General features: G+C 47.9%; 1 protein-coding gene across 1 annotated transcript; it reads right to left on the reverse strand.

The window, feature by feature from the left end:
• Positions 1 to 21,579: 21,579 nt before the first annotated feature.
• LOC136384440 (uncharacterized) lies at positions 21,580 to 43,304 on the reverse strand. The gene is made up of 2 exons (XM_066354600.1): positions 43,166 to 43,304; positions 21,580 to 23,000 (listed from the first exon to the last, which is right to left on the reverse strand). Exons 1-2 carry the CDS (start codon positions 43,302 to 43,304, stop codon positions 21,580 to 21,582), a joined length of 1,560 nt encoding a protein of 519 aa, XP_066210697.1.
• Positions 43,305 to 71,399: the final 28,095 nt, after the last annotated feature.

Consider the following 71,399-nt stretch of genomic DNA (forward strand, 5'->3'; position numbering starts at 1 on the left):
ATCTTTGCTCCAATGGAGCCTTAGCTGCGGGAGGGGAAGAGAGAGACAGAGAGGAAGGAGGGGGTGGGGGTGGAGAAGCAAATGGGCGTTTCTCCTATGTGCCCTGGCCAGGAATCGAACCCGGGTCCCCCGCACGCCAGGCCAACGCTCTACCGCTGAGCCAACCGGCCAGGGCCAACCAATTTATTTTAAAGAGAGAGAGAGGAAAGTGAGGGAGAGAGACACACACATTCATCTGTTTTTTTTCACTTAGTCATGCATTCATTGGTTGGTTCCTGTATGTGCCCTGTCTGGGGATCGAACCCACAACCTTGGGGTCTCAGGATGATGTTCTCACTGACTGACCTACCTGGCCAGGGCCTGTTTAATTAAAAAAAAAAACACTTCTATATTTCAACAGTTATCAGACCCAAGAAGGAAGCAATATTATTTGGTTTCAGTATAGAAATTTAAAAACTACATCATTCTATTTCCCCTTTTTAATCTTTGTTTTTGTTATCTGAAATTTTAGATCTTGATTGATATTATTACATATTATATACTATTTCCTCTTCCAGGGTAATTTTTGTTATTTGTCTTTGATTTTATGACCCCATGTATAATGAATATGCTTGTTTCAGTTTAAGTGGTTTCAAGAGCCCCTGCTATTTCATTTAGAAGGGCTTTCCCATTTCTTGGCTTTGAATGTTGCCAGGTTGTCATTCAGTGGAAAAATACCTTTGAGGTTGTGTTAAAGGTGTTACCAAACTCAAGGGGTGCACCTCTTGGGATGCTCTATTCAAAAACAAGACCTGTTTATCCCAAGGTAGTTTTATATACTTGCAGTAAGCAAAGGAGAGGCCAGTCCTATTCAAAATTGTTTTTCCCCAAAGGGAGGTTTGCCATTGTTTATACATACTATTTGGTTAATTACATGTTGATTTCTTCTTTGCAGTTGGCAACTTGCATTAGGTTGAGTTCCTTCCTATCAGTTCATCCTGTGTACCAGCTGGTCTGCAAAATAATAAATAATGTGCTACATTTAAACAGTTAGCAAGAAATAACATTTAGAACTTCCCAAACCTTGAAATCCTTATCCTATCTAACAAAGGTGGTGTATTTCTCAGACCTTAACCAATGCCTGATGGTTTCCTGTTGTCTTGAAATCTAACCAATACAGTTCTTGGGTCACCACACTTACCTTTAAAATTCTATAGCTATTAATCCATCATCTTATGATTTTTTTTTTTATAGAGGGAGGGAGGGAGCAAGAGAGAGAGAGAGAGAAAGAAACATTGATTTATTCTTCCACTTATTTATGCATTCATTGGGTTGATTCTTGTATGTGCCCTGGCTGGGTTGCAAACCTGCAACCTTGGTGTATCTGGGTGACCTCTAACCAACTAAGCTTTCTGGCCAGGGCCCATCATCTTGTGACAAAGTGGCAGAGAAGACTGAAGCCAGTTTCTTTTTAAGGTAACTTTTCTCTGTCTCTGCATGTGTAGTTGTATCTTTATTCATATCACTAAAAAAAATTTTTTTCTTTTTTTGTATTTTTCTGAAGCTAGAAACCGGGAGAGACAGTCAGACAGACTCCCGCATGCGCCCGACCGGGATCCACCCGGCACGCCCACCAGGGGGCGACGCTCCGCCCACCAGGGGGCGATGCTCTGCCCCTGGGGGGGGGGGGTCGTCTACCGCGACCAGAGCCACTCCAGCGCCCGGGGCAGAGTCCAAGGAGCCATCCCCAGCGCCCGGGCCATCTTTGCTCCAATGGAGCCTTGGCTGCGGGGGGGGGGGGGGGGTGGGGGGGGGGGGGGGGAGACAGAGAGGAAGGAGAGGGGGAGGGGTGGAGAAGCAAATGGGGCGCTTCTCCTGTGTGCCCTGGCCGGGAATCGAACCCCGGACTTCTACACGCCAGGCCGACGCTCTACCACTGAGCCAACCGGCCAGGGCTAAAAAATTTTTTTGAGATACAGTTATGCACTGCCTAATGATGGGGTTAAGTTCTGAGAAATGTGTGGTTGGGTGGTTTTGTGGTTGTGCAAACACCCTAGAGTGCACTCACACAAACCTAGATGTTACAGCCTGATGGTTTTCTGTTGTAAGTGACACTTTCATGTGACTGGCCATGTGGTAGGTTTGTTTATACCAGCATTGTCACAGATACCTGAATAATTGCACTGTGAGCCCTGATGTGGATTTTCTTTCTGAAATGCATGTGCCTGACTTAAGCTTTGATTAGGCATCTCTGCTTCAACACAGGTTAAGTGAACCCACTGCCAGCCCCAGGACTAGATAAAGTGTAAGGCTGCCTCCTTTGTTTTAGAACAGGGGTCCCCAAACTATGGCCCGCGGGCCGCATGCGGCCCCTTGAGGCCATTTATCCGGCCCCCACCGCAATTCCAGAAGGGGCACCTCTTTCATTGGTGGTCAGTGAGAGGAGCACATTGACCATCTCATTAGCCAAAAGCAGGCCCATAGTTCCCATTGAAATACTGGTCAGTTTGTTGATTTAAATTTACTTGTTCTTTATTTTAAATATATTTGTTCCCGTTTTGTTTTTTTACTTTAAGATATGTGCAGTGTGCATAGGAATTTGTTCATAGTTTTTTTTTATAGTCCAGCCCTCCAACGGTCTGAGGGACAGTGAACTGGCCCCCTGTGTAAAAAGTTTGGGGACCCCTGTTTTAGAATTTGGTTAATTTGATAACTGACCATTTGGGCTAGTTTTGTTTTCTTCCTGTACTTTAAATTCTCACTCTTATGTTTTAAATTCACCAATTAAGAGTGAGCCACGGCCAACTGGGTGGCTCAGGTGATTAGAGTGGTCCCCATATACCAAGGTTGCAGATTCGATTCCTGGTCAGGGCACATACAGGAATCAATCAAGGAATTCATAAATAAGTGGAACAACAAATAGATATCTCTCTCTCTCTCTCTCTTCTTCTCTCTCTCTCTCCAAACCCAATAAATAAAATAAAGGAGTGAGCCATGGAAACAGATGCCCCTTCCTTGTACCAATAAAGACAGATCCCCAGGCCCCAGTGACTGTGTGTGCGTGGGATGTACTTGGGCATTTGCGTGCACGGGGCAGTGTGCCAGCGTGGGTCCATGCTCATGTTTCTCTCATCCTTTCTCTGCAAGCGACCTCTCTGTGTGCCCCTTGGCCTGCCTTGTTTACTTTCTGAACAGAAGCACTTTTAAACAAGTTTTAAAAAGTGTGCCCTTGGATTTAACTCTTCTTTACAAGAGGATTGTGTTGCCTTTTTTCTCATTAAATTTATTGGGGTGACATCGATTAATAAAGTTATATAGGTTTCAATTCCATGGTGCATCCTGTGTATATTGCGTGGTGTGCCCATCACTCAGTCATCTAATTCCAGGTTTGTGTTTCTTTAAATCTGTAACTTGATCTTTCTTTAACCATATTCAACCACCCCCTGACAGAGGAACACCGAATCCACCATTTATGTGCATGGCCTCCCTCCTGCATTTAAAATACAAAGTCTAAAATACACCCAAAAGCCTTGGTTGAGAATGAGTTTATGGAGTTTGCACATCAGAAGCTCAGCATTACCATTAACGGTCCGGTCCCTCCCTCATTGGTGGAAATTTACATGTCTTCAAACTAACATTCCAGCCCTGGCTGATTGGCTAAGTGAATAGAGCATCACCCTGGCCTATGGACATCCCAGGTTCGATCCCCAGTCAAGGCACACAGGAAAAGCGAACATCTGCTTCTCCCCACTTCTTTTCCTCTTTTCCCTCTCTTCCCCTCCCATAGCCAGTGGCTTACTTGGTTCAAGCATCAACCCTGGGGTCTTTCTTTTTTTTTTTTTTTGTATTTTTCTGAAGCTGGAAATGGGAAGGCAGTCAGACAGACTCCCTCATGCGTCCGACCGGGATCCACCCGGCATGCTCACCAGGGGGCGATGCTCTGCCCTTCCGGGGCATCGCTCTGTCGCGACCAGAGCCACTCTAGCGCCTGGGGCAGAGGCCACAGAGCCATCCCCAGCGCCTGGGCCATCTTTGCTTCAATGGAGCCTCGGCTGTGGGAGGGGAAGAGAGAGACAGAGAGGAGGGAGAGGGGGAGGGGTGGAGAAGCAGATGGGCGCTTCTCCTGTGTGCCCTGGCCAGGAATTGAACCCGGGACTTCCGCACGCCAGGCCGACACTCTACCACTGAGCCAACCGGCAGGGCCCCAGCCCTGGGTTCTGAGGATAGCTTGGTTGGTCCAACTGTCAGGCTTAGGCAGTAAAAATACCACAGTTGATTCAAGTATCAGCCCAAGATGGGGGTTGCTGGGTGGATCCCGGTTGGGGTGCATGTAGGAGTCTGTCTCACTATCTCCATTCCTCTCACCTAAAAGAAAAACAAAACAAAAAACTAACATTCTAGGTCTGCATCTCTTTTTTATTTCTCTTAATTGGTACATTTATTAAAAGTATAAATTACCAAGAACTGCATGATTCCATACATTGGTGGGACATAAAAACGAGACTAAGAGACATGGACAAGAGTGTGGTGGTTATGGGGGGGGGGGGGTAAGGAAGGAGGGAGAGGGGAAGGGAGAGGGGGAGGGGCACAAAGAAAACTAGATAGAAGGTGACAGAGGACAATCTGACTTTGGGTGATGGGTATGCAACATAATTGAATGACAAGATAACCTGGACATGTTTTCTTTGAATAGATGTATCCTGATTTATTGATGTCATCCCATTAAAATTAATAAAAATTTATGTATAAAAAAAGTATAGGCCCCTGGCCGGTTGGCTCAGCGGTAGAGCGTCGGCCTGGCGTGCGGGGGACCCGGGTTCAATTCCCGGCCAGGGTACATAGGAGAAGCGCCCATTTGCTTCTCCACCCCCCCTCCTTCCTCTCTGTCTCTCTCTTCCCTTCCTGCAGCCGAGGCTCCATTGGAGCAAAGATGGCCTGGGCGCTGGGGATGATGGCTCCTTGGCCTCTGCCCCAGGTGCTAGAGTGGCTCTGGTCGCGGCAGAGCGATGCCCCGGAGGGGCAGAGCATCGCCCCCTGGTGGGCAGAGCCTCGCCCCTGGTGGGCGTGCTGGGTGGATCCCGGTCGGGTGCATGCGGGAGTTTGTCTGACTGTCTCTCCCCGTTTTCAGCTTCAGAAAAAAAAAAAAAAAAAGGATAAATTAATGGTACTAGGCTTAAGTATTGTGGTTGTGTTCTGGCTTCCATAAAACATAACTAATCATGAGGAGCTATTTAATAAATATACTCCAGACAGAAGTATAAAGGTCAACAGAAATGACTGACGAGACAGGGCCATGGCAGACTCAATGCTCTCCTATAATGAGAACTCACTAGAAAATGGAGTTTGACATGATTTACAGTTATATCAACATTCACGGAGGCTGAATATCACAGGCATTAAGGGTGTGACCACAGAACGTCTTTTCATATTTCCCGAATAGTTTTCTATTTTAGTTATGAAGGTCAGTTCCCAGAGCCAAACTTGTTCTTAACTAGAAGTTTTATGTCCATTGAAAGAGCCTCTTACCTCTTTCTGGGCTTGTTCATTTGTCAAAAAGAAACTAACCAGGTTCATTATATCATACATTCGTATGGAATGTCCAGTCTTTACACACTGTCCAATTTTTTTTTTCTGAATTTTCCAATTGAACTTATTAGGGTGACACTAGTTAATATAATTATACAGGTTTCAGGTGCCCAGTTCCGCAGACATCTCTATGTAGCATATTGTGTGTTCTCCCCCCACGTCAAGTCCTTGTCCACCACCATCGATGCCTCCATACCCTCCTCTACCTTCTCCCCTCTTGGGACAGGACAGTCACCACGCTGTTGTCTGTGTCCATGAGTTTTATTTTTATTTTTTGGTCTATTTTTGCTCTATCTCTCCACCTCCCTTGTGCACCACTCCCCTTATAGGCTGTCAGCCAAAGAGTGACCTGTAGCAGAGGCATGTGATGAGGAAGTTCTGTATGAAGGGGATCACATCCTCGCATATCTTTTTTTTTTTTAAGTGAGAGGCGGGAGGCAGAGAGACAGACTCCCTCATGCGCCTGACCGGGATCCACCCACCATGTCCACTAGGGTGCGATGTTCTGCCCATCTGAGGTGTTGGTCCGCTGCAATCGGAGCCATTCTAGTGCCTGAGGCGGAGGCCATGGAGCCATCCCCCAGGGTCTGGGGGCAACTTTGCTCCAGTGAAGCCTTGGCTGTGGGAGGGGAAGAGAGAGACAGAGAGAAAGGAGAGGGGGAGGGGTAGAGAAGCAGATGGTCGCCTCTCCTGTGTGCCCTGATCGGGAATCGAACCCGAAGATAGCCATACACTGGGCCAACGCTCTACTGCTGAGCCAACTGGCTAGGGCCAAACAAGCTACTTTAGTGCCTGAGACGAGGCCATGGAGCCATCTTCAGTGCTGGAGGCCAACTTGCTTGAACCATTTGAGCCATGGCTGCAGGAGAAAAAGAGAGAGAGAGAGAGAGAGAGAGTAGGGGGAGGGGGAGGGGACAAGAAGTAGATGGTTGCTTCTCCTGTGTGCCCTGATGGGGAATTAAAGCCAGGACTTCCACACACCAGGCTGGTGCTCTGCTGCTGAGCCAACCGGGCCAGGGCCTCACCTCTCTTCTGTTTTGTTTCCTCGGGGCCCAGCTTCAGCATGAGGCCCTGGATATGGAACCTCGGACCCTTGTGGCTCAGCCTACCTGGCTTCCACACTCTGTTCTTCTCCAGGGCCTGCATCTCTTAGCCGGGGCCCTTTGTTAGTCAGTATTCATAACCTCATCTTTATTTGTGTCTGCCAGACATTTTTATTGCCCTGCCATTGCTCCGTTAACAACAAAGTGGAGATGTGTTGGTTTATGCTGAGACAGGGAAGAACCCCGGGTTTCCTGGCGCTGTGGGTCTCACTCCAAGTCATCCACTGGGCTTATCTTAATGAGACTTAGCACAGACACGAAGCTCGCTTCTCTTCCCTTTCAGAGGTCATTTCTGGAAAGTGCACAGATAGAATGCAGCGATTACAATGAAGATGAAGCTCAATTTGTGGTGCTTATGGTTTATTAACTTTTTATTAAAAAAAGAGAATGTGTTTTGATGATTGACACATAAACAACATACTATAGCTATAAACTGCAGGGCACAGGATGACTTTACTGAGCCACATTTATGATAGAGAGAAATTAATAATTCTAATAATGAAATAACCCTAACTTCTTTTAAGTTCTTTTAGTGGCTAGAGAGCAGCAAATAAGTGACCATATGACTAACAGAAGCAGAACATTTAATAGCTATTTTAAAATGCAGCAAAACACTAGTACCCAGTCTAGAAACAATGCCAAATGCAATTTAAAAGCCATGCTTATTTCTTACATGAATTTCCTCATTTTAAACCTCCCTTTTGTATCCTGTGTGAAACCCTCTATGTGAAGAATTCAGATACTGTAAATGAAATGAACTGAAACTTATTAATGAGCATGGAAGGATTCTTAGAGGTGAACACAGCATTGTATCTTCAACCTCCTTTTTCTTCAACAGCATTTGGAGAAAGTAAGGGAGCAAAGAGCATCTCCAGAGTCGTGTGGCCAACGTGGACAGTGCTGTGATTGAAGCAGGTCTCCAGATACCAGGCCAGTGCTCCATGCACTGTCTCCTGTTGCAGTTAGAACCCTGTCTCCTCCCCAGTCTTATTCATTATTCTCATGAGTCTGGCAGCCAGTCTCCTTTTAGGTTTATACGAATCACTTGACTTCTGGTGCTTAACACCCACAGAACGTACTGAAGGCATGGCTAAGTGTGCAAAAAAAATCTTTTAGATAAATGTGCAGAATAGAAATGGGCCAGCAGGTTGGACTTCTGATTGTTGCTCCTCATACAATTGTCCATCCATCCATCCATCTATCATCCATCCATCCATCCATCCACCCACCCGTTCATCCATCCATCCATCCATCATCCATTATCCATCCATCCACCCACCTGTCCATCCATCCACCCACCAACCCATCCATCCATTTACTCACCCACTCATCCATCCATCTATCTATCCATCCATTCATCATCCATCTATCCATCCATCCATCTATCCATCATCCATCTATCCATTCATCATCCATCCATCCATCTATCCTCCATTTATCCATCTATCCATCTACCCACCCACCCATCCATACATTTATCTACCCACCCACCCACCCATCTATCCATCCATCCATCTATCATCCATCTATCCACCATCCATCTATCCATCCATCATCCATCCATCCATTATCCATTCATCCATCCATCTATCCACCCATCCATCCATCCATCCATCATCCATCCATCATCTATCCATCCATCCATCCATCCATCCATCCATCCATTTTTCCATTCATCATCCATCTGTCCATCTATCCTCCATCCACCCACCCACCCACCCACCCATACATACATTTATCTACCCACCCACCCACTCATCCATCTATTCACCCATCCATCCATCCATCCATCCATCATCCATTTATCCATTCATCCATCCATGCATCATCCATCTATTCTCCATCCATCCATCCATCCATCATCCATTCATCCATCATCCAGCCAGCCATCCAGCCATCAACCCATCCTCCATCATTCATCCTCCATCATCCACCCTCCATTTTCCACCCATCCACCCTCCATCTTTTCTTCCTCCATTTATTCTTCATGATCTGTGCACCCACACACCCATGCACCCATCCACCCATCTACCAGACATCAATGAATGCCAGTTATTTGCCAGGCTTTGTGCTGGTTAAAGGAGGATGAAGTGGTGAACAAAATAGACACGGTCATTTCAAGCAACTTTCCCACATGCAGAGATACAGACATCAAACAGTGCAACAGAGGTGCTCGAGAAAGATCAGTGCTGTGAGAAAAGAATGCACCATTTGGGAGGCAGGGAGGATGACCCGAGGGCGTTGTAGGCTGTCATTAGGAGCTTGTTCTTTATTCTAAAAGCAGTAGACGATATTAAAAGCTTAAAACAATCAGATTCACATTCTGAATCTGTTGTTATAATGCTAGACACGAACAAGAGGGGATATAGGAACACGGGTAGGAGATTGCAGGCATACGATGGAGAAAGGACAGAAGGTGGAAGGAGAGGTGGAGTTAGAGGTAGGGAAAAGAAACATCTCTTCAGAAGAAAAAATGGACAGAACCTGGCAAGTTGTTATAATGTCTTCTAGTGGGGATGTCAGTGATGCCCCTGGTTTCTGGCTTCAAACCTGTTTAGACAGCGGACCCAACACTTGCAGACAGAGGAGAATTCTAACTTCTCCATTCTTTAGTGTCTTTATTTGTAAAATAGTGCCAACAAAGTACCAACCTTAGAATTCTTGGGCAAAGTCAGAGATTTCTACACGTCACTTGTAATGTATGTAGCTCAGTGCTGGGAGTACGGTAAGCAGAGAGAGTATGTTTGATGTCATTCTTACTGCTTTTGATATGAACTGAGAGGAAGGATTTTGGAAGAGAACCAAGTTTGAAGGGTAGATAACATGAACAGTTTGGGACATACTGAATATGAATAATCTCTGAGGTAGCCAAGGGGAGATTTAAAGTATACATTTAGCTAGGGTTCTTTTGAGCTCTGAGAAAGGCTGTGACAGTTTGGGCGGTACTGACGCCTTGTGCATTGATGAGACCGCTCAGGGAAGGGGTACGGGTAAGGAACTGAGAGCCTAGCATCGAGTCCTTGAGGAAAAATAAACCGAGTATGTAGCGGGAAGCCGGCAGAGAGGCCGGGAAGCACAGGCAGCGGATTGGGACAGCCGTGGACGGCCATGTGACATCACAGAAATCAAAGCGGAGAGGTGAACATTTCAGGTGTGTCACCAGCACTCGGGCTGCTGTGAAGCCTGTTAAATGAGGACTCTCAGTAATATCCACATAGGCCCTGGCTGGTTGGGCCAGTTGGTTAGAGCGTCATCCCAAAATGCAGGGTTGCGGTTTCGGTCCCCAGTCAGGGCACGTACAGGAAGCAACCAATGAATGCACAACTGAGTGCTTCTCTCTCTCTCCCTCTGTCTCTCCTTTCTCCCCTCCCTCCCTCTGCTTCTGTAAAAAACAATTGATAAAAACAATAACAATATGCACGGGCTCTGTTGGCATCAGTGTTGGAGGGATGAGCTCGTGAACAGCTCTCGGGGGGGGGGGGGTGTGTGTGACAGTGAAGGGAGGATGAAATACCGGAAAGGAGAGGACAGATGCTTCGTTCAGCCCCTCCCTGGCGATGGAAGAAGGCATGGTCCCTGGCTCAGCTTCTCCCAGTTATTTTTAAATGCATGGTGTGCTCTTGTGTCTTATAAGTGATATGTCTTATAGCTGAAGAATCCTGATGAGTAGTTGTCTTTTCCTGGCCTAGGAATACAGGAGATTTATAATAATAGCAACCCGAGAGAGACGACTGGCTCTCAGTGCCCATGGGTTTGCAGGAACCCTGCTATTTCCTGACCGGCGTGGGGTCCCTAGGACATCTGTGTGTGTCTTGTTACCCTACTTCGCAGAATCCACTTTCTAAGCCATTCCTAATGTTGCTTGTGGGGCCCCGAAGATGAGAAGGCACATTTTCCTTATGGGAGCACAGCACAGACACATTTGCTTAAACAGTACTTGCCTGGACATTGTGTTCTCAGAACTGTGGGACGCCGGGGTTGAGGTTCTATTGAAGCCGTTGTGTTTTGTGTGTACAACTTCACTAGCTGGAGCCCCGTGGCGCCCCATCTTTACATAGTATCAGTTAAAAATTAAAAGGTCTTCAGAATAATAGAATCGAAAACACTGCCAGTTTTTACTTAGTTTCTTGAAAAGTCTCCAAGGGGATAGGATGCGGGGGTAGGGGAGTGTTGTTTTTTTTTTGTATTTTTTCTGAAGCTGGAAATGGGGAGAGACAGTCAGACAGACTCCCGCATGCGCCCGACCGGGATCCACCCGGCACGCCCACCAGGGGGCGACGCTCTGCCCCTCCGGGGCGTCGCTGTATTGCGACCAGAGCCACTCTAGCGCCTGGGGCAGAGGCCAAGGAGCCATCCCCAGCGCCCGGGCCATCTTTGCTCCAATGGAGCCTTGGCTGCGGGAGGGGAAGAGAGAGACAGAGAGGAAGGAGAGGGGGAGGGGTGGAGAAGCAGATGGGCGCTTCTCCTGTGTGCCCTGGCCGGGAATCGAACCCGGGTCCCCTGCACGCCAGGCCGACGCTTTACCGCTGAGCCAACCGGCCAGGGCCAGGGGAGTGGTTTGGATGCAGAGCAACGTTTCTTGAAACCCCTCCTTCCACGGCCCCTCTCTGAGTCTCCCCACATGGACCGCAGCTGCTCCCGTAAAGGGGTGCTCGGTCCGACCCTCCTGGACGTCCTGTCGCTTCGCTCGCTCTCCTCCCTTTCATCCCCTGAGCGGCGAGCGCCCCTGTTCAGTGCAGATGTGCTCTCGTGACCCTCCAGCTGCCATAGCCCATCATCTTCTCGTCCGTGGGAACTGCTTTCCTCTCAATAGTCAATCCTTCTCACCCTAAACCCCGAGGAATGAAAGATTTATCTGTGGTTATCTCTGCAAAGATATATATAAAGTGGGGGCCTGTGTACGGAACCTGTTACTTCCAAGACCAGAACTCCTCTGCTCCTCACAGCAGCCTCGGGAATAGGTGAGGCGGCCCCTCATTGGCAGGGAAGGGTAGTTAGGGTGAAGAGGGAATGACCGGACAGAGGGTTTGGTCACATGCTGCTGCTGTCCCGGTTGGTCCAGGGTAGGCTGGGACAGAAAGTGGATGGAGGCTCCTGTGTCGTGATGTGTTATTTACAAGATCGAGGTAGGGATTACAGGGACAGAGCCTGAAGTCTCCCCTCACGGGGCCTCACTGGTACTGACCTCTGGGAATTCTGCACAAAACACTGTGACTTCTGCCCTCCTGTTAACGTGGCCCTTGTCTCAGTGCAGGTGACAGCATCTACAAGCGCAGGCGGCCTGGCCCGTGGGACGGCCCTGAGGCTTGTCGCCCCTCTCTGCCCTGGTGGGAGGCTCTGGAGGTACTTCTGGGCAGAGGCCCTTCCGGAAAGCACGTTTTCTGTCTCCCCGGACTCATCAGGGACCTAACTGCCCAACGTTCTCCTGTCCAGGAAAGAGCTGGTCCAAGATCATACTAGATTTATTATTATCTGACTGAATGTGTATACCAAGCACTGTCTTAGGTACCTTCCAAATATTAACTTACTTCATTCATGTTAATAAGCTTATAAGGTCGGCAGTATTGTTACCCATGTTTTACTGGGGGGGGGGGGGGAAATGAGACACAGAGAGGTTAAGTAGTTAGCCCGAGGTCACTCAGCTAGTAAACAGCAGAGCCAGCATTTGAACCTGGGCCCCTTTTCCCCAAATTGTCCTGTTCACCCCCGCCTTTATGGCCTCTCAGAAGAAAGCTTTCTCCCCTCCCGTATGAAGTATAAACAGGAAGAAGCAGGAGACTTATAAAATGGGCATAATGAACAGGACCTGTCTCATTGGGATGAACTAGGGATCGGGTGCTGTCTGCGATGGGAAGCATTTTGTGTACCCCTCAGCTCGTTGCTAAAAAGCTGCTGCTGTTATAGATTTTAAAAACTGAGGCTCATAGATGTTAACTGACTTGCTCAAGGTCACAGGGAGTAATTGTCTAATGGACACTTACACCATTGCTTCTCCTCACAGGATGTTTAAATAGTTATTCAGCCAAACGCCACAAAATCTCTAAACTTGTTCTTCAAGTTGTAAGGACTAATTGCAGCGGCCCCCCAGTGCCTGTAATTATTGTGGTCACCAACTATAAACATCCCGTTCGGGTTGTCAGTACAGACAGCCCGCAGTGTGCGGGCACACACGAATTCTCTCTTAAGATGTAAAGAATTTTCGGGGACTTCACGCCGCCGGAATGTCAGAGCAGTTTATGGCAGACGTGCTTGTGGAAATGTTCTGTATTTTTAGACAACCTTTAATTAAAACACTTTGTGTGTCCCAGGGACCAAATCATATGTTGCCACTTGAAGGCTGTCAGAAGGGGAAAAAGTATACAAAGCTTCTAAAAGCAGCTTTGCTTATTTTTATCTGAGACACAGGGAGCCTTTGCAGGGACAAAGCTCTCTCTTGCTACACAATCATGTGAATTTAATGCACAGAATGGTTCAACACGTTCTGTTTAATTTGCTGCAGTCAGTGCAGCTGAGGGGTCAGCCTGAGAGCAGTGAGCTACCCCCACCCACACCCCTCAAAGGCTCACGACCTGTGAGACCTTCCTAATAAGTTGATACAACTGTTTATTGGCTTGAGCACCCACAAAGAAGGTGATTTGCAAGAGAGCGCTGATGCAGAATCATAGGTCGCTTGAGTTACGAGTGACAGTCAATATGTCTGAAGGAGTGTGCATTTTGACTGAGTGTCTGGAGGCAACTATGTTAGAATGTAAAAGTAGTGTTTTTATTGCCAGGTAATGTGCACCACAAACATTCTCTGCCCTTGTTCCATTCCTGAAGCCCCTCCCACTTGCTGATGGTTTTAAGATACGTACACAAATTCCCTGATACTCCTTCCTTCCGAGGTGGCGTCAAATTCCCCTCCTCTTGAGTGTGGGCTGGACTTAGCGCCTTACTTCTTGTGAAGCAAATAAAGCAGAACTGATGGTCTGGATTTTGGAGGTTAGGTCATCAGTGGCATTAGGAATTTTCCTGGCTTTGTCTTTTGGATCACTTGTTCTGGGAGAAGTCAGCTACCAAGTTCTAGAGACGCTCATGAAGCCCTGTGGGGAGGCCCAGATGACCTGGTGCTGAGGCCTCCTGATCCTAGCACCAGCACCAGCACCAGCACCAGCTCCAGCACCAGCACCAGCACCAGCACCGGACTGAGAATTGCGAACCATTCAGATAACAGAAATCCCTGCTGGCTCTGCCACTTTCCAACTCCTAACCCACAAAGCTTGCTAGACAAGAAATGTTTCTTGGCCCTGGCCAGTGGCTCAGTGGATAGAGCATCAGTCTGGCGTATGAATGTCCCAGGTTCGATCCCTAGTCAGGGCACATAGGAGAATCGACCATCTGCTTCTTTCCCCCTCTCCCTCCCCTTTCTCTTCTTCTTCTCCTCCCACAGTCAGTGGCTGGATTGGTTCAAACATCAGCCTCATGTGCTGAGAATAGCTCAGTAGATTCGAGCATTGGCTCTAGACAGGTTGCTGGGTGGATCTTGGCCGGGATGCATGAGGGAGTCTGTCTCACTATCTCCCCTCCTCTCACCTAAAAAAAAAGAAAACAAGAAGAAAAAGAAAAAGAGAAATGTTTCCTGCTTGGGGTAATTTTGATACAGCGGCAGGTGGTCCGTGTGTATCCCTCCTTCCTGGGCCCTGCTCCACTGTGACCTGGTCTCTGGCCCCTCCCCTGCTGCTACTGCATCCCTCAGTGGCTCCCGTCACACTCACAGTGAGGAGATACGCTGGTGATGGACGGCTGGGGAGTGTGAGGGGCTTCATTTCTCAAACTTTGGTAATAATATTTTTTTGCAAGTTTGGAATTTGTTTTTAGGGGTTTTCACATGTACCCTAGCTGCCTCCAGCCCCCCTGCTTCTCTTCGTGTCGCTAGGGTGAGAAGGATATGCCGACACATCATTAGAATTGGTGTCCTTTACCTTTGGCCACATTTTCTGGTGCCCTGCTTTTATGAGCAGCTGGTCCCTGCTTGAATGATACCAAGGGACCCTTCTTTATCTTGAACTGCCCGATGAACATGGTCCCTAGGAGTGTCCTGCTGGTGCTTAGCCAGAGTCCTAAATACTTGGTTTGCTCTTCCGTGGTGTGTAAGATGCAACAAGGGAAAGCTGGATGAGGAGGACCACCGCTGTGACTGCTCCTCACCCCGCAACCACCGCCAGTAGGTGAGTGGGCGACAGGCAGATGGCGCCTGCACGTGGCCTCAGGTCATGACCACACCTGGGCTCGCTGGGAGGCGTTGTTCCCAAGACAAAATATAATCACACTTGAGAATGAAGAGCAACTATTCTGCTCACAAAAATTAGGGGATATTTCAAAACGCACTTTCAAGATCAGGGAACATGCAGACACTTTAGTACTTTCAGCCTTTTGTATAGTGCATTTTCACCAATGAAATAAAAGTTGTTTTTGCATCTCATTTGCATAATTGAAAACTTTCTTTGACTTGTTGTTTGCTTTTCTGATGTTCTTATTTAATAAAAAAACAAATGCTTCCTTTTTTTATTGCTTTGCATTCATTTTGAAATATCCCCTAATTTTTGTGAGCAGTGTATTTGGAAAGAGTACATAAAGAAAATTGGCAATCCTTTAGCAAGATGTAGTAATAGTAAAATCAAGTAGCAGAGTTTTTTCAGACTGCTTTAAGTTTTTTTTTTGCAAAATATTTTTTTTGCAAAATATTTACATCAGGTAAATAGGTAGCACATGAGCTGAAGCTTGGGCTGGGAGCAAACTAAATTTGTAGCCAATTTCTTCCTAGAACTGAGTGACAGGTAACCCATGTCTATCTTGGGTGTTGGTGTGGAGCCATCATTCCTGGCATTTAAGACAAACAGGTAGACTTAAAATAAAAATGGATAGATTGATTTATAGGGAAGGAGGGGTGTCCGAAGTGGGAATTTGAAATAGAGAAGTAAAGAAATAAGTTGAGAAAATATAATGAAAGGCAGTAAAAGTGGGTTTTTTTAATTTATGAATTTAGTGTATTGAATTTGGCTTCAGGAATTAATTTCTCACTTTCAGTTTAGTTCTCATGGTAGAGCAGAATTCATTTCATTTGCTAATTCAGGGAGCGTTATGAGAAATGGTGATATTGCCCGTCTCCCACGAGGGAGACAGCAAGCAGCATGAAGAGGGCTCTGGAGTTCCTCACACTGGACAGGGACTGAGCTGGCCACGACTGCAGTCACCCGCGCAGCCTTCCGATGCCCTGGGAGGCGGCTCGGGGAGGGGTCAGCCTGTGGAAAGTGTGAGCTCATGGAGCATTCCCGGGCACGGGAGTGTAAGTGTGGGGGCAGGTGGGAGCCATTCTCTTGGTGCTAGACAGAAATCAAGAAGCACCAGTGTAATGCCGGTGGCCAAGGCCAGACAGGTTCACATTGGATTGGGACAGACGGTAGAAAAACTGTGGACCCGGGCCATTTTGTTTAATAAAGTCTCACAACGGCGGACAAGCACACAGGCAGGGGGAACCACCTCTCAGGCAAACACACAGCAAAATGGCCCCTCACAGTGGCAGGCAGGCAATCCACCATCCACAATCCCCAATCGCTTCTAAGCGTAAGCACCCATAGCCTTATATAGGCCACACCCTCAGGCACCAGTCAGGGAAAGTGCTTGCAGCTGGTGACCCCGTGAGCAAGCCTAACACAGCTGCCCCACGCCCACTTACGTAAAAAATATAGATGCCTGGGTCTGCCTCCTGGACGGTATGGCTGGGTGTAATGTTGGTGGACGAGGCCAGGCAGGTTCAATTGGATTCGGGCAGACGGTAGAGAAACTGTGGAGGCCAGAAAGCGTTGGGCCATTTCCATTTAATAGAGTCTTGAAACGGCAGACAAGCAAACCAGCAGAGGAAAACCACTTCTCGTGGCAGGAGGCAAACCAACAGCAAAATGGCTTCTCACAGTGGCAGGCAGGCAATCTGCAAACTGCAACCCACGCTGAGGGCAAACACCCATAGCTTTACATAGACTATATCTTTACGAATACATAACTCTGCCATGCGTTTGTGCACTAATCACACAAAATACAAGTGAGCAAGCCTAACACAGCTGTTTTCCCAGCATTGGGCAAGCTGGGGTGGGACCCAGAATTTCAGGCTTGGCAGAGCTCCATGGGTAATTCTGATGTGCAAGAGGGACCAGAGATGACTGTGATGTGGGTCAATGTGAACTGATAGCAGGTGACCAGCTAAGAGATGGACCCCGGAAGGGTTTCTGAAACCATGAAGCCCCGGAGCCAGAGCCTGATGGGGGCGGGGCTTGTGAGCATGTGGGGGAGGGGAAAGCAACAACAGCCATCTGATTCAGGATTCAGATTCCAGGTTCAGGAGTGAAGCGAGAAGTTGCTTCTTTTTCCTCTAACCCAGGGGTAGTCAGCCTTTTTATACCTACCGCCCACTTTTGTATCTCTGTTAGTTGTAAAATTTTCTAACCGCCCACTGGTTCCACAGTAATGGTGATTTTATAAAGTAGGGAAGTAACTTTACTTTATAAAATTTATAAGACAGAGTTACAGCAAGTTAAAGCATATAATAATAATTACCAAGTACTTTATGTCGGATTTTCGCTAAATTTGGCAGAATAAATCTTTATAAGACAACTTACTATAGTTAAATCTATCTTTTTTTTTTTTTTTTTGTATTTTTCTGAAGCTGGAAATGGGGAGAGACAGTCAGACAGACTCCCGCATGCGCCCGACCGGGATCCACCTGGCACGCCCACCAGGGGGCAATGCTCTGCCCACCAGGGGGCGATGCTCTGCCCCTCCGGGGCATCGCTCTGCTGCGACCAGAGCCACTCTAGCGCCTGGGGCAGAGGCCAAGGAACCATCCCCAGCGCCCGGGCCATCTTTGCTCCAATGGAGCCTTGGCTGCGGGAGGGGAAGAGAGAGACAGAGAGGAAGGAGGGGGTGGGGGGTGGAGAAGCAAATGGGCGCCTCTCCTATGTGCCCTGGCTGGGAATCGAACCCAGGTCCCCCGCACGCCAGGCCGACGCTCTACCGCTGAGCCAACCGGCCAGGGCCTATCTTTTTATTTATACTTTGGTTGCTCCACTACCGCCCACCATGAAAGCTGGAATGCCCACTAGTGGGCGGTAGGGACCAGGTTGACTACCACTGCTCTAACCCGAAGGGTCCCTAGAGAGAATTTGGACTCCCAAGGTAGGGGCATAAACGAGGAACAGTATAAGGCTACCTCCTGTCTTCTGTGACCGTGGCGGGCTCCCACAGCCCAGAGGACCCCTAGGAAACCGGCTCTGTCGTTGCGTCAGGAAGGGGTGACCCTTTAGTCACTGGATCTTGGTGTGTGCCTGAGAAGCAGCTGTCGCAGAGAGAGCCGCGGGGTCCCTTGTTTTATGGAGGAAGTGGGAGCAGCTCTGTTACTAAGAGCCAAGTGTTGTGCGGCTTGGTTGCCCATGCACACGTGACCACTCATTCTTGACGAATATGTAACCAGAAGCCAGGTTCCATGCTTGTATTTCAAATAAAGCTTTTGGGACTGTGTAACGCCGGTGGCCAAGGCCAGGCAGGTTCACATTGGATTTGGGCAGACGGTAGAAAATCTGCAGAGCCAGAAAGAGATGGGCCATTCTGTTTGATAAAGTCTCACAATGGCGGACAAGCACACAGACGGGAGAAACCGCCTCTCAGGCAAACAAACAGCAAAAACAGCTCCTACAGTGGAGGGCAGGCAATCCGTGTATCCGCAATCCCCAATCTCTCCCGAGCGCAAGCACCTGTAGCCTTGGATAGGCCATACACACGTGGCGCAGCCACGCACTCACACACCAGTCAGGCAGAGTGCTTGCAGCTGGTGCCCCCGCGAGCAAGTCTCACACTGCCGCCCCACAGACCGCATTCAAAGCATTGCATTGTCATCACCCAGCTTTACACTGAAGACCTGGACACACCGACGACTGCTGAGCAGCATGTTGGCTAGAGAAAGAAGTTTGTTACAGGTGCAGTAGGCTGGGGGACCCGGGGACCAGGGAGGGCACCCTGGGCAGCTGTGGGAGCAGCAGCAGATGGAAGTCTGGGAGCTGGGCAGCACCGGAAGGCGGTGCTGCAGTCGGGATGGATGACAGAGCGGCAGGAGAGCCGGTGGGAGGCCGCGGGGGCCGTGAAGACCCAGGCGAGGAGTCTGAGTGTGATTTTAGAGGCGTTTTAACAACTATTCAATGCTTTTGGACAGGGGGCAGAGCGGTGACACCTCTAAAGGTAGTCCCCCAGGGCAGGGAGGCTGTGGTGTGCGGCCCCTGGGAGTGGTATGTGTGGGCTCTGATGTGGTGGCAGTGAGAACTGGGAGAAGGAAGCTCACAGGAGGAGGTGACATCAAGCCAGGAAAAAGCAGACCAAAGAAGACCCAGGTTACCGGCCTGGGTGACCAGACACTGGGCATTTATCATTAATAGAAGCAAAGAAAATGGGAGAGAAAGCAGATGCCGGGGCAGGGAGGGCTCAGCTCTGGAGGTGCTGCCATGATGTTGGGTAGAGATGTTTAGCAGGCCAGGGGAAAAGTAAGGACCAGGGAGAGGAAGCCTGGGAATGTGACTCCAGGCGTCATTTGCAAAAAAAAACTGATAGCTGGAGCCCAGTGATGGTGGGCATTGCAGAGACGGCAGGAAGAGAGAGCTGACACCAACAGCAGCGCTAGGCCCCGGGCCAGGCACTGTCCCTTTTCTCAGCACCTGCAACAGCTCTGGGCGCTGGACCTTGTCCACCCTTTATAGAGGAGCAAGCAGGTCCAGGGCCAGTCCGTACCACAGGCAGCGGGCAGCGGAGCTGAGATTCAAGACCAGGTCTGTCAGACACCAACCACCCTCATTTTCGACCCCCAGCATCCTAGAAACTAAAAATCATTTTAAAACCAAAACAGTAGGAAGGACAAAGGCTCAGACTAGAGGACAGTCTTTTGAGCGAAGCATATCCATCACATTGTTCTTTTATTCGCATTTTGCACGTTCCTCGTGTGTATGCGCAGGCCAGGGGCCTGCCAGCTGGGAAAGGACAAACTCAAAGCTGTCAGGATACATACATGTGGGCTCGAATTCCCACGGCCACCAGCAGCCATGTTGACCGGACGGCCTTGCAGTTCTGCTGTGGAGATGGTGACCAACCAGGCGCTGGCGCTGCGGCAGCAGCAGCACAGGAGCTGATGTGACCCCCGGTCCCCTCCCCCCCTCCCCCCTCCCTCTCCCCCACTCTCGTGTCAGGTGATTCACTAGGTGAAATGCCTGCTTCTTATTCCATTGGCACTGACCCTGGGCCCTGCGTAGGTGAAGGGTGGGTGAGAGTCGTGATGTGTGACTAGCGTGGAAGCGGAAGTTTGTGTTCCTGGTGGTACAGGCAGAGTGATCCCTGCAACCCCCCCCCCCCTCCCGGTCTAATCCCCAGAACCTGAGACTCTTGTCAGGTTAAGTGGCAAAGGCGGGATTAGGTTGCAGATAAAAGTGAGGTGACTTGAATGGGTTCAGATGACTTTAAGATTGGGAGATGATCCCGGATTAGACGGGTGGACCCTGTTGTGATCACAAGAGTCCATAGAAATGGAGAAGGAGACCCAGAGGGGTGACGGTCTGAGACGCTTCCAAGCCCGACTTTGCTGGAAGAAGGAAGAAGAGGGAGGCGTGGTGAGGGTGGCCTGGAGAAGCCGGAAACGGAAACAGTCTCCCCTGAACCTCCAGAAGGAACACAGCCCTGCCAGCAAGTTGATTTTAGGCCAGTGAGACCCATTTTTTGGACTGCTGACCTGGATGACTGAAAGGGAACGGATTTGTGTTGTTTTAGGACCCTGTGTTTGTGGTGACTTGTAGCAGCAGCAGCAGCAATAGGAAACAGAAACCGTCGCGGTGCTGACATGTTGTGTGACCCGCTCACGTCGCAGGCCTGGGGACAGCGCTGATGCAGACACGCAGGGAAGAGTCAGTCTAGTTGGAGGCAGGTGCTGCTCTGGTCTGCCCACTCCGGCCGACCAAGCACTGCTGTTCTTGCCACTAGTCCAGGGAGGTGTCGTTCTGACATCTCCGAGGGCCTCCTTAACAAACAACTAAAGGAAGAGCGGCAGCAATCCATCCTATGGAATAACTCTACAGCTCCTTAAAAGTGAAACGAAGTATAATTACCTTCAACCAGTTTCGATTCCTGCACTGTGGTCTGAGGTTAACAGCTAAGGGCCCCCCTGGGGAACCGTGCCCAGGCTGTGCTAGGTGTGGCCACGGAGATGACTCTCCCAGACCCTCTTGTTTCTTATCTTTTTGCCTCAGCCTGGTTCCCGGTCATTCATGCACTCCCTGGCCCCTCTCACCATTCCCTCACGCTGCAGAAATCTGTTTCAGAAGGGCACTTCCTCGTATCTGAGTTTTCATATCTGTTTTCAATCTCTTCCTCTGCAATAGCTCAAATTTCACTTGATTACAACGTCTGACTCGCTATATTTCTATAACTGGGCCTATTTTGTGTCTAAGGTGCTACGTGTAGATGCGCGTGAGTCTGACATTTGAGGGGGTGGCTACTTCCCTCTCTCTTAGCGGGTGCTCTACCCACAACTTGCCCTGACTGTCCGAGGGGAGGCTACGGCCTGGCTTCGTGCCCTCCGCCAGGGGCAGTGGCAGTGTTGAAGGGACCCTGGAGCTCAAGAGCCACCTGGACACTTGTCCAAGCTCTGGAGCAAATTCCTTAGGTAGTTCCATGGCTTCCTAAATCATTGAGCTTTCTACTCTGGCTTCGTCCACCTGGGCTTGTCTTGTGTCCCGCAAATGAACCGCCTTAAACGTTCACAGAATATTGATTTTTAAGGCCCTTTCAAGGTCTGAAATGCTTCATTTTATTTGACGCCTATCATGTTATCTCTCTTACTACCTGCCTCTTACAAAGGGGACGACACTGTCCTGTAATGTGGGGAGGCGAGGGGGCGGTCCTGTAATGTGGGGAGGCGAGGGGGGCGGTCCTGTAATGTGGGGAGGCGAGGGGGTGGCCCTGTAATGTGGGGAGGCGAGGGGGTGGTCCCGTAATGTGGGGAGGCGAGGGGGTTGTCCTGCAATGTGGGGAGGCGAGGGGGCGGTCCCGTAATGTGGGGAGGCGAGAAGGTGGTCCCGTAATGTGGGGAGGCGAGGGGGATGGTCCCGCAATGTGGGGAGGCGAGGGGGTTGTCCCGCAATGTGGGGAGGCGAGGGGGTGGCCCTGTAATGTGGGGAGGCGAGGGGGTGGTTCTGTAATGTGGGGAGGTGAGAGGGGTGGCCCTGTAATGTGGGGAGGCGAGGGGGTGGTCCTGTAATGTGGGGAGGCGAGGGGGTGGCCCTGTAATGTGGGGAGGCGGGGGGGTGGTCCCGTAATGTGGGGAGGCGAGGGGGTGGTCCCGCAATGTGGGGAGGCGAGGGGGTGGCCCTGTAATGTGGGGAGGCGAGGGGGTGGTCCTGTAATGTGGGGAGGCGAGGGGGTGGTCCCGCAATGTGGGGAGGCGAGGGGGTGGCCCCGTAATGTGGGGAGGCGAGGGGGTGGTCCCGCAATGTGGGGAGGCGAGGGGGTGGTCCCGTAATGTGGGGAGGCGAGGGGGGTGGTCCCGCAATGTGGGGAGGCGAGGGGGTGGCCCTGCAATGTGGGGAGGCGAGGGGGTGGTCCCGCAATGTGGGGAGGCGAGGGGGTGGCCCTGTAATGTGGGGAGGCGAGGGGGTGGTCCTGTAATGTGGGGAGGCGAGGGGGTGGTCCTGTAATGTGGGGAGGCGAGGGGTAGGTCCCGCAATGTGGGAGGCCAGAGGGGGTGGCCCTGTAATGTGGGGAGGCGAGGGGGTGGTCCTGTAATGTGGGGAGGCGAGGGGGTGGTCCCGCAATGTGGGGAGGCGAGGGGGTGGTCCCGCAATGTGGGGAGGCGAGGGGGTGGCCCTGTAATGTGGGGAGGCGAGGGGTGGTCCTGTAATGTGGGGAGGGCGAGTGGGGGTGTCCCGCAATGTGGGGAGGCGAGGGGGTGGTCCTGTAATGTGGGGAGGCGAGGGGGTGGTCCTGTAATGTGGGGAGGCGAGGGGGTGGTCCCGAAATGTGGGGAGGCGAGGGGGTGGCCCTGTAATGTGGGGAGGCGAGGGGGTGGCCCTGTAATGTGGGGAGGCGAGGGGGTGGCCCTGTAATGTGGGGAGGCGAGGGGGGTGGTCCTGTAATGTGGGGAGGCGAGGGGGTGGTCCCGTAATGTGGGGAGGCGAGGGGGTGGTCCCGTAATGTGGGGAGGCGAGGGGGTGGTCCCGCAATGTGGGGAGGCGAGGGGGTGGCCCTGTAATGTGGGGAGGCGAGGGGGCGGTCCTGTAATGTGGGGAGGCGAGGGGGTGGTCCCGCAATGTGGGGAGGCGAGGGGGTGGCCCTGTAATGTGGGGAGGCGAGGGGGCGGTCCTGTAATGTGGGGAGGTGAGGGGGCGGTCCTGTAATGTAGGGAGGCGAGGGGGTGGTCCTGTAATGTAGGGAGGCGAGGGGGTGGTCCTGTAATGTGGGGAGGCGAGGGGGTGGCCCTGTAATGTGGGGAGGTGAGGGGGTGGCCCTGTAATGTAGGGAGGCGAGGGGGTGGTCTTGTAATGTGGGGAGGTGAGGGGGTGGTCCTGTAATATGGGGAGGCGAGGGGGTGGCCCTGTAATGTGGGGAGGCGAGGGGGTGGTCCTGTAATGTGGGGAGGTGAGGGGGTGGTCCTGTAATATGGGGAGGCGAGGGGGTGGTCCTATAATATGGGGAGGTGAGAAGGTGGTCCTGTAATGTGGGGAGGCGAGGGGTTGTCCTGCAGTGCGGAGGGTGGCGTCCTGCAGTGCAGAGGTGAGGGGTTCCTCACTTCCTGGGTGTGGATGCAGCGCCAGCTCCTCCTCGGTGGTAGAACTCATGCCTGAGCGTTGTTTTCACTGTGATGTTATGAAAACATTGTTTTCACAATTGCTGGATTCCAGGCAATAAATTTTTCTCCAGCAATGTCAATACCTCCTGCAAAAAAGAAAGAAAGAAAGAAAAAGAAAGAAAGAAAGAAAGAAAGAAAGAAAGAGGCATAAAGAGCAACAGGAAGTGAAGAAATTTAATCAGATGTTAGAGGAATGAAGACTGTTCATTATATATGTTTTCTGGGGTTTTATTTGTTTTTGTTTTTTTTTTTTGTATTTTTCTGAAGTGAGTAGCAGGGAGGCAGAGAGACAGACTCCCGCATGCGCCCAACCGGGACCCACCTGGCATGCCCACTAGGGGGCGATGCTCTGCCCATCTGGGGCGTGCTTTGTTGCAACCGGAGCCATTCTAGCACCCCAGGCAGAGGCCATGGAGCCATCCTCAGTGCCTGGGCCAACTTTGCTTCAATGGAGCCTTGGCTTTAGGAGGGGAAGAGAAATAGAGGAAGGAGAGGTGGAGGGATGGAGAAGCAAATGGGCATTTCTCCTGTGTGCCCTAGCTGGGAATTGAACCTGGGACTTCCACATGCTGGGCCAATGCTCTACCATTGAGCCAGTCAGCCAGGGCTTATATATGGTTTTAATAACAAATATTATATACTGTTAGGGTATCAATTTTAAAAGTGTCAAGTAAAAAAAAAAAAACCACCTAGAGTTTTCCATTCATTTTCCTTTCTTTAAAAAGAGTCAGTGTGCTTGTATCAACATGATGTGGTTCAGACTTGAATTGTTTTTGTTCTAAAGATGCTGCGTATTTCTTTGACCGGTTATTTCATTTTTGTCCAGAACATCGTCATCTTCATGGGCATGTAGGTACCTTCTCAGTTTCAGTGGCTCAGTTTGGGGAGCAGGGAGAGAGAAACGAGCGCAGAACACCTTGGCAGCAAGAATTTGGGCTGTGATGCTGCCTTAGGGCTGAGGCCAGCTCACTCCTCCTCAGGAATAGGTTCTAGTCCTCCCCCCCGCCCTTTTCTTCTGTGACAGAGAGCAAGAGAGAGAGAGGGACAGATAGGGATAGACAGACAGGAAGGGAGAGAAATGAGAAGCATCGATGCTTCATTGTAGCACCTTAGTTGTTCATTGATTGCTTTCTCATATGTGCCTTGACTGGGGGGCTACAGCAGAGCGAGTGACCTCTTGCTCAAGCCAGCGACCTTGGGCTCGTGCCAGCCACATTTGGGATCAAGCCAGTGACCATGAGGTCATGTTTATGATCCTACACTCAAGCCGGGACCCCACGCTCAAACTGGTGAGCCTGCGCTCAAGCTGGCGACCTTGGGGTTTTAAACCTGGGTCCTCTGCATTCCAGGCCGATACTCTATTCGCTGTGCCACTGCCTGGTCAGACTCTAGTCTTTCCCTTTTTCTTCAGCACCCAAGCTGCTCTCTCTGCGTTGCTGGGTCTGCACAGGGAATCCCGTTGACTTCCGGCTCAGCCTTGACCCCCTCTCCCCGCTGCAGGCAGTTTTGCATCATCATGGCCTGGTGTGGGGTGCAGGAAGGCTCTTTCAGATGCCTTATTTTGGGTGACCTGTGGCTTTAACATCTGTCGCTTGGCCCTTGACCCAGAAAGCCATCAAAAAGAATTCAGTTTTCCTGCAGGGGCAAATGGCTAATGGAACCAGACTATTTCACTGGGTCCTGATCGTCTTGGTTCCAGCCTGTGAATGATTGGGTGGAAAGGGGGCTAAAGTTTAGTGGGGAGTTTTTATATGCGAGGACAGGGCTGTTATTGTAGGCAGAAAGAAGAAAGGGTAGTTGATATAATAATGGCTCTTATGGGTTGAATTTTGTTCTGCCGAAAGATGCTGAAGTCCTAACCCATAGTACGTACCTATGAGTGTGACCTTATTCAGAAACAGGTCTTTGCTCATGATCAAGTAAAGATGACTATATTAAGGTCATTGGGTAGACCCTGACCCAATGTAACTGTGCCCTTATTATTATTATTTTTTAAGTGAGAGGAGGGGAGATAGACAAATTCCCACACGCACCCTGACTGGGATCCACTCAGCAACCCCCGTCTGGGGCTGATGCTCTGCCCATTTGGGGCCATGCTTGCAATTGAAATATTTTTAGCACCTGAGGCAGAGGCTCCACAGAGCCATCCTCAGCTTCCTGGACCAAAGTGCTCGGATCAATCGAGCCATGGCTGCAGGATGGAAAGAGAGAAGGAGAGAGAGAGAGACAAGGGGGAGAGGGAGGGGAGGAAAAGCAGATGGTCTCCTCTCCTGTGATCCCTGACTGGGAATTGAAGCTGGGACATCCACACACTGGGTCAGTGCTCTACCAATGAGCCAGATGGACACAGACAGAGCCAGGCAGAGCTGGAGGACGATGTGAAGATGCAAGGAGGATGCTAGCTGTGAGTCAGGGGACTCCTGAGGCTACCGGAGGCCAGGAGAGAGGACTAGGACACATTCCTCTCACAAAAACCTCAGAAGGAACCATTCCTATGACTTGATTTCAGACTTGGAGGCTCCAGAAGTGGAGACAATAAATCTCATTTATTTAACCACCCATCAGGGGTACTTTATAATGGCAGCCTCAGGAAACTAACACAGCGGTTAAATCAAGACTTGAAGGATGAGTAGGAGCGTTCTGGGTGAATAAGGAGGAAAAACACGCTAGTAAGGAGAAATGACTCGGGCCAAGTGTTCACACCGGGCCACTGCATGGAGGTGGCGAGGCCAGACAGTGTGGGTGCGTGGCCGGCGGTGAGGCTGGGGACAGGCTGGGCCAGTCGTGAGGGACGTTCCCGGGCTTCCTTCTGAGGGCGGTTGGAAGCAACCTAAGACTTTCAGGGAGAGTGGGTGTGTCATATGGTCACAGTGATATTTTAGAGAGTGGGCATACTTGAAGGAGGTTTGAGATTGGGCTAGAAGGAAGAGGAATGACGGAACCGGTCCCAATGCTTGGCAGCCGGGGAGTGAGCAGGCCCAGCACTGAGGCGGTGGAGCAGTGGCCCGGAGTGTGGACCTGGCGGCTCCTTCAGTCAGGGAGCCGAGGGTGGCTAGCGGATGGCTGGTTTGAGATCCCAAGGGAGGAAGAAGGATGTCATTCCAGAAAGTGTTCCGCCTGTTGGGTTTTTCTGTTACGTGGGCTCCATCGACTCTCTCCCTCTTACTTCCCCACGCTGCCTCCTCTCCCGGTCTCTTCCCTCTTCCCTGGCTGCTCCGCTGTCCCCGGGAGACCCCCGCTCGCTCTCTCCTCTCCCCAGAGGCACCCCGTGTGGGCCCCCTCCACTGGGGTCTGGTCCGTGTGGTTTCCTAGCTGCTGGGTTTTTTTTCTGCCGATTTCTAGCTTGAGTGAGTCCTTGAAGAGTAGGTCCTCCTTTCCTTGCAGTTCTGTAGTTTACCTGGGCATACTCCTATCAGCTTCCAAAGCCAGGAGTTTTGGGGGCTCCTGTCTACTGTGCAAGATCCCAGGATTGGGGTGCCTGATGTGGAGCTCAAATCCTGCCCGCTCCTCAGAGAAAAGTTCTGAACGTTTGAGGCCTCCCCAGCCAGGCCATGCAGTGCTGCAGCAGGGCGTGGGGTTCCCTTAGTCAGGCTGTGTCCCTGCCTCTCCCTCCCCTCTTGGTGCTGCTCCTGTTGTCAAGGCTCTGTCCGCCCAGTTCCCAGTCCCCCTCAGAGGGACGTAGTCCGCATGTGGTTGTAGATTGCTTGTGCCTGTGGGACCAGGTGAGCTTGGGATCTTCCTGCTCCGTCATCTTGAACGTCTCTCTGCTTTGTTATTTTTCTGCTCATTCAAGTTTAGATTTCTGAAATCACAGGAAATGTGTAAACAGGGCCAGCAAGAGGCACCAGGATGAGGAAGTTCTCTGATTCAGGACCGGGAAAGTGCAGCACGTTGTCCAGTCTGGCTGCTCCCGTCCACTGCAGGAGATCCCCCAGTGGCCAGGAGAGGCTGCCCTTGACAGGGGAAGGATGAAGCGCCAGTGTGGTCGGTCTGCAGTCACTTTATGGTAATTATAGAGGAGCAGGGGAGCTGTCTGGGAGTTTTTGTAGAGGAGAATCGCGTTGAATCACGTTGTTTGGGTAAATCCTTGACTCTGGGGATCTGTGGCATGTCGCCAGTAGAGAGCGTCACCCTGTTCTCTCCCGGGTTACAGAACTTCGTAGAGTGAGGGCTGACCTTGTGAAACAGAGATTTCAGATTTAAAGTGTGTGACTTTTGCAAAGTCTCCTTCCAAATGAATGAGTGAAATACCAGATTAGGCCTTGGCTGGTTGTCTCAGTGGATACAGCATTGGCGCAGCATGCTGTATCCTGGATTCAATTCTCAGGGCACACAGGAGAAGTGACCATCTGCTTCTCTTCCCCTCTCCCCCTTCTTTCTCTCCTACCCTCTTGGAGCCAGTTGCTCAATTGGTCTGAGCATTGGCCTCAGGTGCTAAACATAGCTCAGTTGATTCAAGCATCAACCCCAGATGGGGTTGCTGGGTGGATCTCGGTCAGTTCACATGTGGGAGTCTCTCTATCTCCCCTTCTCTTGCCAAAAAACAAAACAAAACACCAGACTATTAATTTCAGGATTGATAGCATTAACCATTGGAGAGAGGGGACTGTTTTTTCTTCCGCCCCTGCTTCTCCCTGCATTTTAGAACTTCAGAACAAGAGGGCATTGAACATTTGTTGAAGGTCCAAAGCTTGCTACCTGCCTATACTAAGTGCATTCACATAGGTTGTCTCATTTAACTGTCATGCCATGTCTTCCTTTTTCTCCCCCTCATTGGTTTAAGAGGGAGAGAGAAAGGGAGTGGGGGAAGGGAGAGAGAAAGAGAGAGAGAGAGAGAGAGGGAGAGAGAGAAGCAAAGCATCAACTTGTTCTACTTAATTGTTCGATTTTTTTTTTTAGTTGTGCACTCATTGACTGCTTCTCCTATGCGCCCTGGCTGGGGAATTGAACCTGTGACCTCGGCATGATGGGACAATGCTTTATGCACTAGAGCCCACTGGCCAGGGGCCATGCTATGCCATGTTTTCAATACAGGCATCTTTTTTTTTTTTTAACTTTCACTTTTTATTGAGTGGGGGGGTGGTGGTGCAGAGACAGACTCCCACATGTGCCCTGACTGGGATCCACTTGGCAAGCCCCCTACGAGGCAATGCTCTGCCCATCTGGGGCGTTGCTCCATTGCTCGACAACCGAGCTATTTTAGCTTCTGAGGTGAGGTCATGGAACCGTCCTCAGCACCTGGGGCCAACCCTGCTAGAACCATTTGAGCCATGGCTGTGGGAGGGGAAGAGAGAGAGAAAGACAGAGTGGGGGAGGGATGAAGAAGCAGATGGTCGCTTCTCCTGTGTGCCCTGACCAGGAATTGAACCTGAAACTTCCACATACCAGGCTGATGCTCTACCGCTAAGCCAACTGGCTAGGGCCAATACAGGCATCTTGATCTCATTTTTTTCAGATGAGGAAGTGATGTTTTGGAGGAATGAATGAGTTGTACATGAGGGAGCCTGGATTTAAACTCAGTTTAATCTCCATCTGTTCAATGCCTCCATCCCCACCCCGCCTTGCTCAGCAGCTTGTAAGCCAGGTGTCTGGGAAGGGGACATATCATGAATGCAGGAGTGTTTCTTGTGCGTGAAGATCAGTATCTTGTAGGAAAATCTGGTTTCATTTGATAGAGTCAAGGGAGATTCTGGGCACTCTGTGTTTGAGGAACAAACTACCTGTTCCCATTGCAAGTCCTGCAGATACTCAGAGATAGGAGATATCTCTGTGGGCTATTACCGTCAAGATGACTTCCTGGAAGAGATGAAACTTGAACTTGACTTTGGAGGATGGGAGAGGTCTGAAAAGGGTCACAGGCCATTTACGGCAGAAGAACCCTACAGCAAATGCAAAATTTAATAAAGATTTCTCCAAGGTGCTTAGGATATTTGAATGGACCACAGTGAAGATTAAGCTGTACATGGGGTTGGTCAATCAAGACTAAGCTAAAATCCAGTATGGTGGACAATAGGGAGCCATCGCAGATGCAGGCAGGGAGCAATTTCCCATCCATCCAGCCAGCTGTTACTCTGTCCACTTATAAACCCTCAGTGGGGGTTGGGTTCATGAACTTGCCTGTTAGAGAAATAGTTCTCAGAAAAATGTGAAGAAAATTGGAAGGGAAAGATTCTAAAGAAAAGAGGAAGCATTTTCTTATCTGTCCATTGAACTTTCCCATGAATCCTGTAGGTCTTTCTCTAAATGCCTGCCTCCTCCCACAGGTCACCCCACATGCTGGTGGTTTCTCATTAATTAGAGCTACTTTTGAACATGCCTCACTCTCTCAGCTGGACTCTGAACTCAAAGAAAGCAGAGTGGATCTTGTTCCTCTCTGTAAATGTAAACAGTTTGGCCAATCCCCTAGCCACTAGCTAAAACTTGAGGACCTATTAATGTGTCTGGCAGGGATTTGTTGGGTTGAACTGATGTGAGGAGAGAGGGCTGATGTACGGGAAGGGCCCATCCTTTCCTTTATAAGCCTCTGTGGAGTAATGCGTAGCAGTTGGGCAAGGAGAGAGAAGCATTCTGGGGTTAGAGCAAGCGCTGGAGAGGCTTGGTTGCACTGGGAGCCAGATGGCACTTGAAAGGGAGTGTTGGCTGCTGGGATGGAGTGAACAGCAGCACAAGACCAGAAAGGGCAGAGGGGCAATTCCACGGTAGAAAACCCTCTGGCCACCCTCGGAGGCACTCACCCTGGCTCTGTGTGGCTGCAGGCTCAGTTTGCTTTCTGTGCTTTAGTCTCCCTCGCCTGGGAAGGTAGCGCAGGTGGCCTTTGCCCACTGGGAACTGGGTTGGGAGTGTGCTGGTTGCTTTAGTCCCATCAAGGCCGTGGTCCATGTTCCTTGCGATGCTTTGTTGGTTTTGAAAGCATCAGTGAGTGGTGTTCCCTAAGATGCCTACTCTCTGAATTTTTCTTAGCTTACACACTGACAAATTCTTGTTTAATGATTTGTAACACACCCTGAGTGCCTCTACGAGAGGCAGGACAGGGAAGACAGGTCAAAAGAGCATCTCTCTGGGTATACCTTTCTCATTCTGCACTGACTTACCCCTTCCTGTATTAATTATGATTAGTTCTGTGAAATCATAATGGAAATGAGTAGGCTTCCCAGTCCCTAATGGTTTGTCACAGTTTTAAACTCTGAAGTGACATCACAGGATTGAAATTTGCCAGGATGCATGTGTCAGACATATTCTAGGTATGTAACAATGTAGAAGCACAGTCACAAAATTTATAGGATTTAGAAATGTTACTTTTTGCATTTGCATGAGCCAAGATGCTTATTTGGGGGAAATAGGCATGTTGAACTGGGAGGTGGCTACTCCGCTATTGGAACGCTGACCGATATCACGCATTATTCTTTTTAAAAAATAAATTAATTTATTTTTATTTTTGTTTTTTTTTTTGAGAGAGAGACAGGAACATCGAGCGCTGCTCCTGTATGTGCCCTGACCTAGGGAATCAAAACCAGCATCCTCTGTGCTCCGGTGAGGATGCTCCAACTGACTGAGCTAATCTGCCAGGGCCTAATTTTCTTTTAATTTTTTATTCCTTGCACAGAGACAGGGAGAGAGAGGGGGTGTGGGTAAAGGGAAGCATTCATTTGCTGTTCCACTCAGTCGTATATCCATTGGTTGCGTCCTGTGTGTGTCCTGACTGGGGATCGAACCTGCAACCTTGTTGTATCAGAACGACACTCTTAACAGACTGAGCTAACCAGCCAGGGCTGCATTATTCTTAAATGTTGCTAATCCTGAAGGTGTCTCATCACCATATTTACATAAGTGCAGTTCTGCTGAATGATGGAGTAACTCATGGAGCCTTGTAATGTTCCTTTCTCTGACAAAAGCACCTGTCACAGGATGTCTTCAGTTTGCTCCCTGAAGATATTTTCCTAAGGTCTTTTGTTTTTCCTTCTAGGGTTAAAGGTCCTGTACAATTTTCTGTTTTGCTCACATCTGCAGAGGTTCTCAGACTGCCTGACAATGAACACTGCACGCTCTGTTCTAAAGTCTTAGGTGATTTCCCCCGTGGGGCGTATACATTTACTTCTTAAGTTCTTGTAGTTCGCTTGAAAATGTACATTTACTCACACTAATAAAATTTTCTTCCAGCTATATATTTTCCTGCATTACATCATCTCATTAAGCACTAGAATCTCTCAAGCCTGGATTTCCCCTAAAGATTGTGGGAAATTTGTGACCGGCTCCATAAAATGAGCTCTTATTCGGCGATGATCTAAAAATAGTTGTACCAAACCGCAAAAACATATTGCAAGTGACTTAGATGAATGTTTCTCTTCTGCGTTTAGAAGTTATTAGGTGCTGGGGTGGGAAGGAGCCTCAGACATCATCTGGGCAAGTCTTTTAGTGGAAAGATAAGAGAATTGAGAAGCCCTGGGAAGTAGAGTGGTTTGCTCCCAATCCACAGTGAGTCCTTGGCGCCCCCTCCCCCCGGAACTCACATCTCTGCATTTCCTCCTGCGAGGACAACATGCCTGACTTTCACACTTGGGAAACAGGAGAGCAGGACGTCTGGAATCCTACAGATGTGGCTTGAAATCTCAAGTTGATCACTTAATATCTGCGATGACTTGAGAAATTTCAGCACGTCTCATCTCAGTCGAATCGTTTCTTTTTTCTTAATTTTTTATTTATTGATATTTAGAAGGGGGGGGGGGAGAGAGAAACACTTATTTGTTGTTTCACTTATTTATGCCTTCATTGGGTGATTCTTGTATGTGCCCTGACCGGGAATCAAACCTGCAACCTTGGTGTATCAGGAAGACACTCTAACCAACTGAGTTACCTGGCCAGTGCTCACTATACTCATACCTGAAGTCGGTATTATAGTAGACTCCATAGAATTGGTATGCTAAGTAAATGACATCATCTATGCGAAGAGATTAATACAGTGTCTATTCAATGATTGGTAGGTAGCATTCTTATTTTTATGAAAATAGGATAAAGAGTGAATATATTACTAGGATGAAACCATAGGAAGGAAAAGAGATTTATTTCCATACACAATCACTTGAGAAAGAAATACTGGGTGTACGTGGGGAGACTGAACACATTTTTTTGCTGTTATCCTCCGGCTTTGAATTGGCACACTTGGAAGTTGAGTCACGCCCAAAATATCTGGTCCTGCAATTAGGGCAGGATACCACTAGGTGGCAGTGGTTTCTCAGTTATGGTTCTGTGATTTCCATCACCAAATGGATGGTTAAAGGAGAGCTAATTTGAATATTTTCTTATTCATATCCATTTTTAAGTAGACTTCCTTACCATACCATATTTAGTAAGAGAGTGCAATTGACAGCACTCTGAAGTCAGATATACTGGGATTTGAAACTCTTCTTCCATGTCCGGCATCAACTTTGGCAAGCCCTTGGGTAACCGACACCCAGATCCAGAAATAGAGCATGACCAGCACCCCCGAGGCTTCCTGGTGCCTTCACCAGTGCATTCTATTCCTCAAGGTAAACAGTATTCTGCATGTTCTGACCATGCGTTTGTTTTGCTTATTTTAAAACTGATTATAAATGGAATCATACAGTATGTATACTTTTACAGCTGTCTTCTTGTGCTTTATTATTATGCTTTTGAGAGTCATCCATCTTGCTATGTGGTTGTTTTCCATGGAAGTATAGTATTCCATTGATTGTTTATACCACTGTTTATCCAATATACTATGAATGGACATAAGTAATGATATTAGGAATAGTCTTGTAATGTATTTTGGTGTATAAATGCATGCAGTTCTTGGGGGTACATCCACAGGAATAGAGCTAATGGAACGTAAGGTATGCATAAGTCATAGCTTTAGTGCACACTGACGGGTTTCTGAAGTGATTATATCCATTCTTATTCTACCAGGCACCTGCGAGAGTTCCAGTTGCCCAACATCTTTGACAGTTTAAAAAATGTTCTTGCAAGTGTGTAGTGGTGTCACATTGTGCTTTTAATATGAATTTCCCTGATGGTTAATTATGTTGGGAACCTTTCATATATTTGTAAGCCATTTGGATATGCTATTTGTGAAGTTCTAGTTCGAGACTGTTGCCTGGGGCGAGGTGAGGAGGGGGACAAGATACTTGTTAGCTGGCCTTTTTTTTTTTTTTTTTTTTTTTTTTTTGTATTTTTCTGAAGTGAGAAGCGGGGAGGCAGAGAGACAGACTCCCACTTGTGCCTGACCAGGATCCACCTGGCATGCCCACCAGGGGGCGATGCTCTGCCCATCTGGGGTGTTGCTCCATTGCAAGTGGAGCCATTCTAGCGCCTGGGCGGAGGCCATGGAGCCGTCCTCAGTGCCCAGGCCAATTTTGCTCCAATGGTGCCTTGTCTGTGGGAGGGGAAGAGAGACAGAGAAGGAGAGGGGGAGGGGTGGAGAAGCAGATGGGCGCTTCTCCTGTGTGCCCTGGCCGGGAATCGAACCCGGGACTCCTGCACGCCAGGCTGACCCTCTACCACTGATCCAATAGGCCAGGGACCCCAATTATTCTAGCAGGAATCTGGTTGGGCAGGGTGTGTGGATCAGGAAAGAGCTGTTTGCTCAAATTTGCATATCACAGGAAATTTCTGAAGGGTTGTTTCTTTGAGCTATGCCTTCCTGTGAGGGCCTTAGTCAGCTTGCTACCCTCAGAGCTCAGAATTGTGTCTGACTCCTGCTGCCACTGAGACCTTCTCTCCTGTCCATCGTCCCATATGGTTCTTTGGATCTATAGATAAATTTGGGAGAACTGACCTTCTTATAATACTGAGTCTTAAAATCCACGGAGATGGTGTATTACTACAATTATTTAGGTCTATAAAAAATTCCTCAGTAACACTTTATCTTATGTGTGGTGGAAGAATAAGAATTATCACCATCATCATCTACGATCATACAATTAGTAAATGGGAAGATCAGGACCTGAGCCAGGTGTCCTGTCCATGTGTCTCCTCCTGGGACCCACCATGAGGCCATCCTTCGAAGCCCCAACACCAGCACCTGCTATCTCTTATTGGCTTGGCCATTTCTTCTCCCAAAACCTGTGCAATAAACCCTCCACTTTGGGGACAATTAATTCAATTAACTTTTATTAGGTAACTGCGGGCATTTGGAAAGAAGGGATGCTAACATAGTAAGGAAGATTCAGTAATTTTCCAGAAGGGCGTGTTCCCTGTACCATCAGTCACAACGTGTTTGGGGTGTACTCTGTGAATCGGGTGTGTGTTTAGTGCTAGGACACAGAGATGGATCACAACAGGCAAGCTCCTCTAGTCCAGTCGGGGGATGTCTGCTCTTGCGGGGTCAGTCCATCTTTTCTGTACGTATCCCAATTTCCCCATGGGTGTTCTCTAGAGCTGAGGGTCTCAAACTCAACTCAGCATGTGGGCCGCAGAGCAAGATCACAGGCCGTTCGGCGGGCCGCACTAGTAGTCTACAAAAGGCAACTGTTACGCAACACTTTTCAGTGTCACAAAACGACCAGAAACTGTAGTTCGCATCCACAATCTGCTGTTAACTACTAAGCTATTATCTAGCTAGGATGCTAGAGAAATGGCAAAATACAAGTAGGCCCCTAGGCAGTACTTTATTTTATCCAAATATTTTTGAAACGTCGTGGATAGTCTGCGGGCCGCTGAGTTTGAGACCCCTGCTCTAGAGGGAACCGTGAAGATTAAGCGGGGTACTACCATGGCTGGGGAATGCTCAGGTTGGTTTGCAGCATTGTCCCGATATACCAAGGTTGTGAGTTTGATCCCAGGTCAGGGCACATACAAGAATCAACCAGTGAATGCATAAGTAAGTGGAATAACAAATCCATGCTTCTCTCTCTCTCTCTCTCTCTTTCTTTCTTTCTCTCTCGTTCTCTCTTTCTTTCTCCCCCTCTGTGTGTGTGTGTGTGTGTGTGTGTGTATATAAAAATATCAATTAAAAATAGGTAAAGCCGGTTCTCTTGCTTTGGGAGTGACTGTGGTCTCTTTGGTGGTGCCATTGTGCCACAGCATAAACCCAGCATGATGTGTTTGCTCTGAGGCTGTCCTCTGCGTGGGGCAGTCCTGACATGACGCCGTGGCTCAGTACCTGCAGAGGTGGCTGATGACCTGGCACTGACTGGAACGGCTTGCTTCTCTGCACCATTTGGGCTTTTGTTTCCATCAACGTGTCATGACCACTTTGGAAACAGATGGAGCAAAAGAGCAGATGTCACATGTAAGGTACGAGATATAGAGGTGAACGTGATCCCTGATCCCTGAGTGAGCTGGGGTTCTTTGGAGGTCACAGAAAACCCAACTGGAACTAGCTTAAACTACAAAAGCCATGGTTTATGTTTCATGAACTAGAAAGACAAGAGTAACCTGAGGATGTTTCAAGGATCTGCTTTTCTTGTTTCTGCTCAACCTTTTTGCAACCCCACTTCAGGGTAAGTTTCTCTATCATTAGCAAAATTGTCGTCACGTTCCAGGCTTGGATAGGACACAGGACAGAGCTCCAGGGAGAGCCTCTCTTTCATTATGTTGTCCCTGTTTCTTTCTCAGAATTCCTCAGCAAACCTCCCCTCACTTCTCACTGCTTACCTGCTTGTTTGAAACTGGTCTGTGAGGCCAGGGAAAGGGGGTGCTGATTGGCTTGGGTCTGTTACCTGAATGAACTGTGTGGTGAGTTAGGGAACAAGGTCTGACCCTGAGTGGATTAGATCTTTCAGGAACAGGAATTATTATACATAGTCTTCAATTTTAAATTCTATTAAATGTCGTTTGCCCACCCCTTGTTTCAGTGACCACCCCACATCGTGTCAGCACCTATACACATCGACGTTCTGTGCATAAGCACACACGCTTGTACACTCCAGCTCTCCACCATCTTCACACTCAGAGGACACATTTCACTCCCAGCCCTACCAGTCGTTCCCAATCATTTCAACCGAGATTGCAGGTTTGATCAGTGGCCCCCTGTATTTAAATGACCACACTAGTTTGTGGGTTATGGTGGCAGGAAACAACGGACTTTAAATTTATCCCCCCTACACACACATCTTCCCACTGACATAATTATGAAAATATAGAAGGGGATTCAAATTTCCAACAAAGTTGGAAACCAGAAATACTATTTAACAACTTACTAGAAGCCAGGAGGGATTTCTATTGTATAGAACTTTGGAGAAGCTTCAAGGAAGCGAGTAAGGATATATTGGGAAAAAGAGGTCATAGGAAATGCTTTCCCTGTTACAGAGTCAGTGTCTGTCTTTCTGTCTGTCTGTCTGTCTCCAAGTGACTCCTGGGCTAGACTTCCCAATATGCTAGAAGAGAAATGAGAATTCAGCAACTGGGATTCATGCAAACGGAAGAATGTTTTTTATTCAATGTCTTTGACAAGGAAGTAAACGTACAGCACTTCAGACCAGAGACTTGATGGGGAGACCCTCCCCTTGGTTCTACCACCAACTGCCAATCACAGGCGGGTGGGCCACGGAGGGGCGGAGACAGGAAGCTCAGAGGAGGCAGACAGGGATGGGACCCAAGCAAAACCACACACTTTTTATGAGCAAATATCAAGGTGAAGATCTTTCCTTGATCAAAGGATTGAACGTGGAGGAGGGAAAATGTGGGAGGCAAGAGGCCGAGGAGCAGTATTCCTTTGGGAAAAAAAATTACGATAGGAAAGAGCAAAAAAGTTTTAGAAAATATCTAACTTGAGCTCAATAAACTTCAGGAAGCCAAGGAAAAGATGGAAACAGAGTAGACTTTGATGAAAAGGGAGATGTTTGTGATAAGGAGAGCTTTTCAAGGAGACTGAAATTTAACGATTGTTTTTAGGTTGATATGGATCTAGATGCAAAAGCTCACAAAAATGCACAAGAAATTTTGCATTCTTTTTCATGGATGTGGTTACCAGAGTGATTCATATTCTGCCCTTTGGACAGACTGTTTCTCAGTAGTTCAAAAATTTATTTTTAAAATGGATATTTAGCCTCTTTTTTTTTTAATGAAAAGAAAATTAGTTTCTTCTTTCCTATTCTTGGTTTTTCAAAGAGACTAACCATCAGTGAATGCTCAATAAGTGCTATTAAAAGTCCCCGAGTGTTATATAAATCTTGACTTTCTTTAAAACGTTATAGGCTGTGTTGCCAATTATAAATACGTAGCCTAGATCGCTCTGTAAAATTACAGTGTATGGAGTGAAGTTAGGCACACTGCTTTCGGAAGTCCCTTCCAATGAGGCCAGCAAATCAAATATAGTATTTCCCGTTAGAAACGAAGTCATCAGATCAAATATAGTATTTCCCGTTAGAAACGAAGTCATCGGATTGAAATCAACAGCAGCCGTGTAAAGAAGCAAGTTCACGCTGCAGAAAGTTTAGGGGGGGGGGAGAAACATCATCTTGTGGTAGTTGCTTTTCACATGTGCCTTGTCTGGGCAAGCCTGGGGTTTCGAACTGGAGACTTCAGCATTTCATGTCAGTGCTTTATCCACTGCGCCACCACAGACCAGGAAAAAAAATAATTCTTTATAATCTGGGCATCTGATATTTTGTTTGAAATTGTGTCCCTATGGCAAAAAATCTTTTGAAACCTACTGATGTTGAATCAAATTGAGAAAGGCTTCCAGATTTGGAGGAAAAATACAAAGGAATAAAAACAGTGAGAGGAGATGACATGGGCACAGTGTCATAGTGAAGCTATAGGTAGATGACACAATACCTGCAGAAGAGGTCAGACAGAGGAAAAGGAAGAATAATAAAGCAGAAAGCTTGTCAGAATCCAGGTAAGTAAGCATTAAGTACAATTATAAAAGATGAGGAGTGACATCATGTGATGTCCCTTTATGAAGGTGTATATACAGTATATGCCTGTAGTCATGTAAGTAGATGGTAAAATAAAAATGAATATCCATTTATTTTAATTTAATTTAATTTATATTCATGCTTGCAGTAGACTTCTTCAAATTATTGTTTTGAAAGGAGAATCTTTTTGCCTCCAAATTTATATTAGCAAAATTGTTCGTAGGTGAAGGGCGTCTATGAGACATTGTCATTTCTCTTTCTGGGGCAGGGGAGGGAGACTGAAGGTTCTAGAATGTAAAAGCCCTATAAACTCTCTTAGAGGAATATTACTTCCCAAAACAGTGAAGTGGGCCAAGAAATAAATCAAAGTAAGTAAAAATGGTGTGGTTACAATGGGGAAGTCCTGACTTGGAGAATTAAACGAGTGAAACAGAATTGTTTTATATATACCTGTAACCTAAATGCACAAAGCAGAGAAAATACTGTGTAAAAATTGTAATTTCATTATACTGACATTTCTGAAAATCCCAACTATTATTAACAAAACCAGGAAGAGTCACTGAGAGCTGAGCATGAACTGAATGTGTCCCCCGACAGAGGAGGAGGAAGAAGGTTCTTATTTTTGAGTTTTTTCATTAAAGAAATTTATTTTCAAGTATGATTTTATATTGACTTAACAGTAATTACAAATATAAATTTTTTTAAAATACTAATTTTAATAATACCACAGGAGACAATATAAATGCAACATGGTGTGTACAGTAAGAACACATGAAAAACGACAATGAAAAAATTTCCCAAGCACCAAAAAACAGGAAGCAAGAGGAACATAAATAAGATCAAACATATTCATGATAGTAAACATCAAGATGTTCAAATAAAAAATCTTTGAATTAAAAACCCCACACAAATCTCATGTCCTACTTGTGAAAGACTGTCTATCTCAGAAAGCAAAGAAGAAAATGAGAAGGTTAAAACCACGATGTTGGGCTAATATGTGCAGGTAAAAAAATAAAAAAGTGAAAACCTCAACAGATTCTGATATTAGTATTATATAATTAAGAAGTTAAAATATAGAAACATTAAAATTAACGCAGGTAATTTGGCCTTGGTTGGTTGGCTCAGTGGTAGAGCATCGGCCTGGCATGTGGATGTCCCAGGTTCGATTCCTGGTCGGGGCACACAGGAGAAGTGTTCTCCACTCTTCCCCTTTTCTCTTCTCTCTTTCTTCCCCTCCCACAGCCAGTGGCTCAATTGGTTCTAGCACATTGGCCCCAGGCACTGAGGATGACTCCGTAGAGCCTCTACCTCAGGTGCTAAAAGTAGCTTGGTTGCGAGCATGGCCCCAGATGGGCAGAGCATTGGCCCCACATGGGGGTTACTGGGTAGATTTCAGTTGGGGTGCATGTGGGAGTCTCTCTCTGTCTCCCCTCCTCTTACTTGGCCTAGAAAATGACAGGTAATTTTATTTTGACAGGAAGTACAAGACCCCCTACACACATAAGGGTCAGCAATATATCATATATGCAGTGGCTACATGTCATTGACATATTCAACAAAATATTTTTGTATAAGGTACACAGGGAGAAAAAGTTTTGAAGCCCACAGGAGAAAGAGTTAACACAGTTTCCTACATCTCTGAAAGATCAAGCAGCCAAAACTAAGTGAGAAAACAGAATCTGGATGATAACATCACTAAATTTAATTAAATAGACCAAATTGGAATTTGTACCTTACAGACAACTGAATATCTCTGGTAAGAGTTCATTGAACAACGATAAAATGTAATTAAATACAAAGAAGACCTTCATACATTGCAAATGGGAGAATTTATATAGTAGTTCATTTTCTGTGATCACAAACTTCAATTACGTGGGGAAAAAATTGCAATCCCCTAAAAAAGAAAAAGTGTAAACGTGTGATTTCAAACATCTTAGAAAACAGTGAAAATGGGAGTTCTCCTTATCAGATGCAGAGGACCATGAGGGTGGTGAAGAAAGGGAGGGCTATGGCTCAGAAAATGAAACTTGGTGATCAGGGTGAGCAGTGAATGAACGTGATCAAAGGTTCAACCCAGCTTAGAAAGGAACGGCAAATACAGTATTATGAAAACGGGGAGCAAGAGCAACGTGAAGTAAAAAATGAGCACTTAAAAGAAATTGGAAATTACAAAGAAGTTGATGTCTCACTTTTTTTGTGTGCAGGGAGAAAGAAAAGAATATAGAAAACTTTCTGTGTAATTAAGAAAAATATGAACATCTCAAAATACGGACTGATTTCAAGGAAAATATAGCTATAAAAATTTACATTAGCCCTGACCAAATAGCTCCATTGGTTGGAGCATCATTTGCAAGCACAGAGGTTGCCGGTTCGATCCCCAGTCAGGGCACATCCAGGGGCAGCTGTATATTCGTTCCTGTTGCTTTCTGTTTCTCTCTCCCCCTCTCTTCCTCTCTCAGTAAAATCAATCAATCAATAGATAAATTTAAAAAATAATTTACATTGGAAGTGGCAAATCTTGAAAGATAGAATAACTAATTAGGACAAATTTCCACAGATATTAAAGTTTATACTTAAAAATAGCTGAAGGGGCCTGACCTGTGGTGGCGCAGTGGATAAAGCGTTGACCTGGAATGCTGAGGGCTCCGGTTCTAAACCCCAGGCTTGCCTGGTCAAAGCACATATGGGAGTTGATGCTTCCTGCTCCTCCCCCCTTCTCTCTCTCTCTCTCTCTCTCTCTCTCTCTCTCTAATAAAAATGAATTAAAAAATAGATGAAGAGGCCTGACCTGTGGTGGTGCAGTGGATAAAGTGTCGACCTGGAATGCTGAGGTTGTAAACCCTGCACTTGCCTCATCAAGGCACATATGGGAGTTGATGCTTCCTGTCCCCCCCCATTTCTCTCTCTCTCTCTAAAAATGAATAAATCTAAAACGTCCAAAAATAAAAATTATTAAGAAAAAATAGATGAAGGGGCTGGGATGATGGTTCATTCAAATGTATTATAAACAGAGTAAGGAAATGCATAGAAAGTTTTCTTATTCATTTATTAACAACCTCGGTAACAACTGACATGATGCTCCATGTCTGTGCAAAAGAAGTTAGAGTTCAATTTGAGTTATGAAAATAAGCAAATAGTTCTGAATTTAACACTAACAAATTGACCAACATTCTATTAAATTAAGATAAAGTTATTACCAAATTAACATTGCAGGAAGGCGGTAACAACTTGATGTTAGAAATATTTTACTGTAACGTATATCCATGGTTCAAAAGAAAAATCTCAATGGTGACAAAAATGATATTTGTTAACATTTAAATCCAATTATTGAAGGATAATACTGAACTCCTCAACTTTTTTTTTTTTTTTTTTTTTTTTTAGTTGTTATTCATTTCCAGTGATCGAAAGAGAGAAAGAAGGGGGGAGGAGCAGGAAGCCTCAACTCCTGTCTGCACCTTGACCGGGCAAGCCCAGGGTTTCAAACTGGCGCTCAGTGTTCCAGATTGACGCTTTAGCCGCTTAATCGACTGCGCCACCACAGGTCAAGCCCTCCTCAACCCTTTTAACTTTCTTCATTTGTGTCTGTCAAGCAGGGAGCTTGACTGCTAGCCCAGCGCAGAGCGTCAGTGAGTGACTGAGACTTAAGCCGGCGGCGGGGTCTAAAGTGCTGGGGAGAGACGGAATCTCAGGGCGTTGTACCAGGAGAGGCTGGTCTGTCCTGGGAGGTTCCTTGACTCCTGTTGGCACTGATCAGGGAGCTGGCAGAGACTCAGACAACAGCTGTGCTGTCCCTTTCCCTAGGGATAACGGAGAAGGATGGAGAGGCTGCTCCAGGAGAGCCCTTTGACCAGCAACGGTGTCATTCCATTGTCCAACTTCCTCTGTAAAACCAGAACCATTTCCTTAGAGAACTGGGAGAAACGTGGACTGGTGCTGAAGACTCCTGCAGGAAGGAGGAAAGGAGGAGAGAGAGTGGTTATTTACTGTGTCACCCAGGTGGCTTTACGCACAGAGTCTCTCAAGCTTACAACACCTTCATACTTGAGCGTGAGGCCTTCATACTCGGAGCATGTTTGAATAATGACACACACGACTAAGATATGCAAATGGTATGTTTCGGTAAAAGTTATTGGGCAATCATACATGCAAAAGAGTTCATAAATCATCCGTGTGCAATTAGTGAATAACAAACCACACAACTGCGTGCCCTCTGTTCAGTTTAAGAATTGATTCCCAGTGCCTTAGGGCTGAACTGGGGTGGGGGGGGGACAACCCCCATCCCTTCCCCCTCTCCCCTCCCTGCTCCCTCCTCCCCCCTCCGCCCTGGTACTCCCACTCCTCCCACAGGGAAAACCACCGTCCTGAGTTTATCATTCCTTTGCTTATTTTTGTGTTTCAGTACCTATGTATAAGTCAATAGACAAAACGGTTTAATTTTGCCTGTTTCAGAACTCTAACATTGATAGTACCCTGAAATATTTTCCTGTTTTGTTTTTTTGTAATAGGTCTGCTTCTCTACCAGAGCTCAAGGCCCTTGAGTACAGGCTCTTGGCTTCTGTGGCTCAGAGCCCTATTCCCAGAGTCCACAGCAATGTCTTGCGTGTGGTAGGATCTAGTGTTTGTAGAATGAATGGATGAATCTCTTGGCACAAATGTGCACTCGATTTTCTCCCTCCTTCTTGGTTGTCTTCAAGTGAGCCGGGCCTACAGGGAGGGAGTTACCAAGCTGCCGGCTCCATGCAAGTGCGGGACCTTGTGCCAGATGGTGTCCTTACCGCTTTCTCTGCTGGGTGGCTGCTCTGGTCCTGAGCCTGGCTCACCGCTGGCTGTCCGCTCCGCTGTGCTGCGTCCTGTCCTGTGGTACTTCGGGAACTTGCTTGGATACTCTGTGCTGAAGACCGTGCTCTGGACCATTTTCCTTTGATCCTGAGGCCCATGTTCTATAGTTCTCGCCATCTGCCCTCACAATTCCCTCCTGGGTGGGGGAGTTAGAACCTTGGGCGCCCCTCCTTGCTCAGAGCTGCCTTCTCCTCGGATGCCCTTTCAGCTGTGTTGTCGGGCTAAGTGCAGGGCTTTTCTTAGGCACAGCGTTCTCAAACGCCTCCCTAAGCATATATGAAGACCTTGACCCTCTACGCCCAGGTTTGACCCTAAGGGTCTCTGGTGAGCCCGGACATCTTTGACTCCCCTCCTGCTCCATCTGTCTCCTTCCCACATTCTGTGGATGAGAAGGGGTGGGGTCCTCCCTTTCCGTGTGGAGGAAACTTCTCTGACTTCATGTCTGAGTTCCATGGTCTATAGTAAGCTCTATGATCTACACTTGGGCTGGGCTCGCCTGAGAAGTAAACAGGAAACATTTGGAATCAAGATTCTTTTTCCTCCTGTTTTATTTGAAGCTTAGCTCTCAACCATTGTCTTCCTGTAAGGCTCAAAGATTTAACTTTTTTTTGTTTGTGGCCTTTCTTTTGTTACAGAGTCGATAAAATACACATTGACACGTGCACGTGAGGAGAACATGAATGGTAGAAACTCAATTATGTGCAGTATTCTTGACTTTCTAGAATTTCTCTTTTGTGTCATCTTAGGGATTTATATAGAGTCTGATTTCCATCTGCTCAAACTGATGTTTTAGGCTTCAATGACATAATCACTTGAGTACAATCAGCACGATCCCCTATACCAAAGAGGTGTGCTCAGTAGATACTGGCTGCTATTTCAGAGTTTGTGAAAACTCCCCGAATGCCGTCCTCATTTTGAAGATGAGACAATGTCTACACCCTTCTGAGACATTTAACTGCACACTGATTGTATTCCCTCCTGGACTACTGGCTGGTATTATTCTCTAACCGTAATCCAATTCCAAGTTCCTGGAGAGTGGACACCAGGACTTACATCTCCTTGTTGCCAGTGCACAGTAGGGTCTGTCCATTCCACGTGATTTCTTTATTCTGAGTGGGGACCATGCTGGGCACTGGGAACATGAAGTGGAACAGGTACTGGTCCTTCCAGATGGGGATAGGGAAGTACACTCAAGGTGTACCTGCTGTGATCAAATGCCAGGGTGGCCAGGAAATTCTCTATGAGAAAGTGACTGCACAAGCTGCACTTGAAAGTGTGAACTGTGTTTGCAAGGTGGGCCAGGCAGGAGAGGACTTTCCAGGAGGGGGTGCGGTGTGGACCAACACTGAGGTGTGACATCAGAATGTCCACGCAGGGAGCTGCGAACAGGTCAGTGCACTCAGAATGTGAGTGAAGCCTTGGAGAAGAGCAAGCGGGTAGGGCTCAAGGAACCAGTGGGCCAGATCATGGCAGTTGCAGTTGGCCAGTTTTGGGCAGAGGAGGCACAGGGTCTGATTTTGTCTTTCAGAATGAGGTGGAGAATGGACTGGAAGGGGCTCGGACTGGGGGAAGGGAGAGCACTGGAAAGACTGTGGAAACCTGTTATGAGTTGCTCCTCCTGCTGCTTTCAAAGTTCTGTCTTTGCCTGTGGTGTTCAGTAGTTTGAGTATGTATCTTGGTGTAAGTTGTTTTGAGTTCATTATACTTCGAATTTGTTGAGCTTCATGAATATGTATATTCATATTTTTCATGAAACCCAGAGAGTTTTCAGCCATTACTTATTCAGATAATCTTTCTGCCCTTTCCTCTCTTCTCTTCTGAGATTCTACAGTGCATATATTGATTTACTTAATGGTGTCCCACAGATCCCTTAAGCTCTGTTTACTTTTCTTCAGTCTTTTTTCTCTGTTCCTCAGACTCAAAATAATTTCCATTGTCATATATTTAAGTTTGCCGAGTCTTTCCTCTGTGTGCTCAAATCTGCCTTTGAATCCCTCTAGAAAATTTCTTTTTAATTTACTGATTGATTTGTAGATAGAGAGGAAGGGAGAGAGACAGAAACATTGATCTGTTCCTGTATGTGCCCTGACCAGGGTTCGAACCTACAACCTTTGCATATGGGGATGACACTCTAATCAACCAAGCTATTCAGCCAGGATCTGTAGTGAATTTTTTCATTTCAGCTTTTGCACATTTCATTTCTCGACTTTCTAGAATTTCTCTTATGTATCATCTTAGGGACTTATATATTTTTTATGAATGTTTCCATTTTACTCATACTTAATTTTTCTTGACTTTGTCCACATCATCCTTTAGTTCTTTAAGCATCTTTAAGACACTTGCTTTACATCTTTTTTTTTTTTTTTTTTTTTTTTTTTTAGTGAGAGAGAGACAGAAAGAGATAGAGAGAGGGATAGATTGGGACAGACAGGAAGGGAGACAGATGAGAAATATCAATTCTTTGCTATGGCACCTTAGTTGTTCATTGATTACTTTCTCATGGGTGCCTTGACCAGGGAGCTATAGCAGAGCAAGTTACCCCTTGCTCAAGCCAGCAACCTTGGGCTTCAAGCCAGCGACCATGGGGTCGTATCTATGATCCCATGCTCCAGCCAGTGACCCTGTGCTCAAGCTGGGGAGCCTACACTCAAGCCAAATGAGCCTGTGCTCAAGCCGGCAACCTTGGAGTTTCGAACCTGGGTCCTCTACGTCCCAGTCTGACACTCTGTCCTCTGCACTATCGCCTCATCAGGCTGTTGGTTTGTTTTCTTTTGAATGGGCTGTACTCTCCTGTTTTTATATTTGCCTTGTAATTTTTTGTTGTTGTTGAAAACCCGACATTTGAATCTAATGTGGTGACTCTGGAAGTCAGGTTTGTCCCCTTCCCCAGGTTTTGCTATTTTTTGTTTTTGTTTTGCCTTTTAAAAAATTCTGCAGGTTGTCTCCATGTTGAGGATCAGCCTGAGGTGTAAATTTAAAGTCTTCTCAGGTCTGTTCTGAACCTAAACCTTTCCCTGGGCATGCATGGTAACTTTCTAGTTTTCTTTGTCTAGGCAGTTGCTTTGGGAGAACCTAGTATTACGGTTACGCCTGGCTCCCTGAAGGAAAAAAGAGAAAAATGAATTGGGGGAAAAAGTACCAGCCCTTTAAATCCCTTGGAAGTCACTTAAGCTGAATGGGAGGGGCTTGCAATGATATAACAATGGTGGCTGCTTCTGTGTGTGCACCTTCATGACCAGAAGCAGCAATCGGTGACCAGAACACAGACCCCTGCCTTTTGGAGGGCAAGGTCCCTATTACCCACCCTGGCTTCCCCAGACTTCATGCCTCCTGCCCCAGGAACAGGTGCACAGCTGCCTGCCATGGGGCTGGGGTAGGGATGCGTAGCTGTTGGTGAGCTAAAAGTTGAAATATACAGAAACTAAATGTCACTTACCTTCCATGCCTTCCCCTGGAAGTTGCAAACCCTCAATAAATGTCAGAGTTCCAAAATACTGTGGTTACAGGAGACAGATTCTGCCAGTGCAATTGTTATCCAGGTGGGGAGACAGACTCCCGACACTTCCTACTCCACCACCTTCCCAGGATCCAGCAAATCTGTTTTGAGGCATTTTTGTCCAGCAACTCTTGAATACCATGTGGAGGACAGTGATGGGGCACTGACAGGTGCCTGGGCTGTAGGAAGGGTAGGCTCATGCGTTCCAAGAGAGGAGAGTGTCTAAAGGACTGATTTTTTTTTTCAACTCATCCCGTCAACACAACTGATGTTTCATTCTGACTTCTATGAAGTTTCACGCAGGTCACTACTGTGTGACATTGCAGAACTTTCAGTTTGTTGCTCTAAAAGCAGGCCAACATCATGATTAACCTCGGTGGGTTTTGTAAAAACCCTTTTCCCCAACCTCCACCTCAGGCTGATATAGTTTTCAACAGAATATAACACATTTCTGCTTATTTCTCCTGTCTCTTCTTTACAGTCATCATGTTTAAAACCTAATTGTAAATTCAAATAAATCCAGAAGGCCAATCCCTGCAAATTAACAGTTTTTTCTTTTCCAAGTGAAAGGAGAGGAGATAGAGGGACAGATTACCGCATGCACCCCAACCAGGATCCACCTAGCCACCCTCGTCTGAGGCTGATGCTCTGCCCACCTGGGGCCATGCTTACAACCGAGCTATTTTTAGCACCTGAGGTGAGTCTCCATGGAGCTCTCCTCAGCACTCGGGCCAGTGTACTTGAACCAATTGAGCCATGGCTATGGAAGGGGAAGAGAGAGAGAAAGAGAAGGGGCCAGGGGGAGGAATGGAGAAGCAGATGGTTGCTTCTCCTGTGCACCCTGACCAGGAATTGAATTGGGGATATCCATATACTGGCTGATGCTCTACCACTGAGCCCATCGGCCAGGGCCAGCACTTTTTTTTTTCTTTTTTTTTTTTTTTTATAAAGGAGTGCCTCTCTTCCTGGATGTGCACATTAACTGTATCTCTGCGTGGCTCTGCTCTGCAGCCCCCGAGGCTGAAGCAGGTCTGCCGGTGCCTGGGTGGCTCCCACCGGTGCCTTCTGCTGTGAGCCCAGCCAGCTCGGCTCATGAGCAGCTGAGAGGTTTTGAGACTCAAGGTGGCTTTAAAGGCTTCATCCTTATAAAATCCGGTTACTATTTAGAGTGAATGGTGGTGTTAAATATAGTTGTTCCTGTGTAAAAGATAGAAAAGCATCCCTTAATTGGCATTAAATGCAGACTCCAAAAAATGCATCCTGATTGGCGTGGGGGTGGGGGTTAAAAAGCAAGTGAGACTAATTTCCTTAGTTTCTTTAGTCTACTGATAAATGTTTTTATTTCTAGCTGCACATATATGTGCACAGCCGTGTCTTATATGTATTGTTTATGTGGGTCAGAGAAGGGATGTTTGTAATGTTGTTACAGTCAGCTGCTTTCTGGCGATTTCTTTTATTTATTTATTTATTTATTTATTTATTTATTTATTTATTTATTTTTTCATTTTTCTGAAGCTGGAAACGGGGAGAGACAGTCAGACAGACTCCCACATGCGCCCGACCGGGATCCACCCGGCACGCCCACCAGGGGCGATGCTCTGCCCACCAGGGGGCGATGCTCTGCCCATCCTGGGCATCGCCATGTTGCGACCAGAGCCACTCTAGCGCCTGAGGCAGAGGCCAAGGAGCCATCCCCAGCGCCCAGGCCATCTTTGCTCCAATGGAGCCTTGGCTGCGGGAGGGGAACAGAGAGACAGAGAGGAAAGCGCGGCGGAGGGGTGGAGAAGCAAATGGACGCTTCTCCTGTGTGCCCTGGCCGGGAATCGAACCCGGGTCCTCCGCACGCTAGGCCGACGCTAGGCCGACGCTCTACCGCTGAGCCAACCGGCCAGGGCTCTGGCGATTTCTAATCAGATGAAAGGTGTTAACGCAGCTCTAGGTTTATTTTATGTTGCTGCAACATTAAGAGTTTCTAAACCTGACTTTAAACATGGTTTAGGCTCTTTGGGGTTGGGAGGGGCCTTCCATACAACAAAGGTCTCAGGGTTCCTTCCTGGGGAAGGGGGTGCGTTCACCACGGAGGCGGTTGATTTTCCCACGTGGTCTCCTCCCTTGTTGCTTAGATTGGATGCCGTCTCCAAGAACGGTATCTTGAGAGGTGGGGTCCACATCACTCTTTGGTGACTTTTCTTGCACTGAACATTGTCCCAGCCATGTCAACTACCCTTAGGTGGCCAGACATGGACACAAGGCACCAGAATGGAACCCAGGAAGCGGTGTCAGAGAAGCTGCTGGTTCACTGTCTGAGACGCAGCTCAGCGTGGCCCTGAGAGGGACTGCTCGGGGTGAGGAGGCGTCAGAATGGTGCAGACGGCACGCAGAGGGAGTCGGCCAGCACAGGTGGCCTGTGGATCTGGCTGCACTTGAGTGGTCAGGATGTCCCTGCCCTGTCCACAGCTCCAGGAATCAGACTCAGTCTATAACAGTTTTTTTTTTTTTTTGAGCATCCATATTGTTCAGGTAAGGGGAAAAAGAGAATGAGAGAGAACTGGCAGTCTAAATGAAGAAGTTTGTTTCATTTCAACGACTTGGATCATTTAAATACTAAAGACTCCAAATTGGAAACTGCATTGAGTGATTCTAATGAATTGAAGGACAGCGTCTCTGAAATTTTTTGGAAAACTTTTTTTTTTTGCTAACAAATAACTTTCTATTCCTGACCTGTTGTGGCACAGTGGATAGAGTGTCAACCTGGGATGCTGAGGTCCCAGGTTCGAGACTCCAAGGTCGCCAGCTTGAGCATGGGTCCATCCAGCTTGAGTGCGGGGTGACTGGCTTGAGCATAGGATCATCAATATGATCCCATCGTCACTGGCGTAAGCCCAAGATCACTGGCTTGAGCCCAAGGTCTCTGGCTTGAGCAAAGGGTCACTGGCTCGGCTTGAGCCCCATGGTCAAGGCACATATGAGAACCAATCAATGAACAACTAAAGTGACACAACTAGGAGTTGATGCTTCTTGTCTCTCTCCCTTCCTGTCTCTTTCTCTCTGTCTCTCTTGCTAAAAGAAAAAAAAAAAAGAAATGACCTCAATAACTTTGAGAAACCCCTGCAGTGTGTCACTGGGTTTGAAGGTGGGTGTTCGTGGGCTTCCTCCCGGGTGTCCCCTGGGGTTCTTCCTCCCTCTGCCTTTCTCGTCACGCAGTCACGACGCACCCTGGGCTCGAGGGCTGTCCAGGCTCCCCTCCGCGCTGTTCTTCCTCAAAAATCCTGTGTTAAAAGACATGAAAAAGAAAAACAGTCACCCACCATCTTCAGTTCTCCATTATCCTTCTTTGGTAACTATTTTTTGTTGTTGTTATTGTGACCAAGACAGACAGAGAGAGGGACAGATATAGGGACAGAAAGACAGGAAGGGAGAAAGATGAGAAGCATCAGTTCTTTGTTATGGCTCCTTAGTCTCCTTAATTGTTCATTGATTGCTTTCTCATATGTGCCTTGATCCGGGGGCTACAGCAGAGCGAGTGACCCCTTGTTCAAGGCAGCGACCTTGGGTCTCAAGCCAGCGACCTTTGGGCTCAAGCCAGCGACCATGGGGTCATGTCTATGATTCCACATTCAAGCCAGTGAGCCCACACTCAAGCAGGTGAGCCCACATTCAAGCCAGATGAGCCGGCACTCAAGCCGGTGACCTTGGGGTTCAAACCTGGGCCCTCCGCATCCCAGTCTGATGCTCTATCCACTGCGCCACTGCCTGATCAGGCAGTAAGTCTTATTTTTTAAAATCATCTCTACTTATTCTTTAGTCTCCTCATAAAAGAATACACATTCATCAGAAAATACTTAAATCTTATGAACAACAAGAAGAAAATAATGCCTACTTGTAATTCCACCATCATGATTTCTGTCACGAGACGACCTGGGACCCTTGTGGCTGGGCTCAGACCGCAGATGCGTCCAGGCCCAAAGACTTTCCGCAGAGTGGGAGTCAAATGAAGCATTGCCACTTGGAGGAGCAAGATGTTTGTCACTCCTGGTGTGAGTAGCTCTCTTCCCCATTGAGAACAAACTCCTTGAGGTCGAGGACCAGTGTCTGTTCTTGGCCATTCACTCTTGGACCCCCATGTCTCCACACCTTTATGACATCCCTGTCTTCCTGTTAACGATGAACCTTGTACACTACTGAGGAGGTCTCACACCTACCCTCATCTTCCACGTCCCCACGGAACCTTTTCTTCTCAAGCAGGTTCTTCTTCTGTTTCCTGTCTCACTGTGTGGATCTGCCACCCATCAGTCCCCCAAACCCACACCTAGCCGTAACTCCTGATACCTCTTGTCCTTCACCCCCGGCCCTGCGGCAATCCATGCTCCGTCTCTCCAATCTGTCCACTCTCTCCATTTCTGTCCTAACCTTGGTCATCTCTTGCCTCGACCACTGTAATGTAAGGCCTCGAAGTTGGTCTGACTGGGGTGGCTCATATCAACCTTAACTAAATTCTAACCCATCCTCTACCTTGTAGCCACAATGATCTTTCTAAATGCAAATCCCAAGCCTGTCGTCATGATCTGTGTTATAAACTTTAGTGTTTGTCCACTTCTCTTGGGGTGAAGATGAAGCTCCTTATTATGGCCTTTGAGGTCCTCCATCACCTACCTGCCTCATCTCTCAGGCCATGTCCCCTCATAATCTTTGTTGCATTTTTTATCTCCCAGTATGTAAATTATATTTTAACTTTGCTAAGTTGTCTCTTTTAAATCATTTAAAATTTTAATATATATTGTAGTCAAATTAGTCTTATTCTTTATGGCTTCTGAGTTTTCTCCTGTCTTTGAAAAAAGGCCTTTCTGGCCCTAGCTGGTGGCTCAGTGGCTAGAGCGTTGGCCAGACATATGGACGACATAGGTTCAATTCCCACTTGACACACAGGAGAGGCGACCATCTGCTTCTCCCCCTCTCCCTCTTTTCTCTCTCTTCCACTCCCATAGCTAGCAGTTCAGTTGGTTTGAGTATGGCCCTGGGTGCTGAGGATAGCTTGGTTGGAGTGCATCAGCCTCAGGTGCTAAACATAGCTTGGTACTAAATCATCTATCCAAGATGGGGTTCCCCAGGTGGATCCCGGTCGGGGTGCATGTGGAAGTCTGTCTCTATATTTCCCCTCCCCTCACCTAAAAACATTTTTTTAATTAAAAAAATTTAAAAGATGAAAGGCCTTTCCCCATCCTAAGAGTATACAAATATTCTCATATATTTTCTCTTACAGCTTTGATTTGTACACTTGAATTATTATTCTGCCTTTAGTCTTATGTGTGGTGTGAGGTAAGATTGAATCTCTGTTTTTTCCAAATGAATAGCTAGTTTTTCCATATGGCATTTATAGATTATTTTATTTCCTATCTATAATCCCCTCACTGTCCATAAAATAATCATAAACTAAGTTCTCGTATAGCTGCATTTCTGGAGTCGTAATTTGGTTCCCCTTGTCTTTTTCCACTGACACAAAGACACACATGACTATTATTTTGCAATACATTTTGAATTCTAATAGAACTAGTTCTTCCAAATTGTTTTTATTTTCAAAACTTCCTTTTTTATTTGTGTATATTTTTTCTTCACCACGACTTTTAGATTTATATAGACTTTTCATATACTGTGCTAACTTTTGGTGGTGATTTTTATTGGGATTGAATTGAATTAGTGGATTAGTTTCAGGGATAAATTACCATCTTTACACCGATTCTTCCTGTCTAAGAGCATGGAGTATTTCTTGTGTTTCTTCAGTAAAGTGTTATAGTTTCATATAAGTCTTGCATGCTTCTGGTTCAGAGTTAGTTCTAAGTATTTACATTTTTGTTGTTTTTGAGGAAGTAGTTTTTTCTTATTTTGTTTTCTTCTTTTCCAAGTGAGAGGAGGGGAGATTGAGAGACAGACTCCCACATGTGCCCCGACCAGGATCCACCTGGCCGCCCCTGTCTGGGGCCGATGCTCTGCCCATCTGGGGTTATACTCACAACTGAGCTATATTTAGCACCTGAGGCAGATGCTCCACAGAGCCATCCTCAATGCTTAGGCTGATGCCCTCAAACTAGTCAAGCCACTGGCTCCAGGAGAGGAAGAGAGGGAGAGGGAGAGGGAGAGGGAGAGAGAGAAAGAGAGAGAGAGAGAGAGAGAGAGAGAGGGAGAGAGAGATGGGGAAGGGGTGGAGAAGCAGATGATTGCCTCTTCTGTGTGCTCTGAGTAGGAATTGTACCTGGGACTTCCACATGCCGGGCCAATGCTCTACCACTAAGCCAACCAGCCAGGGCCTTGTTTTATTTTCTATTCTGTTATTGCATGCATTTGGGACATATATGGGTTATTTGTTTATTTATCTTGAGTCTGATGTACTACAAAGCTCTCTTACTAATTTAATAGCTTTTAAGTGGCTTGCTTTGGACTTAGAGTAAGCAATCATGTCATAGGAAAACAGTGACTTTTGTCCCCTCCTTTCCAATATTAATGACTCTTTTTTTGTTTTGTTTTGTTTTGTTTTATTATATTGAACTTTGGAGTGAGGGATAACTGGACACCTGGTTAGAAGTGGGGTCATTAATTTGATGGGTGGTAACAAATAGCTGAGCTTGTCAGTGAATGATGTGGAAATGGAAGCAGCCAAGTGACTCAGAGCTCCGAAGCTGATCCAGTGGCCGCACTCCATCTGAGAAGGGGAACGAGCGGATGTCGGGCCAGGATGTCAACTTTGTTGTCGGGAAGAGAACTTCATTCAGATGTTGGGGGGCAGGAGACAGGTGGAGTGACGCCCCGTGGGGACAGTGGAGAGGAGGGTCCAGCAGGCGTCTGGGTAATTAGATAAGAGGACACATCCATATTTGACATAAACAGCTGTTCCCTCTGAAACCATTTGTCCCTTCTTTCTGGTGCCACATCTGCTTTGGGCTGGACAGGCAGCAGCGGAAGGTGCAGGGAGGCCACGCACACACCGCTTTTGCTATTGGGAAGGGCGGTCTCCAGGCTTGCTGGGAGCATGGGTACACACGTCAGTCAGATCCCAACCCTGTCAGCCCATGGAGACATTTCAGCATTGAGATCCTGGATATGAGTTGGTCAGCAAGGGTGAGGGTCAAGTTTGCAGCATGTAAATCTCTATTTTATTTATTTATTTATTTATTATTATTTTTTTTTCTTTTTTTTTTTTTATTTAATTTTATTTTTTTATTTATTCATTTTAGAGAGGAGAGAGAAATGGAGAAAGAAAGACAGAGAGAGAAGGTGGGAAGGAGCTGGAAGCATTAACTCCCATATGTGCCTTGACCAGGCAAGCCCAGTGTTTCGAACCGGTGACCTCAGCATTTCCAGGTTGACGCTTTATCCACTGCGCCACCACAGGTCAGGCCATATTTATTATTTTTTTTAATTTTATTTTTTTTTTTGCATTTTTCTGAAGCTGGAAACAGGGAGAGACAGACAGACAGACTCCCACATGCGCCCGACCGGGATCCACCCGGCACGCCCACCATGGGGCGACGCTCTGCCCACCAAGGAGCAATTCTCTGCCCATCCTGGGCATCGCCATGTTGCAACCAGAGCCACTCTAGCGCCTGAGGCAGAGGCCACAGAGCCATCCCCAGCACCCGGGCCATCTTTGCTCCAATGGAGCCTTGGCTGCGGGAGGGGAAGAGAGAGACAGAGAGGAAAGCGCGGCGGAGGGGTAGAGAAGCAGAGGGGCGCTTCTCCTGTGTGCCCTGGCCAGGAATCGAACCGGGGTCCTCCGCATGCTAGGCCGACGCTCTACCGCTGAGCCAACCGGCCAGGGCCTAAATTTCTATTTTATTATTTCCAAACATTGACAGGGTTATAAAGTCCCGTTTTTAGAAAGAGGTGTTGTTTTCTCAAGTCTAAGAAAGGGTGCTGGGCGAGGTGGAAGAGCAGGGGAGGGAGGGAGTGATTAAGTCCCCTGTGCATCTGGAGATGGGACAGGACCTGAATTTGTAGGATACTGGTGCCATTTCCTCGGACACCAGCTAATGATTTGTCTCCACGGAGGTATTTAGACCTTGGCTGTCACCACCTCTGATGGAGCTCCTGCAGATCAAAGAGGGAGGCAGGGCACAGCCGTGTCACCGCCTGCTGTCGCAGCCCAGAGGCCCCGTGTGCCAACTTCCAGGGGTTCTGCACATCATTACCCAGATTAATGAGGACAGATGGGTTTCTGTATAATCAGCCTTCCTCTGCTGCCAGTCTGATTTGGTCGCCAGGTGGAATAGCTCAGTAATGAATTTTTACAAATATAGCAACCAGTTCTGACTTGGGGGGGAAAAAAAAATAAAAGCAATAAAAAGATCCTGCATTATTTTGCATGAAGTTTGCCTGGGGCTGGGTGAGCAGTTCAAGACCAGAAGGCTACACTTTCAGTTACCTTGATGACAGGTAACCAAGGGACAAAGGTGCAGTCTTGCCCTCCCCTTTCCTTACCATCTCTCTGGGCTTCTGCTGCTCAGAGCATCCAGGCTGTGTCTGTGGTTAAAGTGCAGCCACTGCAGGGAACCCAAGCGGGCTCATTCATAAAGAGAGTGGTAAGAGTCGGGGACTGGGCACAGGAAGCGTTTACAGCGTATCAGCGGAGATTAGGAGGGTGGATGCGGGACTGGGCTGGGCGGAGGTGAGGCGGAAGTGCCCAGAGGAGATGGGTGGGGCTGGCCACAGGCTCTAAGGTGGTGTGTTGCGGGCAGTCTGGCCAGGGTCAGGTGAGCCCAGCAGGTTCACCTGTCAATCCAGTTTGTCCATTCTGACAATTCACCAATTGTTGCTTGGTTGTTTTTTTGTTTTGGGTTTTTTTTTTTTTTTTTTTTTTTTTTGTAAGAAATGAAGTCAGGGATGTCAAGAGAAGCTACCGCATTTGCCAAAGTAGATGGTAATAGCATTTAACCGATCTATCCCTTTTTCCGGTTGCTTGCAAAGTCATCTCTTCTTAGCTGTTTCCTTTTTCTATAAATTTGCCTAATTCAGAATAAAAGATGGCTCCCTCCACACAAACTCCTTTTCCTCATCACATTTTATTTTATTGATAATGCACTTTATTTTTCTACCTGGCAAATGGTATATGCTAATATGTGAAGATCTGCAACGTGGGTTTTTAAGTGAAAAATGAATGGTGAAGAATAGTAAGATGAACCCTTTTGTTGTAAGTTTTTCTTTTTTTATAACAGCATTATTTATTATAGCCCCCAAATAGAAATAACCCAAGTGTCCACCAGCTGCTCAGTGGATAAACTAAATGTACTATGTCCATGCTGTAGGGGAGTGCTATTTGACAATTCAAAGGATTGATGTATGGTCCCAAAGGCATGAGCGCTTCCGGCCAGGGAGCTCAGTTTGTAAGTGTGGTCCCAACATGCCGAAGTTGTGAGTTTGATATCCCTGGTCAGAACACATACAAAAACCAACCAATGATGGCATGAATAAGTGGAACAACAAATCAATGTCGCCCTTTCTCTGTCTCTCTGCCTCCCTAGCTCTGTCTCTAAAACTCAGTTTTAAATAAAGGAGAATGAAGCACTCCTATATTCTATAATGTGGATGAACCATATCTGAAAAACATTATGCTCAGTGGAAGAAACCAGACACAGAAGGCTGCATACTCTATGATTTCATTTATAAGAAAGATCTAGAATAGGCAACTCCATAGAGACAGAATGTAGATTATGGGTTGCCAGGTGCTGGAGACGGGGAAATTTATTTCTTTGACCCAAAAACTGTTTTGAAAATGAGCAAAAATGCTACCCACAGGAAATGATTTAGGATTTTCAACATTGCCCAGACCTAATATTTACTGAGTATATAGGCTATGCCCTTAGTCATTAAGTAAAAATGTGCTTCACATATTATCCAATAGAACAGTATATCTGGCGTATTGCCAATGCAGTGCTCACCAATATCACCAATGTGGGCCTCTTATAAACAGGAGTCTAGAAGCTGACCGACCCAGGGCTGGCTCAGCAGTTCAAAGGTCCCCTTGAGGACCTAGGTCCTTTCTGTCTTTCCGTTCTGCCATCTCACTGAGTCAGTGGTCGCTGGCCTCATGGTGGCAAGGTGGCTGCTGCAGCCCCAGCATTGTGCCTCCACGGGACAGAATCCCAAGTAAGAAAGCCGTGGAGAATGGGATGACAGGTTAAAAGGTCTTTCCCTTTGACAGTTTCTCATCATTGATTAGGTTTCTCATCACTGACAGACTTTCTTTTTATAGACTGTGTCAGTTTGACCCCCTCCCAACAGTTTCTGGCAAAGGGAAATATAATTTGGCTTTGATCAGTTATGATTCATATTGTGGGGCTGTGTACTCAGCCAGTGTTCCGTGGCAGGGAATTAGAGGGATGACCGTTGGTCTCCACCACAGATTATGTATGGAGGGGACTGTTGTTATCCCTACTATACAGGTGAGAACACTGTCATCAGAGGATAAGGAGTCTCCTCAGGGTCCCACACAGACCATCACTATAAGCCAGCGGTTCTCAACCTGTGGGTCACTACCCCGGCGGGGTCGCCTAAAGCCATCGGAAAATACATAATGCATATCAGGTATTTACATTCCGAATCATAACTGTAGCAAAATTACAGTTACGAAGTAGCCACCAAAATTATTTTTTGGTTTGGGGTCACCGCAACACGAGGAACTGTATTGCGGGGTCACGGCATTAGAAAGGTTGAGAACCACTGCTCTAAACAGTCAGGATTCAAATGCTGACTGCCTTCCTGGAAAACCCACCTAGTGAAGACCCCAGATAGACTTAGAAGATCAAGTCCTAAAAGCATAAGCTATAAATAAATAGTTAGAATTATGTGTAACATACACATATAAAGTATAAAACCTTTGAGCTGGAAAGGGCATTTAGGGTCCAGTGGTTCTCAAAGTGTGGCCCTGACCAGAGCATCAGCAGCTCCTGAGAATCCTATAAATGCAGATGTTCAGTAGCCCTGGCCGGTTGGCTCAGTGGTAGAGCGTCGGCCTGGCGTGCAGAAGTCCCGGGTTCGATTCCCGGCCAGGGCACACAGGAGAAGCGCCCCTCTGCTTCTCCACCCCTCCCCCTCTCCTTCCTCTCTGTCTCTCTCTTCCCCTCCTGCAGCCAAGGCTCCATTGGAGCAAAGTTGGCCCAGGCGCTGGGGATGGCTCTGTGGCCTCTGCCTCAGGCGCTAGAGTGGCTCTGGTTGCAACATAGTGATGCCCCGGATGGGCAGAGCATCGCCCCCTGGTGGGCAGAGCGTTGCCCCTGGTGGGCGTGCTGGGTGGATCCCGGTTGGGCGCATGTGGGAATCTGTCTGACTGTCTCTCCCCGTTTCCAGCTTCAGAAAAATACAAAAAAAATGCAGGTGTTCAGGCTCCAACCGACACCCGGGAGCCTCTGTGCTACTACAGCCCCTTGATTTTAGAGGTGTGGTCAAGTTCATTACCTTGTACGTGGTAGTGATGGGAGTGGAGATGGACCAGGCAGGGAGGCCCCTGAATTCTGTGATGATAAACATTTAAATTATAGATTCTGGCCCTGGCCGGTTGGCCCAGTATATGGACATCCTAGGTTTGATCCCCAGTCAGGGCACATAGGAGAAGTGACCATCTGCTTCTCTCCCCCTTCCTCTCCCCCTTCTCTCTCTCTTCGCCTCCTGCAGCCAGTGGCTCAGTTGATCCAAGGGTCAGCCCCAGACGGGAGTGGCCGGGTGGATCCTGGTTGGGGTGCATGTGGGGAGTCTGTCTCTCTCTCCTCCTCTCATTTAAAAAAAGTTAAATAAATAAATAAATGATAGATTCTTCCCTAGCATACACATGGAAATGGATTTTGCATATTTCACCCGCATCAGAGGTGCATACCTTCCTTGTTAAAAAGTTGTAAAAATAATAAGACACTATGTGCAGGCCTTGCATTGCTCTCACAATAGTTCACTAGATCCTCAAGCAACCCAGTGAGGTGGGGGTCATCACTTCCATCTCATAAATGAGGGAACCAGGCAGGGAGGCTGAACCAATTTTCACAGAGATCCAGGAGATCCAGGACTCGGATGCGCCTCATCCAGGGCTGGCCGACCAGAGACCATGCCAGTAACAGGCAGGATGGACTCTGAGCCGTGGCTGTGCTCCCTCACAGGAGCGGAGCCCTGGCAGGTAGGTGTTCTGTCCTCCGCTGGGCATCCAGCTGGAGCGGCCGAGAGCACTGGGGCTGATGCCCTCACGGTGAGGGGCTCACTGGACAGCTGAGCAAGCTGCGAGTCGTGGGGCTGCTCAAGGCCAGGCTGTGGGTCTCCGGACTGCGCGAGGCTGGGCCGCGGGTCACCGGGCTGCGCGAGGCTGGGCCGCGGGTCACCGGGCTGCGCGAGGCTGGGCCGCGGGTCTCCGGGCTGCGCGAGGCTGGGCCGCGGGTCTCCGGGCTGCGCGAGGCTGGGCCGCGGGTCTCCGGACTGCGCGAGGCTGGGCCGCGGGTCACCGGACTGCGCGAGGCTGGGCCGCGGGTCACCGGACTGTGCGAGGCTGGGCCGCGGGTCACCGGACTGTGCGAGGCTGGGCTGCGGGTCTCTGGGCTGCGGGTCTCTGGGCTGCGGGTCTCCGGGCTGTGCGAGGCTGGGCTGCGGGTCTCTGGGCTGCGGGTCACCGGACTGTGCGAGGTTGGGCAGCGGGTCACCGGACTGTGCGAGGCTGGGCTGTGGGTCTCCGGACTGTGTGAGGCTGGGCTGCGGGTCTCCGGACTGGCTGGGCTGCGGGTCTCCGGACTGTGTGAGGCTGGGCTGCGGGTCTCTGGGCTGCGGGTCTCCGGGCTGTGCGAGGCTGGGCAGCGGGTCTCTGGGCTGCGGGTCTCCGGGCTGTGCGAGGCTGGGCAGCGGGCAGGCTGGTGGTTTAGGCTCACCTCTCCCTCCCTGGCCGCAGTGGCTGTTTCTGGCCACCTCAGGAAGCCTTGGACAGGTCCATCTTCTCTAACTTTGAGAGCTCATAGGTCATGGGGGAGCTGTCCTGGTCGACTGAATGGGGAAAAGCAGAGGATAACTATAAGGGCCATGAAATGCCACCACATCTGGCCAGCTGTTGTCCATCAGCTGGGAGAGGCAGCCAAAGCATCCCTCGGCGCGGTCCCGGGTGTCACGGTGCAGAGGCTGTTGCAGCTCCTGGCGAGGGGCCAAGAGAAACCAGAATGAGCGGCCTGTCCCTGGGGAGGGGGGCCCTCACACCTGATGCTGCCATTACTGCTGAAGGGAGTTGTCACAGAATGATGGGCAGCCCCAGCTGGAAGGGACTGCAGCGAGCATATGGCCCAGAGGTTTACAAGCTTTGGAACACGGTGGAGACCTTTCTTCAAATGAGTTTGCAGCTAGAAACCAATACTGAAAATTTGAAAGTGTTTTTAACTCACTTGTGTCCTGAAACTGACTCCTGGAACCCTGTGGAGTCTTTCAAGCAGTTCTTTTCTCTTTAAACCCCTGGCCACGGAGACGGAAACTGAGGGTGGAGAGTGGGATTCTGACCAGTGGGGCAGAGCCAGGGTCCAGAAGTAGCCATGCAGGCCCTGAGAGCTGCTTCTCTGTGCTGAGATACCTTGGGGAAGCCGCGTCCAGCCATGGCTGGGGATCTGTGGGATTCAGGGGGAAGGGAGGGCCTCCCTCCAGAAGGCAGCAGAGGTTTGAGCCAAGACTGTCGAGATAACCGCAGTCATGGAGAGAAGTGTTCATCTGTGTTACACTTAGTTGTGCATTCATTGATAATTTCCTATGTGTGCCCTGACTGGGGATTGAACCCACCACCTTGGTGTTTTGGGAAGATGCTCTAGTCTAACTGACTGAGTTAACTGGCCAGCGCCTGGTTTATTCCTATTCTTGCGTTTATCCGTATACAGCACACTGCTCTTCATTCAGTGCTGTGGACTTACATAGCTGAGGATTTGTTTGTTTGTTTTAGACTCCTGCTCCTGCTTCATTAAGCTAAGCTCAGAGAGCTGAACCTTGAGCGTCTTTCCGCTTTCTCCTGGTGTCTGTCTGAGCCTGTGATCAGCCGGCTTCTCCGTGGCTGTGCTGTGGTAAACCCTGTGTGTACATTAGACTGCCTGTGATACGCACTCATTTATTTCTTTAAATGACTCTAGTGCAGGGGTCGGGAACCTTTTTGGCTGAGAGAGCCATGAACGCCACATATTTTAAAATGTAATTCCGTGAGAGCCATACAATATGTTGAACACTAAATACAAGTAAATGTGTGCATTTTATGTAAGACCAACACTTTTAAAGTACAATAAGTCTCTGAATTCTTTTTAATAACGTTGTTATGCTGTTGCTAACCAATGATGGATAAAGTACTTCTTACCATTAATGCGACTTCTGGTGCTGCATGGTTTTGCTGATGGCTTTGTAGTCCTGGTTGATAAGTGGTGAGGTTAAGCTTCATGCAGGCGTTGAGACTCATCCGTTAAACGTGATCGTAGGTTGGTCTTAACGTTCTTTAGATGTGAGAAAGACTGCTCACATGCATACGTAGAGCCAAACACTGTCAGTACAGCAATACTCAGGCTGCAGTGTGTAGTATGTGACGGGAAGCGCGTTCTAAGTTTTGACAATCAGCTGGTCCGCGGGTTGAAGTTTTTTCATTTCTCCCCACTTGTGTTTGCTCGCCAACTCTGCTTGCTGTCGTGCAAGTCTTTCCAAATCTTCATTCAGTGACTTAAACTTATTCACCCACATGTCTGAGGCCTTCAGGTCAGCAGCTGGTAGCTCAAAATCTCTGATGGAGACACCGGGGATGTAACTCAGGTTGGCACTGTCCACTGCACACTCATGTGAATGGGTGATGAATTTAAAAAGATGAGTGTGCTCACGAAATTCTCCAAAGCGCACTTAGAATGACTGCAGGAGATTAGATGTGAAGCCTGCTACCTGCTGGAGATCAAGATGTTGAGCAGGGTCACTTGCTGTACATGCATCTTTAAACTTTCCCAGTTTTTCAAAGTGTAGTCAACGACCTGTTTCAATGTCGGCGATGAAGGGTTCCAGCTTGTTTTCAAATGCAAACACTGCTTGTTGAAGGAATAAGACTGTATTTCCAATGCCTTGCATTTTCACATTGAGCTGGTTCAGATGGTCAGTCATGTCCACGAAATAGTAGAACTTCAGGAGCCAGTCAGTGTTAGCTAACTCAGGATGCTCGACGTTTTTCATTTCAAGAGAAGTCCGAATTTCGCTCAGACAAGCCGCGAATCGGCTGAGCACCTTCCCTCTTGACAACCAACGCACATTGCTGTGCAGAAGCAGACCAGGATAATTATTCCCAACTTCATCCAGCAGTGTTTTAAACTGGCGATCATTTAAAGCTCGGGCAACAATAAGTTGACCACCTGAATGACCAGAGACATCACCTCATCAAGCTGCTCACCACACATCTGAGCAGAAAGCGTCTTCTGATGTTGGATGCAGTGAAAACTTAGGATGGGTCTCTTTTCATGTTCATGAAGAAGCGCTACGAATCCTCTGTTTTTCCCCACCATGCACGGAGCACCATCAGTACACACTGAAATAAGTTGATCCATTGGCAGATTTTTTTCTTTAGCAAACTCAGTGAAAGACTTGAATAAATGCTCCCCTCTTGTTGTCTCTTTCATAGGCAAAACAGTAAGACTTTCCTCACATAGTGTATCACCAACAGCATACCTTGCAATCACTCTGAACTGGGATAAATGGCTTACGTCTGTTCACTCATCCAAAGCGAGAGAAAAGAATGGTGCTGCATTTATGTCCTTCACTTTGTGTTGCCTCAATTTGATTTGCCATCATGATGGTACGATAGTGAACAGTTCTTGCCGACAGAAGCATGTCTTTTATTTGTTTATTTTGCCTTTATCCGAAAAGTCGTCAGAAAGTTCATTGGCAACATCAAGCATGAATGTTTTGGCATACTCCCCATCTGTGAACTGGTTTTCTGTTTCTCACAGTTACTAAAGCACCAGCAAAGCTAGCCGAATTCCAGTCACCTTGTTGGGTCCAAACACGGAGATGCTGCTGACTAGCTTGCACTCTGCACAGTAGCTCTTGACATGCTTTCTTCCTGCTGTCCCCTGCTGGATATTTCGATGCAAATGTAGTATGGCGTGTGTCGAAGTGCCGCTTTATATTTGACCGTTTCATCAATGCAATTTTATCATTGCATATTAGACACACTGCAGAACCGGCTCTCTCCACAAAGGCGAATTCCTCTGTCCATTCCTGCTGAAAAGTATGATACTCTCATCTTTTTTTCTTTTAGCCATCTTTTTCGTCAAAAGGGTTTCTGCAATTAGCTAGCTGATTACTTGATTAAAAGGAGCGAAGTTTACTTCCTGACTTCACAACGACTCTTGTATGTTATGCATTATCCAATAAAAATTTGGTGTTGTCCCGGAGGACAGCTGTGATTGGCTCCAGCCACCCGCAACCATGAACATGAGCGTTAGGAAATGAATGGATTGTAATACATGAGAATGTTTTATATTTTTAATGTTTTTATTTTTTTTATTAAAGATTTGTCTGCGAGCCGGATGCAGCCATCAAAAGAGCCATATCTGGCTTTCAAGCCATAAGTTCCCAAGGCCTGCTCTAGTGTGCGCTTTAATAGAGGAGTAATTGACAGCGTCCCTATTTCTTCATATGCTAAGTTGCCTGTAATGAACCGGTAGAGGGTTTGTGCTCCAGGCATGGGAGTCAGACAGCCTGGAGTTTGTGATCAGCCATTTCCTGCTGTGTGACTTTTGGCAAGTAACTTAACCTCTCTGAGTCTCACTTTTATCATTTGTAAACATAATAGAGAAAATGCGCAGACAGTGCCTGGCAAGGTGTTGCGCGCACAGTGTGCACTCAGTTCTTGCTGTTGATTTCAGTGTGTGCCTCACAATGAATAGTGTGGAGGATTAAGGGCTAGAGCTGGAAAAGGGGGTATTGAAGGGAAAATAAAAAGCTGGCTAACTTCATAAAGCAAACAAGAAATTGCTCATTTTTTCCTAAGGAAACGCAGAGCTGTAAACTCGTATGAACCCTCGCAGCTCGGCATCGAGGAGGCAGACGGAGTCAGGACAAGCCGGAAGGTGCAGTGAGGGCCGCCTGTGAAGGGAAGGGGGTTGGAGCGGGGCTGCCAGCGCCTCGTTGAGCAGGTCTGCCTTCTGAGGACACCGCCTCTGAGTCAGCAGGGGTTCTGCTAGTGGCTCCTGCATCCCTTCCCTCCCAGCTCCACTCCTGCCCCACCACCGAGCCCCCAGGTCTTTGCTGTTTTCTTTACCCCTGTGTCATTGAATTGCCGGCCTTCTGAGCCCAGAGCTGGCTGAAGGCCTCAGGAGTGAGGGGAAGCTGCGGGGCTGGCTGGGTGTCGGGTGTCAGTGCAGAAAGCCTTGGGTTCAGTCTGAGAACAGGGAGAGCCAGCAGTTGATGGTTATATCCCGAGATAGGCTACATGAGGGTCATCTCCTGACTTGACTATAGGTAAAAAGTAGTGTGTGTGTGTGTGTGTGTGTGTGTGTGTGTGTGTGTGTGTGTGAGAGAGAGAGAGAGAGAGAGAGAGAGAGAAACAATCATTGAACCTTGATGTGACCTTGGCTGGTTGGTTCAGTGGTAAAGCATGGACCCAGTGTGTGGATGTCCTGGGTTTGATTACTGGTCAGGACACACAGGAGAAGTGACCATCTGCTTCTCCTCCCCTTCCCTTCTCCCTTTTCCCTTCTCCTTTTCTCTCTTCCTCTCCCACAGCCATGGCTCAATTGGTTAGAGCAGTGGTCCCCAAGCCCCGGGCCGCGGACTGGTAACGGTTCGCGGGCCATTTGGTACCGGTCCGCAGAGAACGAATAAATAACTTACATTATTTCCATTTTATTTATATTTAAATCTGAATGATGTTTTATTTTTTAAAAATGACCAGATTCCCTCTGTTACATCCATCTAAGACTCACTCTTGACGCTTGTCTCGGTCACATGATGCATTTATTTGTCCCACCCTAAAGGCCGGTCTGTGAAAATATCTTTTGACATTAAACCGGTCCGTGGCCCAAAAAAGGTTGGGGACCACTGGGTTAGAGCACATTGGCCCCTGGTACTGAGCAGGGCTCTGTGGAGCCTCCATCTCAGGTGCTAAAAACAGCTCTGTTGCGAGCATGGCCCTAGATGGGCAAAGCATCATCCCTAGACAGGGGTTGCTGGGTAGATTTCAGTTGGGGCACATGCGGGAGTCTGTCTCTCTATTTCCTCTCCTCTCACTTGGAAAAGAAGAAAAAACAAACAAAAACCCTTAATGGTTCCTCGCCAGCCCTATTCTCTTCCAGTCCCCCAAATCTTAAAAACACACCCCTCTAGTGGGAGCCCCTCCCCGACAACCTGACTCTGTCGCTCCGTATCTCTGTAACATCAATATTCTCAGAGAATATTAATGACAATGACGTTAAGGCTGATGGTAGTAATAACGGCAAATCCTGAATGTACGCTTATTCTAAACCACGGCTCAGTGTACACGTGTGCTCTCGTTTCATCTTCACAACAGCCCCGAGAGGCAGGCAGGGCAAATCCCTATTTCACTGGTGAGGACAGAGGCACAGAGAGCTAAGGGGACTCACCCAAGGTCTACCAGCGCGCTGGTGGGGGAGCTGGAGGTCCGGGTGTCCAGGGTCCCTCTGAGTGATGCTCCTCGCTCCTCTCCTGGCTGCGCTCTGCCTCCTAAACCAGCACAGGCTGTGCTCATCCCCTGCCTACTTCCTTCAGAAGATAACATGTGCTCTGCTTTGGGTCAAGTGTGCAAAACACCGAGAGAGAGAGAGAGAGAGAGAGAGAGAGAGAGAGAGAGAGAGAGAAAAGCAATCATTGAACCTTAATGTGACCCTGGCTGGTTGGTTCAGTGGTAAAGCATGGACCCAGTGTGTGGATGTCCTGGGTTTGATTACTGGTCAGGGCCAGTAATCATGTCACTGGGTTTGTTCTCATGTCACTGTCACCGTGATGCCCCCACTGACCCATGCATCCTTTCTCTCTGCGTCCCTTCCTTTGCTCGTTTCTCCTTTGTTCCTGGATCCTCTTTGGCTGACTGGTAGCTCTTACATGGGGCCCTTTCGAGGCCTCGAGCTCATGTGTGTGTATGTGTGTGTGTGTGTGTGTCAGACTCTTGGACTGAGCTTGAGTTACTTAAAAAGCCCCTCCTGGGAAGACACGTGACAATGCCTCTTCCCATGTGGTGCCGGGTCACACGTTTATTTTATTTCATTTGTATAATGAGCCACTGCCTCTTGGCTCCAATGTGGACTTAATTGCCCACTCCAGCAGAAAGAATGCCAACTGTACTCTGCTGAAACTGAGCAAAATCACACAATAATGATCTGCTAATTTCCTCCAAACCATGCTTATTTGCCTACTTTCCTCTCTCTGAGGGTGAAGAGGGGGAGGACAGGGAGAGTTTGTTAATTCAAATTTATTGACCATTTCTGTGATCATTTCTCCCAGAGAGGCCTTAAACATCCCCACAGCACCTCACGTTCAACTTTCCATCTCTCCAACATTTTAAAACTAGATCCCTCCTTTTGGGCATTCACGCTGAGCGTGGGGGCCCACGATACTTTCAGGAGCCCATTTAAATGTCTTAATTTCTTTTAAAATCGGAAGAAAGAATATGAATGTAATCAAAGCTAGATTATATTTCTCTTTATACCACACAGCGGTAAAATATAGTCTTTAATATCATCTTATGCAGGAAGGGGACTGTGAAGTCAGATGTGCCCAGGCTGCAGGGAGGGCACATAACACCACCTGTGCTCGATTGTGGCTAAAGGCCTTCTTGTGAATCCACATTTAGCACCCGGACAGGAGGTACTGACAGACAGACCATGGAGCGGCACGGGGCTGACCGACGGACAGGTCTGTAACCTGGTGCAGCTTGCATTTCCTGATGCTGCTATGCTGATTTAAAAAAAAAAAAAAAAAAGAAATCACCAAGTGATCGAAGAGAAATGGAATGCAAAAATCAAGTGCCATAGTTTGCAAACCATTTTTCAGCTGTGGAACATAAATTAAATGACATGCAAGCATTTACAAAATATGAGACGCACATACCCATGCACACGTACACACACACACACACAGGCAACCAAGCCGGAGCTGCCGTAGTGAAGGGGTCACCTCCACCCCAGGGCACCCTTGGCGGTCTCTGGAGATATGGGCACATTTGGGGCTTCCTGTGGCTGACCCTGGCAAGCACCAGGCCTGGGTGGGCCATTTCAGTGGGGACTCAGGTCTGGGGAAGCACAGCCCCAGGGCTTGTTCGTGGCCAAACCCATCCTGGCCCCCAGGGCACCCTTCCAACATTCACTTTTCTAGGCCGTCCTGCAGAAAGCTTTAATTTGGTTTCTGATGGCCCTTAAAAGGATGGATTAAAGCACAGCAAGATGAATTTGGGGGCTGGGGAAAGACTAGATGTACAACATTACACTCTTGTAAAATCCTTGTCCCGTACTGTAAATCAGCCCTGTTTTATGGTGCGTGCAAGGGTCCAAGCGCGGCCCGCCCACGCACTGTGCTTCCTCTGTGAAGGACACACTCGGGGAAGGACCTGGCTCTGCCTCTCCCCCTCCTCCTCTTCCTCACCTCCTCTCTGCACCCCTCTCTCAAGGCCCTTCAGATATAAATGGAAACTTGTTCCCTGCCTGCCCTTCGGTTCCCATGAAGCCCAGACTCGGGCCCATCCTCAGCACAAACCGAGCCAATAATGCTTTTAAAGTCCTTGAAGAATGTTTTCAATTATAATTCACGTGACTTGGTTCTGCTCTCTCAGACTTCAAGTTGGCTGACTGATGGCAATGGCCAGAGCCGTACGCCAGGCAGGACGGATGGAGAGGAGGCAGTAGAGGGACACAGGTGCTTTAAACACTCAATCCTGCCCTGGCTGGTTGGGTCAGTGGTGGTAGAGCATGACCCAGTGTGTGGGAGTCCGGAGTTCGATTCCCAGTCAGGGCACACAAGAGAAGTGACCATTTGCTTCTCTACCCCTCCCCCCCTTCTCCTACAGCCATGGCTTGAATCATGGTCTGAGCAAGTTGGCCCCAGGCACTGGGGATGGCTCCATGACCTCATCTCTGATGATGAAATAGCTTGGTTGCCAACCAATGGAGCAATGGCCCCAGATGGGCAGAGCATTGCCCTGTAGGGGCATGCCAGGTGGATCTCAGTCAGGGCGCATGCGGGAATCTGTCTCTCTGTCTCCCTGCCTCTCATTAAAAAACAAAACAAAAACAAAAACAGAAAAAAAAAAAACCCATTCGATCCTGAAAATACAACAGAACCTTATAAAAATCGCATTGCATATATGCACACGTGAAAAGGTGAAAGATGTGTCATTGCACCATGATTTGTAGCATTAATGTGTCTTTGCATATTAAATATTTGTGTGTATAGACTCATTTATACGCATACCCACTCACCCTTATGTTCTATAAACTTTGGGTTATAAAAGTGGGGACTGACGGACTTCTTAGACCTTCCATTTTTAAAAAGCTTTTATTTATTGATTTTACTAAGAGAAGGGGGAATGGGAATGAGAAGTATCAACTCATAGTTGCTTCACTTTGGTTGTTCATTGCTTGCTTGTCGTATGTGCCTTGGCCAGGCAAGCCCGCCCACAGTTTCCAACTAGCCACCTCAGCGTGCCAGGTCCACTTTCTATCCACCGCACCCCCATAGGCCAGGCAGTGGGGACATACTTACGTACTTTTTTGTCACCTTTTAAAAACATTTTTATGCCTTCTCCTTTTCTCCCCTGTTATTAAATCTTCTTTACCATTATGTTTTAATCTCTGCATAGTATTCCTTACACTGGATAAAGGGTGGTGAATTTAATATCCTCACACCGCACATGGTATACCCGATTTCCCCCGGTAGCTTTGCTGTCTTAAAGGTGCAAAATAATTGACAATGGCCATTTTGCATTTTAATTGTACCTTTGTGGTAGAATATGAAAGGATGCCAGGCCTTTGTGTTTCCCCTCACTTTTCACTCCCCTCTTTGTGAGAAGGCAGCCGGAGCCACTGAGCTCCTTTGTAGCAGGAGCCTGAAGACGCTCTTTCTTCCTGGCTTTTGTTGGGGTAAATCTCAGTTTATTGAAGGGATTATGCAAAGAGCAAGGGCAAAGTGGCAGTTGTGTGGGAGAGGAGTTTTTGGCAGTCATGAAAGGGAGGGCAGAAAGTGGAAGGATGTGAGTCTGGCCGGGCAGTGTGTGTGTGTGTGTGTGTGGCAGGACCACACTGGGAGCAGCTCTGGGGGGCTGGTGTTGGTCAGGGGGGCTCTCAGCCTTGTGAGCATTCCTATCCCCAAGCAGGGCACAGAAGCCAAGGCACTGCCTGCATGGACCCTGGCACTTGGAAAAGGAAGCCGTCCTTGTCTTCCAAGAGTGAACTCAGTGTAAAGCTCCCTGATCCCTGGTGTGAAATTTAGAATTTACGAAGTCTGGCCCTAGCTGGTTGACCAGGCATGTGGGGGATTCCCAGGTTCAATTCCTGGTCAGGGCGCAAAGGAGAGGCAACCATCTGCTTCTCCCCCCACCCCCACCCCTTCCACAGCCATGGCTCAGTTGGTTTAAGTGCATTGGCTCTGGGGCGCTGAGGATGGCTCTATGAAGCCTCCACCTCAGGCACTAAAAATAGCACAGTTGTGAGTATGGCCCCAGATGGGCAGAACATCAGTCTCAGACGAGGGTTACTGGGTGGATCCTGGTTGGGGCGCACGTGGGAGTCTGTCTCTGTATCTCCCCTATCCTTGCTTGAAAAAGAAAAAAACTTATAAAATCTGCTGGTGTCTCTCACATATCCAAATCTGCACAGTAAGAAGCTTGTTCCATGAGGTACATTTCAGTGAACATCTTTGCATGTTATCTATAAACAATTATTTTCTTGAGATGCAATCCTAAAATTGGGATTGCTAGGTCAAAAAAAAAATTGTTTTTAAAGGCCTTTTAAATTTTCCTCAGAAACTGCTGACTTAATTTTCACACCCATCTGTGTAATTTGTAATGTTCACGTTCCACACGGTCATTCTGGTTCCTGTCAGTGTGAGACTCCTGAAGCCTCCTCCTGCCTTGGCCGAGGGGGACATTTCCTAATGAGATGCCTGTCTGGATTTTGGAACGAACGCCCTGGCGTTCTTTTTCAGCTAGGGTTCCATGAGAGAATAAAATTGTGCAAAAGCAATTTGTGTGCTATTCTCAGTTCTCCCAAGGTTGACACATAGCTGGGACCCTTCCAGATTCATGGGAAAGAGGTTAATTCATTGTGTAGGAGATGTGCCTTGGGGCTTTGGGGCCTAATTCTCTCCTGGCCGGGAACCTGTTTGGGACAAGCTGCTAAGCCGTGCTCTCGGAGATCCCTGGCCGTTTCCTTTCCTGTTGTCCTCCTTGCCCGTGTCAGGAGTGAGTGGGGGCCATCGCCCTCTTTGAGAACTGTGCCACTCTGCTGCCCTCTTCCAGTTATGCTGAAGTTTTATATCCCAAACAGTCAAAGGTCTTTTAGAAAAATAATTCTTTTAGCCATGGCTAGTTAGCTTAGTTGCTTAGAACATCATCCTGATACACCAAGATTGTGGATTCAATCCCCAGTTATGGCGCATCACTGAATGATGCATAAATAAGCGGAACAAATTAACGTTTCTTTCTCTCCCTTCCTCTCTCTTTAAATTCAATTAAAAGTTTTTGTTTTTTTTTAGTAATTCCTAATTCCCTTTAAAGCTTGAAAGACTTCTGATGTTTTGCTTTCATTCTGTCCCATGTGCTAACAACTCGCTCTCCCCAGTTTCTCTCTTGGTTTCATTTCTTTTCCCCTGCCCCCTCCCCTCCCCTCTCTTCCTCCCCTCCCCCTCCCCCCTCCCTTCCTCCCCTCCCCCTCCCCCCTCCCTTCCTTTTTTCCCCCTTCCCTCCCCCTTTTCTTTCCCCTTCCCTCCCCCTCTCCCTTTCCCTCCCCCCTCCTCCTTCCCTTTCCCTTCTCCCTTCCCTCTTCCTTCCTCCCTCCCTCCCTCCCTCCCGCCCTCCCTCCCTCCCGCCCTCCCTTTCTTCCTTCTGGCAGAGAGAGAGACAGGAACATCAAGCTGCTCTTGTATGTGCCCTGACCAGGGATTGAACCAGGGGCTGGGGGAGTGCCCCAACCTCTACACTCCAGATGACACTCTAACCAAGCTATCCAGCCATGGCTTAATTTCTTTTTGATTTATTGTTTCAGAGAGACAGAGAGAGGAAGGCAGGGAGAGGAAGGAAAGAGAGGGGAGGGGGGAAGGGAAGCATTCATTTGTTGTTCCATTCAGTTGTGCATTCATCGATTGGTTCTTGTATATGCTCTGACCCAGGATCGAACCTGCAACCTTGTTGTTTCAGGACGATGCTCTTAACTGACTGAGCTAACCGGCCAGGGCTTCTTTCTCAGTTTCTTTGCTTCTCCTCTCCACGCACAGTCTTGATTTACCCAGCACCTTGAGTCTTTCCAAAGCAGTGTTGGAGAAGGATAACTCCTTACAGCAGTCACTGTCTGCTGTTACTTCAGTCCCCCAAGAAGTTTCACTGGTTTTTGGCCACTCAAAGCCTTTTTCAATCCTGTCTTGTACTGTGGGGGCCTGGTGCACCTGGCTTGTTCACCCCTTGTTGTTGCAAATGTCTGAAATCTTTCTGTTCCCTTTTGTTTCTACTT

This window comes from Saccopteryx leptura, chromosome 13 (genome assembly GCF_036850995.1).
Source record: "Saccopteryx leptura isolate mSacLep1 chromosome 13, mSacLep1_pri_phased_curated, whole genome shotgun sequence".
Taxonomy (NCBI): Eukaryota; Metazoa; Chordata; class Mammalia; order Chiroptera; family Emballonuridae; genus Saccopteryx; species Saccopteryx leptura.

Bases quoted from the DNA above. Each gene is read 5' to 3' on its own strand.
- LOC136384440 (XM_066354600.1), bottom strand. From the start codon at position 43,304: ATGGTCCAGAGCACGGTCTTCAGCACAGAGTATCCAAGCAAGTTCCCG. The intron at 23,001-43,165 runs GTAAGGACACCA...CCCACATTACAG, and splicing joins GCCACCCAGCAGAGAAAGCG to GACCGCCCCCTCGCCTCCCC.